This window comes from Diabrotica undecimpunctata, chromosome 2, assembly GCF_040954645.1.
Source record: "Diabrotica undecimpunctata isolate CICGRU chromosome 2, icDiaUnde3, whole genome shotgun sequence".
NCBI classification, from domain to species: Eukaryota; Metazoa; Arthropoda; class Insecta; order Coleoptera; family Chrysomelidae; genus Diabrotica; species Diabrotica undecimpunctata.
This window is the reverse complement of record NC_092804.1, coordinates 47379098-47439603: the sequence shown is the minus strand read 5'-3', so window position 1 is coordinate 47439603 and position 60506 is coordinate 47379098. Positions and strand designations below refer to the sequence as shown.

The 60506-nt window shown below is 32.2% G+C and overlaps 3 protein-coding genes across 5 annotated transcripts; 1 reads left to right on the top strand and 2 right to left on the bottom strand.

The window, feature by feature from the left end:
• Positions 1-4126: 4126 nt before the first annotated feature.
• On the bottom strand, positions 4127-21072 carry eIF2Bgamma (eukaryotic translation initiation factor 2B subunit gamma). Its single transcript, XM_072522813.1, has 6 exons — positions 20774-21072; positions 20364-20681; positions 18763-18978; positions 13797-14086; positions 9844-10073; positions 4127-4331 (listed from the first exon to the last, which is right to left on the bottom strand). The coding sequence occupies exons 1-6, from the start codon at positions 20931-20933 to the stop codon at positions 4175-4177; spliced, it is 1371 nt and encodes a 456-aa protein (XP_072378914.1). The 5' UTR covers positions 20934-21072; the 3' UTR covers positions 4127-4174.
• A 2940-nt stretch (positions 21073-24012) lies between these two features.
• LOC140434501 (uncharacterized) lies at positions 24013-42789 on the bottom strand. Of its 3 annotated transcripts, none has more exons than XM_072522809.1 (8): positions 42479-42789; positions 41924-42424; positions 36886-37350; positions 34236-34427; positions 32718-32871; positions 28964-29182; positions 25899-26205; positions 24013-24276 (listed from the first exon to the last, which is right to left on the bottom strand). In XM_072522809.1, the coding sequence occupies exons 1-8, from the start codon at positions 42623-42625 to the stop codon at positions 24123-24125; spliced, it is 2139 nt and encodes a 712-aa protein (XP_072378910.1). In that variant the 5' UTR covers positions 42626-42789; the 3' UTR covers positions 24013-24122. The 3 variants fall into 3 exon arrangements, with proteins under 3 accessions (XP_072378910.1, XP_072378911.1, XP_072378912.1); XM_072522810.1 differs by having other exon boundaries at positions 42515-42789; XM_072522811.1 differs by lacking the exon at positions 34236-34427.
• A 78-nt stretch (positions 42790-42867) lies between these two features.
• Positions 42868-55331, top strand: LOC140433295 (hypoxia-inducible factor 1-alpha inhibitor-like). The gene is made up of 6 exons (XM_072521327.1): positions 42868-43473; positions 45587-45849; positions 47729-48023; positions 49482-49652; positions 50591-50791; positions 54966-55331. The coding sequence occupies exons 1-5, from the start codon at positions 43354-43356 to the stop codon at positions 50744-50746; spliced, it is 1005 nt and encodes a 334-aa protein (XP_072377428.1). The 5' UTR covers positions 42868-43353; the 3' UTR covers positions 50747-50791; positions 54966-55331.
• The last annotated feature ends 5175 nt before the right edge of the window (positions 55332-60506 follow it).

Below are 60506 nucleotides of genomic sequence, written 5' to 3'. Positions count from 1 at the left end.
TTATCTTTTCGTCTTACGTCCATGATCTCTTGCGTTATCCATTCTTGTTTTCTGTTATTTTTCGTGAACCCGATGTCGTCTTCTTGTATCTTTGTTATTTTCGTTTTTTGAGCAGTCCATCTTGCTTCAACGTCTGTCTGTACCAAGTTCTCTAGCGTTTCTGTTTATTTCTCAACCTTGATACTTATTTCATTTTTCTGTTTAGGGTTCTTCAGTTGTGAGATGTCTATTTTTTTTTGACACTTTTTCCCTTTTAACTTTAAGAATACTTGCAGTTCATAGAATTTTAAAAAACCACCATCGATTTTTACTATGTTTCGTTCATGAATTGCTACCCACCGATTTGCATCGAAGACTAAAACCTTTATCGCAATAATGCAAGTTATAATGAGAGTTAGAATTTAATGAAGTGATGAAGCTCGTTTTTATAATTGGATCATAAATCGTCATAACTACCAAAATTGGCTAATGGAAAATCTGCACTGGTTAAAATAATATCGCTTTTAACCTAGATGGGGCATTACTGTTTGGTGTGGGTTATTTAATGAACGTTTAAAAGGTCCATATTGGGCCCTAATAGCTCAGAAATATCTGGATTTTCTGGATGATGAGGGTTACTGGAGAATATTTCTTTACGCAAAAGAGAAGTTATGGTAAAGAAACAAGCAACCACGACATAATAGTTTTATAACCGATTACTTAACCAGATGGATTGGAACTAACGTACTCTTCTGATGGCCTCCAAATTTTTTTATAATGAAGAACCTACAGATGTAGACGATTTAATAAAAAATTAGATAAGCGTGTATTCAGATAATGTGCCAGATATGATATATGCGGCATGTACAAGTAAACTGCTTACACAATTCGACTCTTGTATTAAAGCAGGTCATTTGGAACACCTCCTATAACATATTTTTACGTTTTGAATATTCACATGATCGGATTAAGAAATTGTTCAGTTTTCCAGTTTTACAAACTTATTAAGATTTTCGTAGAACTTGTTAGTATTTGTCAAATTACATATCCTATGCTCCTGTTTTATTGTGCGGGTAGTGTGCAGGTACTACACACGTTAACATTGGGTTTGCCAAAGGAAAAATTAAAACTTGCCTTTAAAATGTTTATAAATGTTGTAAAGCTCATTTTTATTTTAACTTTTTTATTTTTTCTTCCAATTTTTATAACTGAATATAAGCCTGATATGTTTTATATACATTAAATTCGAATGACAGTAAACTTAGACGTAGGCCAAAACTTAGATGGAAAATGTAGTTAATAGTATGCAACGAAACTTGTGGTTTCGGAAACAGTGGTGCAACAAACTGGTAACAGTTGTCAATTGATTAGCGAAAAAGACTTGGCAAGGTCGTGGCTCTACTTTAAGGCTATAGTACAAGTGATTACGATGAAAATCGGATGATACTTTTACACTTTGCTATAGTGAAGTACACGAATGGAAAATGAATAAAAATGGTCAACTAACTTTATTAGCTAATCGAAAATTGTTCGTGGTCTGTAGAGGAATGTATTGATTTCCTTTTTTTGCTTTTCATTTAATTTCCGTTGTAATGCAATTAACTCGAACAAATTTTATACCATGAAACCCTGAGAGTGCTTTTTAAACAAGTCACATGAGAATAAAAAGAAGGTATACCTACGATATACTAACTTTTCATTAGGTGGATATATAGTTGCATCTTCTCTGATTACTATATTTGGAACGCTATAAGTAGAAAATGGTTTTTATCAAAGCCAACCATGAAAATGATTTCGTTTAACGTGGAAGGACTATCTCGAGTAAAATAAATACTTATGGCAGTTTTGTGTGAGAAACATAAATGAGACATCATGTGCCTTCAAGAGATACGTAGGGGATCTGATTACCAAACACCAAAAATTACAGGTAAGTAGATAATGAGACAAATAAAACACAACCAATATGGTTCCCAGAACCCCCTATCTCACGCAGTTAAAAATACTAATATGACACACGGTTTACTATTTTTTATTGGGAATAAGCCACAATGTTACTTTAAATAAGTTACTTATTTATTAAAATAAATTAACAAAATTAGACACACGGTAGCAGGAAATCCTGGAAATTAATAAAGAATCTGGCCGAAGACAAGCCAGTGCAATCCACCCACATCAATGTAACTCCAAATCAAATGGCTACCTAATTTTTTCAGAACGGTAACCCACGTAAAGGACAAAAACAACCCAAGCAGTTTATAAAGAAAGGTCGGTACCTAGAACCTGATAAATTCCGAGAATTTACAATATGGACAAACTGGTTAGGGGAGACCGGGGTTAGTTGTTACAATTTTTACATTTTATTTTTTTGTGCATTCAATATGTAAAATAGGCTCCTTATAAAAATTAGTGTAAGAAGCACTCCCTTCGATATACTTATTTTAAATAATATATTTACAAGAAACTTGCCACTTTTAGGAAAAAAATATATATATATATTTGTTTAGTCTTGCAAATTGTATCAAATTCTCCCTCAATTAGCTAAGTTGTTACATGGCAGGGGCAAATTGTTACACTAGTAAATTTCATACTTTTCAAAGAATATTTTTATTTTCTTAATAAAAAAACTTTAAATGAACTTTATTTATTTATTTTTTATTAAAATACAAATTATTGTGTGACATTTAAAAAAAAATTAAAGCAGTTATTAGACTAATCAGACTGGCAATGTATGCATACAAAAATTGGAGAACCGTCACTGCAAAGTTCATGCACCCACCCCTTACAGTCTACACATTGCACCCATTTCTCTTTTGATTTTGAGTTAGTGTACGAATCGCAACATATGCAGAAACATACATTTGCAATCTGTCACATCAGATTAATTGTTATTACTGGTTGTATATTGCTAAAAAGAAGAATGTGAAGAATGGTGTCAAAACATTATTGGGAGTGCTATTAATGGAAGTACAACCCCATTGGTTTCGGTAGTATTACTTTGAACAGCATTTCCTCTGATTTAAAAATGGAAGTACAAATATTTCAAACAATACCAACTGTACTTTTCACATTCATTTAAAAGATTAGGATTTCCAAATATTTGAATAAAGCTTTTGAAATATTTGTTAGTAATATTTTATTCCTATATTATTTATTTGGCATTACAAGTTATGTACTCCTATCAGGTCAGCTAAATATTTAAAACTGTTGATGTTGCCAGTGTAACTTTAAAACACGCGCGTTTTTGAAAGTTGAATTTAAACACGCTACGGCGTACTTTAAATAAGCAAAATGGAGTACCAATAAATAAAAATCTTAAATATATGTTTAAAATATTGAAAATAAACCCTACCCCCACTTAGTGTAGTTCGTAGACAACTCACCACGCACCGCCACTCATCCTTAACAGGGTGAATTTATATGACATTATTAATATTTATCCGAAACTCCAAAATTATTTGTTAAATAATACTAAATTTGTTTTTATTAAATTTTATTACATAAGAGACGAGCTTGGAAATCATAAAAATCCTATAAATGGTCACAATAATAGCAAACCAAAAAGTTATTTAAGCACTACAAAAAATAAAGAAATGTAATATAATACCATTGGGTCATAACACTACTTCGTCATTAAAACATGGTCTAAACCTAAAATTGAAGGTATGTATGCTTAAATGTTGTTTTCTCTGTCTTGTTGTGTGGTGTAGAGGCGAGGACGCTAAATAAGTAATGCATGAATAAGTTGAGATGAGGACATATCGAATAAAGTTGAAAATAACCTCGAAGGACAAAATTACTAACCAAGCAGTACTGGATAGGACGAACAAATAAAAAGAGATCGTATTGACTATTCAAATCAGAAAATTACAAAACGTGTGACATGTTACAAGTGATTATGCAGGGAAAGATTGGAGGTAAGCGCAACATATAAAGGAGAAGAATGTCTTGGTTGCGAGCCTCAGGGAATGGTTCGCTTGCAGTTATATTCAACTGTGCCGAGCAGTATCCTCCAGGGTAAGAATTGTCATGATAATAGCCAACCTTCGTAGTGGAGATGGCACATGGAGAAGAAGGTTGAGATACATATTCCATTTTCGATATTTTTCGTTTTTAGTAGTTTTCAGAAATTCAATATTAAAACACAAAAGAGTTTAATAGTGTTTATAAAAGTATTTTGTACAATGTCTAAATTATATTAAAATTCCATTAACCTATCGGACTCGGTAAGGACTTCATTTGTGTGCTCCGATTCTTCAGAAACTACGTGATTGCTTCCTATGATACAACCTTTTATTTTACAACCATTTTCAATTATAGCTCCATCACAAACTATACAGTTTTCTAAAGCAACTCTGGAAATATAAAAAATATTAATTTTAATCTGCATCATTTGTAAAATATCTCGTTGTTTTGTACAATAGATGAATAAACCAAAAGATGAAGAAATACACCCGATATTTATCGGTACGATAAAACCATTGATCAATAAAAAAATGTGATAAACAAAGTGCCACCGATCGCATAGTCAACATGACATATTTTGTTAAAATATCAGCTTCCTCAGAAGAATGATAATTTTAAAGTAATGTTCATTCTCATAATGATGCTAATGTTTTAGAGAAACTTGTCAAGTTGGCTATATTCGGTGGAAGTTAAAAACAGTATCTTGCCGTGTATTATATTATTGAACACGAATTTGCATATCAAGTAACTTCAAACTGTATCAAGGCTGCAATGGAATGAGTTCTGCTGTTGACTTGATAACAGACACTCGCGGGCGACTATCACATAATTATTCAACCGGCCGTAACACTGCGATCAGGAAGACAACGGGAAATCACCTGATTATTTTCTCTAGAGTACACTCCAAATGAATGAATAGCGTAACACAAAAATGAGAGATACTATGCGATTCGAGTAGCAACCGGCGCTGTCCTGATTTCGAATCAAATAGTGTGAAATGGGTCACCGGGAACGAGCGTGCGAGCAACCAGGCAACTCGTGATAAAGGAACGACTGGAAGAAAAAGCCAAACACAGAAGCTTCAAAGTAGAAAGTCGATGAATATAGGGGCATGGAACGTCAGTGGTCTTCTTCAAACTGGAAAACTTCACACAGTTGAGATCAAGGCCATTTTAAAACAAAAAAACACACTATCTACATATTCAGGATCTGAAAATACAGGATACAATGGAGTAGCCATACTTAGAAACAATAGAATATCAAAATATATCAGGCGATATGAAACAATAAACGATAAAATCATAAAAATAACATTAGAATCAAAACCAGAAAATTTCCATGTCATTCAGGTATACATGCCCACAACAGATGCCCCAGGTGAAGACAATGACGTCATTTTCAACAACATAGAAAACATCTTGAAGAATATACCACAAAAAGAGCCAGTATATATTATTATAGACTTTAACGCCATGGTGGGAAAACTGAAAATGAACCACATTTGAGAGATATTGTCTGGTCATTTGGCTTGGGCATTAGAAACAACAAAAAAGGAGAACGTCTCCTACAGTTTGTCAGTGAAAACACCACCTAAGAAGGCTCTCAACATGGACTAGTCTCGACTACATACTCGTGCGGAAAAGATGGAAAACCTCAGTTTTAAATGTAAAAGCTATGCCTGGAGCGTACTGCGGATCAGATCATAAACTGCTAAAAATGAACTGCAGGCTAAATAATACAGAAGAATTCCTGATGAAACTGATAAAAAAAGAAAAACCAGAAATATTAGAAGATATAAATAAAACGTAGAATGGAATAAAAAGCTTGATATATTCAGCGGTAAAAGAGTGCACACCGAGTAAAACACAGAAGAACAAACATTGGATGTTTGAAACATTCATACTAAAATCCATTCGCTTAGCTCGGGCATATTTTGACAGATTCATTGTCGGAAACCTACAACACAACAATTCCTACTTCTCAGTATTAATAGCTCAAGTATCCTACTATTGCAGACTTCTTTCTTTAAAAAAAGAAGAATTATTCTAAATAGTGGAAGTGTATACTAAATCCATCAAATTTTGGGTAGTATATATTTAAAAAATATATTTTAGTTGTTATAATTTAACATAACTAGTTATTATACGGTGCAGATAAATAAATATTGATTTTCGGTAATTCGCAAAGTTCTATTTTATTTACTATTTAGTTTGTTTACTATTAATATTGGCTATGAGTACGTGTGCTAGGTTGTATAGTAATTTCCAGCCACTTTTAGTCTGTCAAAAAGTAACTAACTTCGCAAAAAAATAATTACTAAATTAACTAGACAGTTCGGACTGGGAGTAGCGAACCGAGTATAGCAGCGAATGAAGTCGAAATGATTACCATTACCGAACGGCTAAGCCGGATAAGCGAAGAATTTGGACTTCAGATCAACACCGGAAAAACAAAAATAATGATCGTAGACGGAGCAAATAATAATCTAACGCACATAGGTACACCAAGTGGAGAATTTCGAATTGTTAGACAGATTTGTATACTTGAGCTCCCTAATAATCAACAATTGCGATAGCTCCTCAGAAATCAAGCGTAGACTAGCAATGGCCCGAACCGCAACAGCTAAACTGATTAAAATATGGAAAGACCGAACAAGGAATACTAAGCTCAGGTTGGTCAATGGCCTTATTTTTCCCATTGGTATATTCACTGGAGTCCCGAAAGATAAAAGAGCCGCTAGGGGAGTATCAATACTAATAAAGAAAAAACTTAAGAATAATATCACAGACTGGGAAACAATTGATGAGAATATCCTAAGAGTAAATATAGACATATATGGGCACAAGATTACCATGATAGCCGCTTATGCCCCCTCTGATGATGCAACAATCAACGTGAAAGAAGATTTCTTTCAAAAAATCGAGGATATACTTAACAACATAGGAAAAAACAGAGAAATAATTATGCTTGGGGACTTCAATAGTAGAACGGGATATCAGAAAAACAGTAGAGTAGTAGGACCTTTTGGAGAAATGGCAACTAATGATAATGGCGGTAGACTTATACACTTATGTGAGAGCTATGAGTTAAAAATTAGCAATGGATTCTACAAACATAAGGACATACATAGATATACCTGGATTCAACAAACACGCAATCTAAAATCAGTCATCGTATTATTAGTAAACAAAAATCTGTATTGCAGTGGAATGATGTAAGAGTTCTCCGAGGAATAACATGTGGATCCGATCACTACTTAGTAAGAGCGAAAATTTTGTTCCCACTTAAGATAATACACGGAGACCAAAACCTAGAAGACAAGCAAGACTTGCAGACAGTAGATACTCCGAAGTACAACTTCAATAGTTTTATAAATGATAGTACTAAACAGCTATACCAACGACGACTGGATGAAAAACTACGAGAAATAGAGAGACAAACATTTTCAGATATTTACGAGAATATTATTGCTAGTTTACACCAGGCCTCTAAGGAGACACTCGGGACACAGCAAAACAAAATTAGTAACAAAATATGGTGGAACGAAGAAATCGAATATATGGTAAAACAGAAAAAAGAACAGCATCTAAAATGGCTAAATACAAAAAATACTGAAGACCATCAAGCTTACAAAGAAGTCGATAGACAACTACGAAAAATGATAAAACAAGAAAAGAATAAAACATGGGATCAGAAATGTCAAGAAATCAATACATACATCGGAGGGAAGCAATGTACAGAGGTATGGAATTTTATACAATCAGTAAAAAATACAGGAAAAGACAAAGCACACATACACACCATAAAACCAAGACAATGGAAAGATCACTATGAAAGCTTGCTGACAGAGACAAGACAAGAATACCTAGCGAACTCCCTAACACAGTCAGTACATATACAAGGAGAGGAAGCGAGGGTAGACATCGAAACAGTAAGGAAGGCTGTAATGACCCTAAAGAATGGTAAATCCGCTGGACCTGAGGGAATCTATGCTGAAATGCTTAAGAATGGAACTCATAAACTATTTGAAATATTAACTTATGTGATTAATCAGTGTCTAAATGGACACCCAGTACCAGAACAATGGAGAACGGCATACATGCCCTCAATACACAAAAAGGGGGACAAAAGGAATTGTAATAATTATAGAGGCATATCGGTAACCAGCACCCTGAGCAGACTGTATGGACGAATTTTGATAAATATGATCGAGGAAGAATATAAGCACAATGAAGAGGAAGAACAAAGCGGGTTCCGTGCAGGAAGATCGTGCACCGATAACGTATTTTGTCTTAAACAAATAATAGAAAAAAGATCGGCTAAGAATCTAGAAACTCATATTACTTTTGCAAACCTGCAAAAAGCATATGACAACATCCCCTTAACAAAACTGTGGACAACGTTGAAAAGATCTAACATCAACCACACATTGATAAATGCTGTACAAGAACTATATAGAGACTCAAAGGCACAAATAAAAACAGGAAAATATCTAACGGAAGAATTCCTGGTTACAAAAGGCTTGCGACAGGGATGCTGTATTTCACCAACCTTATTCAAGATATATGTTGCAGCGGCATTGGAAAGATGGAAAAGAAAGGTACATAGGATGGGTATAGAGCTTAGCAATGAATGTATATATACACTCCAGTTTGCTGATGACCAGGTAGTGCTAGCGACCGACAGGGAAGACATGCAGTACATGCTAAGAAAACTGATAGAAGAATATCACGACTGGGGAATAAATGTCAATACAACAAAAACCAAATATCTTTGTATTGGAAACGAGTCAGATAACATAGACCTCGAAAACGGACAACATATTTCCTGCTGTCAGAGCTATGACTACTTGGGTGTTGCCTTTGACAATACAGGAACTGATACACGGGAAATAGAAAAACGAATCACTCAAGCAAAGAAAGTCTTAGGATGTCTCAATGGTATACTGTGGAGTAAAGAGATAACGAAAGGAAGGAAATTTAATATATATGAGACCATGATTAAAACTACTCTTCTTTATGGCGCTGAAACATGGAGAATTAGTGAAAAGAACAAAAAGCGAATAGAAGCAGTAGAGATGGATGCAATGAGAAGATCTTTAGGTACTTCCAGACGAGACCGAATCAGAAATGATGTAATAAAACAACGTATGGGAATAGAAGGAAATATAACTCAAGATATAGAGAAGAAACAATTAAGGTGGTATGGGCATGTTCAACGGATGCCAGCATCAAGACTCCCCAAAAAAGTAATAGAATGGCAACCGATAGGTCGACGGAAAAGAGGAAGACCCAGATTAGAATGGCAACACGGCGTAAACAAGTCCATGAGCGAAAGAAATTTAACAACAAACGACTGCGAAGATAGGAAGAGATGGTGTTTAGGTATCGGACAACGTCGAAAGACGTTCTAAACCGATGTGTATATATACATACGCAGCTGAAACATGGACTCAATAAAATCGATAGGAATAAGATCGAAGCTTTCGAAATGTGGGCCTACAGAAGAATTCTACGCGTGTCCTGGACAGAACGTAGAATCAACCTGTCAATTCTGGAAGAGCTTCACGTAAAAGATAGGCTATTAAAAAAGTAAACCAAGCATACCTAATTTACTTCGGCCACATAACTAAAAGAACGGGGACCATGGAACTATTGGTAGTAGAAGGAAAGGTCGAAGGCCGAAGACCAAGAGGAAGATCTCGATGGACAAACCAAATGAAGACACTGGTGGGACATAAAGCCGTCCATATGGCACAGAATCGTAGCCAATGGAGACAACAACCTAATAATATTTAGAGTATCACCACACCCTGACAAGGGTTCAAGGAATGAGGAGGAATTCCAACTCCATAAGTAGAAAAATCTATAAATAATATAAATAATATATAGTTATACATACTTTTCATGAATAGTAACGTTATTCATTACGATGCTATTAAATACTCTGCTAAAGCTTTTAACTTCAGTATTTGCTCCTATAATAGAGTTTTTAAAGGACGTCTTCTCATTAAGTTTGGCATTTTCCCATATAATACACTTGTCGTCTACTTGATTGGAAGTAATAACTGCTTTCGAAGACTTAAGGGTTAGTTCTTTTGAATTTGTCAATCTACTCCATCGATCAAGTATCTGAAATTAAAAAAAATCATATATAATTTATTCATTTATGATTATACATGAAAAAATACAAAAATACATGGCTCAGAGGACTTAGAAATGGGTGACTTAAAATCATTTGTATGTAGATTCAGAATTGAGTTTACAAATAAAAATACAGTGAGAGGAAAATTATGGAATAAAAATTATTTTTTCGAGAATAGGCGACTTTGGAGAACAATCTCGAAATATTTTATTCAATTTTTTATTCAGTGATAAATACATTCACATAATTATTTATACAGGGGGACCAAAAAAATATTAAATTTTTAGGCACGTTACCACGTAAGTTATGACATGGATTCATTTAAGTACAGTTATGAAAAATTTACTGCTTTCTTTGGAAATTTTAACTAGATATCATTAAAATAGAAAGTTTACAGTTTATGTACAACATCAAAATTATTCAATCAAACAGCTAGTTATACTTTTTAGGATCTTATTTATACACAATTCCAATTTTAACTTGGCAAAAAATTGGAAATTTTTGGCCAGTTTAACCATAAACAACACACATTTATGGAGCACATAAATTTCAAATATTTGTTTCATATTAGTTTTTTTACCGCATCAACCCCTAGGGTTATTAGCGGGGTGGTATATATTTATTTTAGAAAAGTTACACTTAGTATATTATTAAAATTTACATAACAGTTTTGGAAAATACAAACATTTTATGTCATGTTATAGTTTGTTATACAGTTGACAATTTTTGATAAAATTTATTGTATTGATAAAATTTATTGTATTACTGGTATCTTCTTTTAGAGTTTCTTTCAAATTGTGTTTTATTTTTGCTGTTGATCTTGCTGTTGAGTGCACTGGACAGTCTATCATTATATGTTGCACTGAAAATGGTATTTGACAGGTGTGGCAAATCGGCTGAGGGTCCTTGGATATGATGTATCCATGTGTAAATTTTGTATGATCTAGCCGCAGTATTAGTATTATATATCATATTATAAGTTTATAGTTTATATTGTTTTATATTTGACATTTACTATTGTTTGTTTTATATTTGTATTTATATATGACACATCGAGGCACGCCACCCCCAAAAAATTCAAGATGCTACCTTCAGCAGGGAAGTCATGTTAACTGTATTTTGTTTTTCATTTATATTTTGGTATAAATGTGTTTAGTATGCAAGATTTAGCGTTTGATGTAACACTTTCATTATAACATGTAACATTTATATCCAGTATAGAAGAAAATCTACTAGATATGAATAGGAATGATCTGCTAATTATCGTAGGTCTTTTAACAGGACATTGTTGCCTCAGGGGGACATGAATAAAATGGGACTGACAAAAAATGCGGATTGCAGATTCTGTCAGGCTGAACACCTTATGTGCAACTACCAAAGATTGTACAAAAGATCTACTTCACTAAGGCCATAATACACTTTGTTAAAAAGGCCAACTTAAAGAAAGGGATGAGTGACAATGAACCTCTTAGGTAGAGTAGAAGGGTAGTTAAATGCCCACTCATATTGAACCTAACCTAACCTCGTATACATAAAAGAAAAACTTAGATGTAAGTTGCGCAACCGTATTATCTTACATCAGGATAATTCACTCAGTCACAGGTCTCATAAAATACTCCCCTTGCTCTAATAACCTCTCGCAAACGACGGAGCATACTCTTAATTTTTCTCCAGATGACATATTGTGGTATGTTATTTCACTCTCTCCATAACAGATCCTTAAGCTCCTGTGCACTGTTGCACAGGAGCTTAAGGAGAAACCGTAGAAACACCGTAGTACACCAACAGTTCTTGCGATTTGCCGTTGAGTGTGACAGCAATTTTGGCAAAAAAATAAACAATAATAAACACTAATAATGGCACTAATAAACACTAATGGTGGCAATAATAAACGTTTGTTCGTTACGTTTGAACAGAAAGTCGAAGCACAAATGAGGAATGAATTGTTTGTTACAAAGGAAAATAAGCCGACAACAAGTCTCAGAAACATGCATAAGTTTGTATTTGTGTTATTATTATTTACGATAAAGCTCGTTGAAAATGAAATATCGGTGATTTTCAAGGTACCCAGATTTTATTACCGCAAGTATATAAGTAAGATAAATAATTTTACGTTTTCATTTTTACAGGAGTATAGATAATGTATATATATATATATATATATATATATATATATATATATATATATATTTAGGGATTCTACAGTATTCACTGCCTTCCCTCGCTCAACCGTTTCCATCTCTCTCTGTTGTTCCATTCTCCATCGTTTAGTCCTCTCTTACTCATGGCGTCGTCTACTTCGTTCCTCCAGGATTTTCGGGGTCGTCCTCTTTTCCTCCTTCCTATGGGTCTCCATTCGGTTATTCTCTTTATCCATCTGCTGTCGCTAGTTCTTCTTACATGTCCATACCACTTTAGTCTTTTTTGTTGTATATATGTTAGTATGTCTGTTTCTATTGATGTTCTTTGCTTTATTTCGTCATTACTTCTCCTATCCATTCTTGTTACTCTGCAGCATCTTCGCAGGCATTCCTACTCTGTTGCTACTATCTTATTGCTGTTTTTTTTTGTTTATGATCCAATTTTCAGCCCCATATGTCATAATACTTCGCACTAATGTTTTATAAATCTGCGTTTTTGTCTTCATATTTAGGTGTCTATCCCACCATACTGAGTTAAGTTGTCGGATTGCTGTTCTTGCTTGTTTGTCCTAATCTTTGTGTAATTTCTTCCTCTGTTGTTGCCTTTTTCGTGATTATAAACCCCAGGTATTTGAATTTATCCTTTCCTTTGATTGTTACGTTGTCATCAATCTGTAGATCTTCTATGTCTTCTTTACTTGTAGATAGGTACTCTGTTTTCGCGAGGTTAATATCTAGGCAGTATAGATAATGTAACTGGATTCAAATTTTCTTGATGTTTGGTGCTTGTAAGTAAGTAAGTTCGTGTAACCTTCTGACTAAAGTCTAGTGTTAAAGTTTTCAGGTCGCGCAACCGCCGCTAACATGACTTAACGACTACTTTCGTAGCCGGGACCGACGGCTTTACGTGCCCTCCGAAGCACGGTGGCAGCTCAGTTAAATTAGAAATTAAAAATCTTGTCGGTGCCAGGATTCGAACACGGGCCCTCCAGATTGTTAAGCCAGTAACACAGCCACTGAGCCACGGCTGTCACTTTTGGTGCTTGTAATTCCAGATATCCATTTTTATGATAAATTATTTATTTTATTATTTTAAAACGAGAAATATAAAAATGTAAACAGATAATTCAATGTTGTTATTAATCTGATGACATTTATGATTTTTAAATTTTGGCAATCGTTACGAATCCAATCTTTTAGTGACAGATATTATTTTAATTTTTTACTCCTCATTTATATCTGTATTTTGTTACTTAGTTATTTTTCATGCAGTTTTTAATATAAACCTTCTTAGAATAAATATATGATGACTCGAAACGAATTGATAGAGAGTAGTGAATCGATGTAAACAACGGTTATTTTGTGACGCTACTCGTGAAAACGCCATCTTGTGACACTAGTTCTGTTACCCGTGACGACGCCATCTTGTGGCGCTACTGTACAGAAAAAATTAATACACCGCCAGTATAGAAGCTTCGCTTCAATAAGCAGATATTAAATTATTTGTGGATGAAACATGTAGTATATTAATAAAAATTGAAGTACAAACAAATTAACAGTATGTCTTACCTTCGCATTCATTGACCAGTAATCTGCTAAGGTATTAACTCTAACTCCAAAAATATCTTTTGGTGCTATATAAGCATAACATCTTATAGGATCTCCATGGTAAACGTCTTTCAAATCACCTGTGTGATCATTAAAAGATGACAGTTTTCTAATTGCTAATTCCAGTTCGTCTTCTTTAGCATATGCAAATATATCTCCTGAATCCTTTGTATTTAGTATGGATTCTTTAGTGTCTATCGGTTTAGGTGGCTTTCCTAGCTGCTTTTTAATAATGTGTGGTAATACCTCACCTAAACAAGTTTAAATAAAGATAATAAACAAAATACAAAACAAAGTTAATCATTATCAATATATTATTAGTAATTTAGTCATATTAAGTGAACTGTTAGTTTTTCTACTACCATATTTTAATATGTCAAATATTTGCAGTTTTCTAATGGATCTTATTACAGTACCTCAGAATCGCTATATAAATATAAATATAAAAAAAAAATAGATCATACTGAAGTTACCTATATCAAAATGCCATCCCCATTAATGAAATCAAAACTGTTAGTGTAAAAAAACTTCACATTTAAGTGTAAAAAAACTTCACATTTAATTAAATCATTAAGAAATGGGTAATGTTAGTGATATGTAAAATTAAACATCACAAGATATCATTGAACGTGGCAATATATAGTCGATTCACTGAGCTTGGGGGAAATTTTTGACAGTAACATTGTCGGAAACAGCTTCTTCTACGCGTGCCATATCAGAATTATCCGATGTTGGCGATCACCATTGCGAAGGCTTCTCGATCTTCTGCAATATGGAATAATTGTCCTGCATTTGATATCTGAGTCGTCACAAATGTTTTTTAGCCTTTTGTAGCACTATCTAACCCTATTTTGCCTTTAAGGATCAGTTGTAATATTTTATATCAACTTCCCCTTACTATATGCCCCAGATAAGCTATTTTGCGATGTTTAACAGTCTGTAGCAGTTCTCTGTCTTTGTTGAAGGTCCTTAATACTTCTTCATTAGTTTTCCTTACTGTCCAAGGTATCTTCAGCATTCGTCTATGAACCCACATTTCCAATGCCTCAATTTTGTTCATGATCGATACTTTTAGCGTCCACACTTCTGCACCATACAAAAGTACGGACCAAACATAGCACTTAACCATTCTTTGTCTCAGTTCAAAACTGAGACGATTATTCCAAACAAATGACTTCATTTTCATGAAAGTAGTTTTAGTCATCGCTATTCTACGTTTTCTTTCTATGTCTGGATCTAGTTGGTCCGTTATCACAGTTCCCAAATATGTCATTTTGTGAACTTTCTCAACTTGGACTCCGTTTAATTGAAGCTTTGCATCGGGATGTGGGTCACGGCTAAACAGTAAGCATTTGGTTTTGTTTGAGTTTATTTTAATGCCCATTTCCTCTCCTACCTCGTGAATATGATCAAGCAGAATTTGAAGACCTTCAATATTATCTGACAGAATTACTGTATTGTCGCCATATCTAATCACTTTAAGTAGTTCCCCATATTTTTTTCCATATGGTTGTAAACTCAAGTGCCTTTTTAAATAACTGGTCCAAGTAAACATTGAACAATGTTGGCGACAAAATGCAACCTTGTCTGACTCCTCGTTGTATGGAGATTTCATCGGTGTAGTTATCTCCAATTTTTACGATAGCAGTTTGATTCCAGTACAAATTTTTAATGACACGAATATCCTTGTCATCTATTCCGATATTTTTCAGTATTTGCATTAATTTTATCGGAAACATACAATATAAAAATTCCTATCATTATTAACAGCGGAAATAAACCTACTGTTGCATATTTTTTAAAAAAAGAAGAATAATCATGAATAATAAAGGTATATATTAAACCCATATACGAGCCCTAACAACTATATAATTGAACAAATTAAAATATATAACAAATTCAGGCGTTTGACTATTAATTTATTATTGTTTTTAATAGTTATGATAATAATTCTAAATAAGCAATATTTTAAATGATACAAAACAAAATTTTGTTACCCCCATAACCTATTAATGTCATAAGGATCATCAAAATATGTAAAAATGAGTGACAACTAAATATTGAAACAGTATGAAGTAACTGCTAAAAAACACAGAAGATAAGACAATTAGGCTGCGAAAAAAATGCAGCCGGACACTCTAACAAACGTCAATACACAGGGTTGGCCACTCAAAAGAGTCCACCTGATATTTGGCAACATTCATAGGATTTTGTGAAAATGCTAAAATAGGTCAATTTTTATTCTAAAGGGGTCATCTTTTAACGATATAGATATCTGTCAATTGTCAACCCCCTCCCTTCCCGTACCACAACCCTTAAATTTTAAATAGAAAATATACCATGTGTGGCACTTTGTTAGATAGATATTTCACTGGAGACATCCATATTTTTTTTCCATATTAACTATTCTTTTTTAAAATATCAGTTTATTGAAAGTGTTACACCTCTTAAAAATTAAATGTAACGCCTATGTTTTGCTGGTGTTAATTTCTGGTCATGTCAAAAACTACATTAAAATAAAATTTGCAACATTAATTATGTTTGAAATGAAACTTTGTTAAATGAAACGTAAATAAAATGAACTAAATTTTAAATTAATAAATTCATAATTCCAAACAGTTTATCTACTATAACTATTTACTTAAATGTTCAATATAATATCCACCAATGTCCATACAATTATAAAGTCGCTGTTCGAAATTACTAAGAACATTTTGGAGCATTTTAGGGGTTACTACACTACATTCATGCACTATTGCTATGCTGGATGCACTATATACAAGCTGCAATGGTATTATAAATCTTGCTTTTTAAATAACCCCATATGGAGAAGACCAGGGGGACAATCGGTTGCTTATTTAATGAAGTGCAAGATCACTGATTTAACTAACCTGGACTTCTTCATATGGAGTTATTTAAAAAGCACGATTTATAATACAATTCCAGCTTCATTGGAAAAACTATGATAACAAATAGTGTATGAATGTAGTGTAGTAATCCCTAAAATGCTGCAAAATGTTTTTCGTAATTTCAAACAGCTTAAATCAAAAATATACTACAGTTTGTTATGTTTTGAGGTTAACTTGACATAATACCATTGGAAAACAGATTGGTCTTTTTGTAAAAAATATCAATAAAGAAACAGGATATTGTACTTGTAATACAAATAAAGTTCTCATGTAATGTGCTCATCTTGTAAAAACTTGCTGACATTACTTAAATATAGCATTTTGCAAGAAACCGAATAGATAAAGACAGATACAATGTATAATAAATTTAATAATAGTACACTCGCGATCATAAAATCCGGGTCACCTTGAAAATCACCGTTATTTCATTTTTAACGAGCTTTATCGTAAATAATAATAACACAAATACAAACTAATGCATGTTTCTGAGAATTGTGGTCGACTTAGCGGTTTCCTTTGTAACAAAGAATTCCAATAATGCCGATTTCGCGGAAAACTATACATTTCCCAAAATGAACGGTACCTGTACCTGCCGCTTGTTTTAAATGTCTCATTTGTGCTTCGACTTTCTGTTCAAACGCAACAAACAAACGTCTATTATTGCTACCATTAGTGTTTATTAGTGCCATTATTAATGTGTATTATTGTTTATTTTTTGCTAAAAATGCCTTTGACTGTTGTTGAAACGGCACGCATTGTTGCGCTTGTGGAAGACGGTCACACGTAACGGCAAGTCGCAAGAACTGTTGGCGTAAGCCTTTCTACGGTTCAACGAGTGCTTGAACGCTCTCAGGAGACGGGTTTGCTAACCAGACGACCTGGATCTGGACGAAGAAGAACGACCACGGCACGAGATGACGGTTTCCTTGTGTTTCAGGCTTTACGAAACCGGACCTCAACTGCGGTTATGCATCGAAATCGTCTACAAGAAGTACGAAATTGCAATGTTAGCGTTGCAACAGTCAGGAGAAGACTTCGTTCTTCTGGACTATCTTCTCGGGTAATGGCTACAGGACCGCCACTTCGCCGGGCGCATCGAGTTGCACGACTAGCTTTTGCTTGACAATACGCGCATTGGGGAATTAATGATTGGAGCAAAGTATTATTCTCAGATGAATCCCGTTTCTGCCTAACTGGAACCGATGGACGTGTAAGAGTTTGGAGGAGAACCGGTGAACGATTTTCACAAGCTTGCATTGCTCCAAGAATGCCATTGGGTGGGGGCTCAGTCATGGCTTGGGGAGGTGTATCTTCAGACTTCCGCACAGAATTACCCTTCATCGAAAATGGGTCCTTAACTGCACGAAGACACATTACGGAGATTCTGGAAGAACATGTTATGCCCACCATGGCAGAACTTGGAGAAGACGCCGTTTTTATGCAGGACAACGCGCGACCGTACGTTGCCAGGATCAGTATGCAATATTTGGACGAGGTTGGAATTACGAGTTTACCCTGGCCAGCTAGGTCTCCAGACCTGAATCCCATCGAACATTTCTGGGACGATTGGAAAAAACGTATTCAAACCCATACACCTTCTCCTAACAACGCACAGGAGCTTAAGGATCTGTTAGTGAGAGAGTGGAATAACATACCACAACATGTAATCCGGAGAAAAATTGAGAGTATGTCCCGTCGTCTGCAAGAGGTTATTAGAGCAAGGGGAGGCAATACACGATATTAGTCATTGAAATTTCACTGATGTTTTACCACGTTCTGTATTTTTCATTTTTTTTTCTTATGTCTGTTTTATCAACAATTTGGTCTGTTTTCTGCTTTTTCAATAAAAACAATAAAAAACCGTTTTTTTTTCTTTCAAAACAAACATTGATGACAAATAAAAAATACATTAGCCTAAAAAAAGGATTGTTACTGCACCAGATGCAAAAATATTCAAGAAACTTGAAATTTTCAAGGTGACCCGGATTTTATGATCGCGAGTGTATATTAACACTTACCTTTCAATGAAGTAAAGCTATCTTCACTTTTAAGATACTTTATAACCCAATTTTTGAGTACATATATGTGTGAATCAGTTAGGTTGCTGTACATTTTAATACTTGTGTGTTTATTTAAAAGAGATACAGGTAATGAGATCTCATTCTCAAAGTCACTAGCAGATGCCAAAAACACAATCCTGTTTGTCTGTGTATCCACACCAATTAAGTCTCTTTCTAAAAATTTTGTGGAAAGGTAAATAAAAAATATATAACTTAAACTATACTTAACTAAAGTAAATCAACTTTTTATATATGTGTTATCTTAAAATTATATCAGTTTTTGTACAGAAAAGTAAAAACTGATTCTTCCTTAAAAGTACTCTAAACAAAAATCAATATTTCTCGCTACAGAACCTACTCTATACAAAAGATAACAACTATCATCAAACTTTATTGTCGAAATTTCAGCCTAGGAACAACATCCACTATTTTTTCAAATTTGCCATACTGGTCTTTCTACCCTCAAAAAGACAAAGAACTTTATCCCTTTTAGGGGGAAAAATAGAAGTTACCAATTTTCTTCACTGTTTCTGGAGTTGTCACCTCATTTGGTCTATCACTGTGATGCTCGTCTTGGCAGGCTGTATGGCCTAATTTAAACTCTACTCCCAATATTTTACTATTGTGATTGAAGGAGCTGACTCACCCAGAATAGAATTCAGTTCGGTTTTTATATTGGTTCAGCTGAGGCCTTTCAAATAAAAGTAATATATTTTCTCCATTTTCACAAATTCACTGAAAACAATCACTATTGATGGCTGATAAACAAATACTAAATAATGTGGTGTCTTCAAATTTGAAACATATGCTTTATAGATTGTGTACTTCTTAATACAGTGATATTTTTTAAACAACCCCTTCTATCTCTAGATCAGGCAGGGTACTTCTGTGTCTAGGACCACCCAGATAAGAAGGAATTTAATAATATGTTATTCTTGAAGTATAACAATAGTTTTAAACATTTAAATGAAGACAACTTGTATTACACTAAACAAAAAAATTCTTACATTATCCACAACTATCCAGAATTTTAAATCATATGTGAGCATTAAACAGTGACTACATAGGTCGCAATTTCCAATTTCTTTGACAAAAATGTTTAAAATAATTGGTGATGTGTGTCTGCCCTGAAGAATACCAGAACATTCTTTTATCCTATCAGAAAAATTACTAACTGTATTAACATTTTGACTATCATGTGATAGAGAATCCTCTTAAAAGAATAAAAAACTCTACATAGTCAAAGCAAAGTCTGGTTATCTGTAGCATCAAATGGATTACTATAATCAGTATAAAGAGCATCCACGTTGAGTTCTTGATTCTAAACAAACCAAATTAGCATTATATTTATATATAAGTTTATTATATGTAGGATCCATCTGCTTTCTCAAAGAAACTGTCTAAAAATAACAACACAATCTCAATACTCTAGAGATGCAAATTTGAGATTTTTGGTATACATACATACAAGATGTTTTGTAGAGTTCTTGATTCTAAACAAGTAGACATTGTTCTCTCTTACTACACAATTCAATTAGTTAAAAAAATAAATTATTTACCTGGTTTATGTTTAGACTTTGGCCCTGGCACAATAATGGTTTCATTGCCTTGGGGTTGGATTAACAAAGATGCAACAGATGCATTATTTGCTCTAAACTGATCTAGGAGTCCCTTCAAATTCACGTCACTAATAAAATCACAAGATACTACTAACACATCTGATTTTAGTTTGTCATGGATGAGTCTTAAACTGTCAGCAGTACCTAGATCTTCATTGTCACTTATGGTGAAATAGTCTATTTTTATTTCCAAATCACTCTTTTCCAATGTACTTTGAATTTCAGTCTTTTGATGTTCCAGAACAACCAAAATAACATCTAAAAAATACATTGACAAAAATAAGCAGCTAATATGATGAAATAAACTATTTTATTGTTCAAACTAATATATTTTGTTACAATATACATACCGTGAAAACCTGATGATTGTAGCTTGTGTAAAGGATACCAAACAAGAGGTTTTGGTCCTATGGGCAAAAGGCATTTAGGCTTTCCTGTGGTAATTTCTGATATTCTTGAGCCTTTACCAGCAGCTAGTACGACTACCTGAAACTCCTGCAGAAAACTCATACTTTTATTTTCATAAAAAAATTAATAAACAATAAATATAAATATTCTGTTAAATAAAATAACATATGTGAATAATTTTCCAAAATTGAAAATTCGAAAATTTTAAGGTTATGTTAATAAAAATAATGTATTTGACAAGATTGACAATTGACATTAGATGTTGAACATAGATAGAGATGGGCATTATTCGAATCAAGAGTATTGGTATTATACTTTGAATAATAATATCTGTGAAAATTTTATTACTTTTATTTCAGACTTCGCTTTAATCTTTTACATTTTGAATCATATTTAAAACAAAGAATTTTCTCAGTATTTGTTGAAGAAAGACATGGTGCACTCCGGGTAATAATATAGATTACTTAACTATTCTACGTGAACAATAACTTTATTTTTTACGTATTCAACAACTTCTTGTCCTTAAGTCAGGTTGTGGGTAAATACGTATTGCTGCTTCATTGCTTTGTATTTTTTATTTTCACATACATTCTTTTGTCATATAGGTACATGCTTTTATGTTTAGTATCATCCATGTTCGGAGTATTTAAGTTGTACTTTCGTTTACTCATAAATCGAGTTAAGACTTTTGTTGGTATTGTCATTTACACCTTCTTTTAATTTGTACACAAAATATTATTATTATATATATTATAAAAGTATTACCATTAGTACAATTATATATTATTATTACAATTCTATATATTATACACCTAGTATTTACATTTCAGAATGCACTTAATTATAGAAACTCCAATGATTGTTTAACGGATACAGGTGACGTGTCGAAGACTATGTTAATATTACAGTTGAGTCCATGGTTCTTTACCCGTGCCTCATTAATACCCGGCGAGATAAAACACATACTTTTTTATCTAGCATCATTGTCTTCCACGTATGAAACTAAAGACAATCCAGCTACCGCCTGTTATTAAGTAAAGACACATGTTATTTTTATGATCGCTCTAGACTTAGTACATCGAAAAAGAGATCGGTACAAAAAACACGCTTGGGGACGTTTTTAGATGATTTTAAGTAGAATTTGTGACGTTTCTGGTTTGTTTATTTGTGGCTGTCAGTTTGTTAGATTTTTGCTGTTTTTTTGTCCTTCTTTTTGCATTTAGAAGTTATTTATATTACAAAAACAGTTGTTTTCACAACTAATGTTTTATTGGAGTTTGGAATTTTATGGTAAGTGTATTTTATTTTGCCATTAATTTACATACAAAGTTAACCTTAATTACACAGTTAAGGAATGGTTTTATTTAAGTTTCCGCAAAAGTGAAAGAAATGACAAAAAGAAAATATTTTATTGATTTTTTTTAGGTTATGCCTGGAAAAACCCTTATATCACAAGCACAAGAACTCGTTTTAAATTTAATCGAGTAGGTACCTTAAATTAGAAAAAGAGAATGGGGGACTTTTGGAACCATTTTCATCTGTTCAAGAGGTACAAAAAAGACAATTTTGGAATGTGAACTATTATAAAGCTTTCATGATGACAAGCATTTATATATTATTTGCCAACTTTATTGCATAACAAAATATTTATAATTAGAAACTTTTTATTTTTGGTTTTTTTCAATTTCAATTAAAAATATTGATATTTTAACTTTGTTTAAAAGGGTAGCAGCTGCACTTAAATTGGCGAGAAAAACAGTATACGAAAAAGACAAGAAAAAAATCCTGTTTTATCTTCTCTAGTAAAGAGAAGACCTCGTTTAAAAACGAAAACTACTGATATATCTGAGGGCAATAAAATGACAATTCGAAATACAATATATGTTCCAGGATAGTAAATAAACCTATTAAAATAAATTAAAAACAAACTTTTTGGTGAGAATTAGGAGTAGCAGCTAACATGTTATAGTAATATATTAAAATAAATAACTTTTTATGGAAACATGTAACCCATGAAGTGTTGATCGATGAGCTGCAGGCTTAAGAAATTGTTTCTACAAGTAAAACATCCTTGAGTAGAGTATTAAAAGATTTGAACTTTAAATTTAAAAAAGATGATCATCGAAGAGCTTTAATTTAAAGAACTCATATCGCAGCACAACGAGCGTGTTTCGTACGCAAATACATGGAAAGCAGTAATAGTATATATCCACGAGAAGTTGTATTTTTAGACGAAACGTGATTTTTTCTAGGGGAAATAAAATAATGTGGCAGGATGACAACAGCAGAAGTGTTTGTAAACCAGGTGGTTATGATGGAAAAATATTTATTGTGGTTCATGCCGGTTCAGCAAAAGATGTTATTTCAGACGCCAATTTGTTATTTTGTTCGAATCGATTTAATTTCAATGAAATCGAATTGAATGGAATCAACTGAAATCGAATTAAATGAAATTGAATCGAATGGATTCGAACTGACACGAATTAAATCGCAAAATGAATTGTATCGAAACGAATGGAATCAATAAAATCGAATCGAGTGTAATCGAATTGAATCAAATGAATTCGAACTGAAACGAATAGAATCGCATTAAATCAAATCGAATTTAATAGAATACAATCTAATATAATCGTACTGAAACGAATTGAATCGCATTAAATCGAATTCAGTTTAATTAGCGTAGAACTTAGACAACGAAAGAGAGATTACAGGTAACACTCATTTAATAAACCTTCAAAAAGTGAACGTTTGGTACCTGTACGTTGCACATTCCTACCTCTCGCAAGGTTACCAGGTCTACTGATTTTTCAGTAGATCTACTGATTTGAACTTCAAGTTACTGATTTACTGAAACTATATCGATGTACTTAAAAATATGTAATGATAAAATCATGTTCAAAAAATGATCATTGTGCCAGTGTTCAATTATAAATTTTGAAAAAAACCTATTTATTTAAATATAGCCATTATTCTCAATCTACTGAAGAAATAAAATATGACCTGACAACCTTTCTGGTGCCGGTTTGGCTTCAGTCAATTCCATACGATTACGCGTCTCCTTTCGTTCCTTGTCTAAGGCATAGACGATAAGAGAGCTTGTTTTTTTTTATTATTTTTATTGATATTGATGATTTTTATTAATATGATGAGTGGCTAAACAGGATATAGTAAAATTACAAACTCGTGTAAATATTACTTTACTAAACAATATCTGCAGTTTTATAAATAACTTAAATATATATAAATACAATAAGCAGTCTTCATAGTACCTTCATTAGTACTATTTTATTATCACACGTGTTTTTTGGCATGGGACATCATCGTAGACCTCGAAACGAAACCTTTTCCGCACGTTTCACACATATAAGGTCTTTCTCCAGTATGCAGTCGCTTGTGGATCACCATGGGAGTGAACTGTGTGAAGGTTTGACCGCATAAGTCACAGCTGAAACAAAACATTATGGTTAAAGTATGTTTACAAATTAGATAAGGGTTTTAATGCTGAGTCAACTTTGACTGTGTACGTCAACGTAGTACAGGCGGCGTTTATTTTATTAAAGCATAGTAATAAAGGACGCACAACTGCGCATGCGTATGTCAAAATAAAGGTGCTTTTATTAACGTATGACATAAGACACGTCTTCAATAACTCTATTTATTTTGTTAATCATAGCTTCCTTTTGGTAGTTAGTATGGCGCCATCTATTAGCCATATTGCGATTTAAAATGACAGAAAAACAGTTTTTAAGATCTTCCCGTTCAATTTTTTGAAAATTATCTTTTACACAAACCTTCTCCTGATAATAACAAACACAACAAAAAAGTAAATTAAAGTATGACATACAACACGTCTTCAATAACTATCTATTTATTTTGTTAATTATAGCTTCCTTTTGGTAGTCAGTATGGCGCCATCTATTAGTCATATTGTGATTGAAAATGACAGAAAAACAGTTTTTAAGATCTTCCCGTCCAATTTTTTGAAAATTATCTTTTACACAAACCTTCTGATAATAACAAACACAACAAAAAAAGTATTATCTAATTTGGTACAGTCGTTCTGAAGTGATGCCAGTACAAAACATTTTGGCGATTCATATTTATTGATATAGATAAAATTAACTTCCCTACAAATATTAAGAGAGAACTGCAAATATATGCAAACTAAGGCAAGAGCAAAGAGCAGCATTAGGAGCTTATTTCAAATTGTTCTCAATAACAGATAGACATTTTGCAAGCAAAAGCAGCAGAAAAGATTATCAGCAGCTGGAGACGTTTAGAGTGTTTTATCTATGTTTTGATTGGATTATAGGAAACATTAAATTAGAGAAGAGAGCTAGAGTGCAACGCCACTGGTTTGACAAGAATGGCGAGTGTCAGATTAATCTGACCAAGTTTTGAAGCTCGTTATACTGCTATTACGTTGATTAAAATAAAGTTTGCATTTTAGAAGAAAGTGTAATTTTAATTACACGTATATAATATGTTTATTATTAACACTATCTATCGAAGGTACCTTTGATACCTCGCGTTTTTAACAGCTGACAAATCTAAGTTGAGACCATTTTTTCTCAGACAACCATATACGTCATGAGTGTATTTTATTTAAAAAATAAATAAACGAAATTTTATTTCAAAAATTAATTACCATTAATTTAATTAAAACTATTTGCTGCCACTTTTTGACTGGAGACCTATTATCAATGTATTCTCCTATTTTTAAATGTGTGTAAAAATGTGAGTTTGATTAACTACGTTATGAAAGTAGTGATTTTGCAATGGGATCTTAGCCATCTTCAATAAAGTCTATGGGTTTCACAGTACAGTGGACCCACTTTGTTTATCTAGTGACTAATTTTTTTTATTATCTCGAATCGCAGTTAAGACAATCACGTCAGTGTTGCTGTATACTTACATACATAAAATAGTACCCTATGAATAAATAAAAAATTAAGGCACTATATCTATTTTAATTGTGTGAACTATAATTTACATCAATGAATGTATGACTATTATTAACGTGTCACTAATATTAATATTAAATGAATATAATAAAAAAAATATTACCTATATGGCCTTTCACCAGTGTGAGACCGCCTATGACAACGTAATGCATCTCTCCTTGCAAACGCTTTTCCACACATTTCACATACGTATGATTTCTCTCCCGAATGCATTGTAAAATGAATTTTTAAATCCACTCCTGTGAGGAATCCCTTCCCGCATACCTCGCACATGAATGGTTTTTCACCAGTGTGAATACGCTGATGAGTCTGCAAATAACTTTTGGAAACGAACATTTTGTCGCAGACATGACATGAATATTTGCGGTTGTCCTGACCGGAATGTATTTTTCTGTGTGCTCGACAAAGACCTGAATAAAAAATACAAGAAAAATAAAAGTTAATATTTATTAATTTAAATTTAAAACAAATGCCTTATGGTGTATTATTATGTTTAAAATCAATGGCAATTCGACTGTTAACTGTCTCAATGATATACTAGTGATCCTATTAAATTCAATAAACTTAATTAATATATTCGTCAATAACCGCGTGACAGAGAAAGAATAACAGATTTATATTCAATTCATAAAATATAAACAAATAAGTTTAAATAATAATAAAAATAGTGGCTACTGTCTCAATTTTAATAAACTAATTATTTAATTAAAATGCATACAGAGTTCAACATATGGGTCCTTGACCTGGTTTACTTTTTAAAAAAATGTACAATCAATCTTGTTCCGAATGTCATTGTTTACTTGTAAACAGTCAATTATCACTTTTGACATCAAATTAGTTGGCATTTAACTTTCCTACATTTCGGATACAAAATTCTTTTGAGTAGGGACTTATATTCCCTGTAGACAATCTAAGTCCATCGGCACATAGTCAGATATTATAATAATTTTAAGTATGGTTTAACCCATTTAAAACCAACCACCGTGTGGTTTTGGGGTTATTTTGCTGGTACTATAAAGTAAGTAGACTTCTTGGCGTTTTCTGCCAAGATATTCATCAGAATAAGATGAGTCCTTCTATACGGCCACATCTTAAAGTAGTCATGTCTTCTTATCGCCTCTCGATTCAGTTTACACGAGTTAACTCACTCCATATTATACGCTTATACACTGTATGGATACCATTTAATTAATTGTATTTTTAGTGAGGTGCTACAAAGAACCTTTTTCATGTTTTTATAAAGTTCACACGTGCTTTTTCAATTCTGACTTTTATTTAAGCAGTTGTTATTTTATATCAGTGTATTCGTGGTCTTAATCGTCCACTTCGTTACTATTTAGATCTGATAGCCTCCTATTCTTAGGGTTTCGTTATTATTGTATGGTTGTTTTTACTAATTTTCATGAATTCCGTATCAAAATATCCAAACAAAATATGGTATCCTGGGGATACATTGAGGGAGATGATAACTGTGCATGCGGTGTGATCCAATAGAAATCCATGAGAAACCTACTGCAGTGTCGCTAAGAATTGGCAAAGGCGTCAATATAAGAGGACTCGCAGGTAGAAAGAAAAGGTAAACTGAGGATAAAAACAAAAATGAGGTTAATAAATAGTATCATACTACCGATACTAACGTACGCATCTCTTGCATGGGGACACATATGTAACACCACAACGAAAAAGATACAAGCGGCCCATAACAGCAGCTTAAGAGAAGTCAACGTTCCAAGATATGTCACAGAACGATTCCTATTCAGAGAACTGCAACAAGTCAGGGTGATGGAAATAATAAAGGAAAAAGCCAGGATAAACTTCGCAGAACTAGAGCATCACCCAAATTCCCTACTGCGAGAGATCATAAGATACGACGCTTTCCACCGATGGAAACACAAACGTCCAAAACAACAAATAGAGGAATAAAATAAAAGGTATCCAAAGAGACAGTAAAACAAAAATAAAAAGTACCCGGAGAGAATAAAACAAACAAACGCTAGAGAAAACAAACCCGAGAGGTAGTAAAAGAAAGAGGATAGTTCGTAGCTCTATCAATGCAGACAAGCGCAATAACACTGTGTAGGCCATAGTAATTTAAGATTTACCTTTTCAAGACATCCTACAAAAATTTTTTTATAAAAAACTTAAAAAACGAGAAAAATAAAAAAAAAAACATTAACAAAAACCGGCGCAAACCAACAAAAAAAATAACAAAAACCAAAAAGCAGCTCGCAGCTCAGTTGGTGTATCATCTGGACCACAAGCTTTTCTAATTTTAGCATTATTTATAGCGTGTTCTACCTCACATTTCATAATTTCTGGGCCGTCCGTACAGTTTTGGTAGAATTCGTATTTAGATATTACATCCTAAATTTCGTCGCACCTTTCTCTCATCCATTTTTCTTTGGCTAATTTGATCTCCTCTGCAGGTGTCTATATTATGTTTCATTAGATTTTATCAGTCGACGTTGTTCCATTAATTTCAAGATATCGTCTGTCATCCATTTATTTTCCTTGATTAAATTTTTTTCTATAATAATAATCATTGTTTGTGGAGATTTCGTTATCTTGGTTTTTAAATTCACTCCATAGATCTTCTGGATCTTCTAGTTGTTCTCTGATATTTTTTATTCTATTGTTAAATTATTTTTTAATGTTATATTTTATGTTTACATCGTTAAAGTAAAGTACATTGGTTTTTGGTTTTGGTCGCTGAATTCGTTTTAACCTTAGTTTAATATCTGCTACAAGTAGTTGATGATCAGATCCAATATCTGCCCCAGGAAATGTAGTGACTTTATTGACGGCATTTCGGAAACGCTCATTTACAAGTATATTGTCTATTTGATTTCTTGAGGACTCAAACTCTTGAGGTTATTGCTATGATCAAATGGGGCTTTGCAAATGTATAGTCGTCGCTTGGGTAGTTTATACCAGGTGTTTGCAATGATCATATCGTTTTCTTTCCAAATTCATACAATCTCTGTCCTCGATCGTCAGGTTGTCCTAGACTAGGACTACAGGATGACCTACAGTCTGATCTCGTCGACCTTCTCCAATTTACCATGTCGACCACTTTTTACAAATCAAAAATACTTTTTTGCCTCGCCATAAGTGTATCCGTATTAGTCACATGAAAATGTTGGAATGATACTGGAAAAATCTACTTACCTTTAGTAATAAACCCTCGTCCACAAATATCACAGATAAAAGGTTTAACTCCTAAATGCCTATTGGTATGGTCTAGCAGCGATTGCTTAGTCTTAAAATTTTGACCACATGTCGTACAAGGGTAAGGTTTGACGTTCGAATGGACCCTTTGATGTACCATTAAATAACTTTTACATTGGAACCCTTTACCGCAAGTCGGACAGGAAAATTCGTATTGTCCTAAAATTGTTATAACAAAATCAGATATACAGTACGTTAAGTTTTGGATTAGATATTGTACACTACATAAAGCGCTAAAATCGGCAACATTGCCTCGTACGAGGTAATTGTAATTCCCGATCTCCTCCGAACACGACAGAAAATCATTTAGTAGCACGTAACAACGGATGGGATGCACATCTCCGTCCTTCGACTCGATAAAAATACACTGACCTTTATAAAGCGGTGCATTTGTATCGGTTATTAATAATGTGAACAATTTTTTGTGGCTGAATTAAAAATAAAAGCGCATTTGTTTAAAAAGATAAAACAAAAAATATACTCTTATTGAAAATAAAAAATAATTCCTAATAAAATAAGAAATAATTCTTTATGCCCTACAGAAATATTTAAAATATTTGACCTTCTAAGGCTGAACAGTATCCCAATCTGTCACTTTTCTGGTGACACTTTTTGAGCGTGACATTTTCTAAAATTTTCGACACAATAACAACTCTCAAAATTTTTAATAATATTATAAATTAACTGTACGCAGGGAATTGGTCCCCCTTAAAAAAACACAGAAAATAAATCTGCACACTTTTGTCCAGAATTACCACCATAAAACCATTTTATTATTTGAGCTTTTTCTGGAGATGTATAAACAGATATGTTGTTTACAGAAATAAATTAAAGATCAACTCTTTTAACGCTTTAAACAACCACTGTATAATGACAAATTATTGGCGACGGGTCAACGTAGCTGGTTCGTAGAAAGTCGACGGCGTGCAGTGTTGCCATTTATAGGGTGTATATCTAATTTAAAACTTAATGTAATGTATGAACAACTTTACATAAAATGACTTTGATCGATTTACCATTTAAAACAATAAAATATTTAGTAACTTTTATCTATTTATCATCCACTTTCGATTGACTAAAAAGTAATATAATATGAGTGTACCTCCTAGAAAGAATTGATACTACCAGAACATTTATATAGTGGCAATAATATAGACGATAGCATAAAGTTATCCAAATAATCTTATTTCGGGTAGGCCTTAATTATCTTAATTGTCCTTTACCGTCTACTAAGAAATCTAAGTCATTATCAGCATCATCTAGGCAACTATTATCACTATCAAGCGCTAATAAATGTAAACGACTCATCTGAAAAAGTTACACATACTCATAAGATCCACTGTAACATATTTGATACAAGCTGATGTCTCAGCTACGACTGTATCATATGTGATACAAATGAAAATATCAGAGAAATATAAAGAAGATCAATGGAACTCAACGCTTTAAAAGAATCCGTATAGACTGCAATCAAAGTGTATGTTGAAACAAGTATAATTCACTGTACGTTTTTTTTTATTCTATTTTTGACATTTCTGTTAAGAAAATTAACAAGAGCTGATATTTTCTTAATGTACCCTTCAAAGTATCCAGTGACCAGTGTATTAGTAATCAATGTATGTACACTGGAGTGCAAAATTAACCGACACCCAGAACGCCCAAACTGGTGTTTAAACAAGTTTAAAAAAGAAAAGTATTTTTGAGGTGTGTAAACATTTATTTCCTAGCTGAACGCTTTCAACTTACAAAGCCATCTTCAGAGCTCCGCTACAAAAGAACACTAATGTAAATAACCAATTTTAAGTTTGCAAGTTTTCGGCACATTCGCCGACTCATTGCTGAAAAACGTCGTACGAGGAGAACCTGGCAAAGATCTAGAAACAACATATATCTACATATATTCAATAGACTACGTAGGCAACTTGGAGTAGCCATCAAAGCCGCAAACAACGAAACCTTTGAACATTACATTACAAACCTAACAGCAAATGACCAGACGTCATGGAAGGCGACTAAGGAGCTTAAGAAACCATACACAACTATCCCTCCCATCCGTAAACCAAACGGCGAATGGGCCTGTTCCAACAAAGAAAAAGCGAACGTCTTTGCTCAACATTTTACAAACGTATTTCAAAGAGAAGCAGCAGACCCTGATTAAGAAGTGAAAGAACTAATTAGAGCAGCATGTCAAATGTCCCTCTAAATTAAAAGTTTTACTCATATAGAAGTCAAGAAATAACTAAACAAACTTAACTCACGAAAGGCCTCAGGTTATGTTTAGTCTTCACTCTACTAGCCAACAAGTCCATCGAATGATAAATGAAATATCAAGTCTTGAAGAAAAGAAATACTGCAACGTTATATTTCTAGACATCTCAAAAGCGTTTGACAAAGTATGGCACAGAGGTCTGCTTTACAAAGTAAAAATAGCACTATCCAGTAACTATTTCCTCCTATTTAAATCCTACATATCAAATAGATATTTCTCGGTAAAATTAAAAGACTAACAATCCAATCTCTGTCCTACGGAGTCCCGCAGGGTAGTGTTTTAGGGCCGCTGCTTCTCTCACTCTACACAGCCGATATACCAGAGACAAATAATACTATAATCGCTTCCTTTGCTGACAACGTAGCAATACTAGCTGGAAATAAAGATCCCATACAAGCCTCACAAAACCTATAACATCATCTGGTCATACTCAGTGATTGGTAAACCAAATGGAGAACAAAAGTAAACAAAACAAAATCAACTCATATCAACAAATAACATTTACCAACCGCCACAACATATGCCCACCTGTAAGAATGGAAAATGTAATAATACCAACAGTAACAGACGCTAGATGCCTTGGCCTCCATCTTAACCAACGTCTCACTTGGAAGAAACATATTAAGACCAAAAGAAGACAGCTCGACTTAAAATTTCGGCAAATGTATTGGCTCCTTGGGCGCAAATCAAAACTTCACATTAAAAAAAATTCTTCTATACAAAGCCATACTCAAACCTATCTAATTCTACGGACTACACCTATGGGGCTGTCCAAAGCCAACGTCGCTGAATAGCATCCAAAGATTCTAGTCTAAAGTGCTATGATCGATAGTGGATGCACCATTGTAAGTAAACAAATACTTCACTACGACTTAAAGATTCCTTTTATCAGAGAAGAAATCCACGGAGTCACAAAATGAATGTACCATTCACCATGAAAATGAGCTAGTAAGGGAATTATTCAACAATGGTCCAACCACAAGAAGATTAGATAAAACCTGGCCCCAAGACCTACTTCAAAATTAAACCAAAATAGAAGGGTAAGAATAGGTAAGACATCGTTGGATGTCTCTCCTCCACGTCCAAAACCTGTAACACATTTACATAATACTCTGTATTGTAAATAAATATAATTATAAAAAAATATATAGTAGACATGTAACTTTTTGTTAGAGAATGTTGAAACATTCATCGCCTATTGTTATTTTAAATAAATAACCATGTATCTATATTTAATTGAATGAAGTAATTGCTGAACAGTTCTGTTTTACTTTATAATAACAAGTAATATTTTATAAACTTAATATATTAAAACGGTTTATGAAGTGCATATTTTGTTCAAATAAATGTATATTATTAACAAGACATACATAAACACTGCAAAAGAAGTTTCAACTTATGGATAAATCGACTTTCGTTATTTACCTGTATGTTTAGCCTCATGTTGCGCTAGACCGATTCTTGATCTGAATGTTTTATCACACGATCTGCATTTAAATGGTTTTTCTCCAGTGTGTTTTCTCATGTGTTCGGCTAATTTGTAGTTAGTTTTGTATGTTTTTCCACATTCAGTACAGATCTATAAGAAAACATTTTATATGAATACATAAGAAGGTCCACATACAATAGATGCTAATCAACAAACGCAGAGCGGGGACTAGCGTTACAAAAAGCCTTATATCGGTAATTTACACGAACCATATTTCAAAAATAATTTACACGTGTTACTGTTGGCATTTCCAATAAAAAAAGAAGTACTAGAGTACTAGTAGTAGTGTCCACAGAATGTTTAGGGAAACTGTAAGGGTAGAATTAAAAAAAAAAAAGATCGAAGATGGTCCGACGAAACAAAAATATTAAATGGAACCCCCCTAACAACGAATACATCTAAGTAGACTATGCTACAGTTGCTTGGTAAGAAATGATTTTATATAACCAACTTGATATTGAAACTATAAGTTCAAACGTAATTGAAGCCATCAAAAAAGCGGAAAAACAACACTGCAAACAAAATAACGAAAATCAACAGGAACTCTCCCAAAATACGAAAAATATGATATATTTACGAAGAAGAATGTTAAAACAGAACGACAAAAACAATGAAGATCTAAAACGGCTGAACAAAAAAATATCTAAAGAAATCAGAAAAAACTTAAGAAAATTCAATACAGAAAGTATAAGATAAGCTATAGAAGTGAATAAACATATGAAGGTGTTGCGGAGAAAGCTATCAAATGGAACGAGAAAGATTTTTAAACTAAAAGACAACCAAGCTTTCCCAAAAACAAATAAAAAAAACTCCGGACTTATGCCGGTCATAATCTAAGAAGTCATAAACGTTAGAAGAGCAATAAAAAATAACAAAGTCCTCGGCGATGACGGTGTAGTGATAGAGGCTGTAAAACTCGGAGGAGAAACACTATTAAAACATATTAAAGACTTACTTAATATATGTCTTGAAAATAGAATAGTCCCATCTCAATGGAAAACACCGTAACAATACTTCTCCATAAAAAAAGTGATATCACCGAGCTTGAGAACTACACACCGATAGGTCTTCTTTGTCACTTATATAAGCTGTTCACCAAAATCATTCCAAACGCTTGAAAAATAAACTGGACTTCTATCAATCAAACGGATACAGGAAAAGTAACGAGACAAATGATCAACTTCAAGCAATTAAAGTCCTGATAGTAAAGTCTGTGAAATATAATAGGTCCTTAACGTAGGTGTTTATCGATTCCCATAAAGCATTTGACACGGCAGAACTAATATATATGATTTTAAAAGCATATGTGTAGTGATCTGGTGATCCAAAAGACTGAGGTTCTCGACGAAAAGCAAGTCCTAAAGATGATGCCAACGAAGAAGTCAAGTTTGACAAAGTCAATGTGATAAATATTTTCTGATTTACCACCACACTAAAAGGATGACTATACATACCTTAGCTACCAATTTAGATTTTGGTAATTTCTTGGCTTCATTACTAACAACGACGCCATTGCTTCTATTACTAGATGTGTTGTGACTTCCAGATTCTTCTGGTTCATTTTTTATCGGATTTAGTTCATAATTTTCACTCTCCTCACTACTCCATTCACATTCAGCTTTCAATATATCAGATGATTTATCACACTAAAACATTTTACGACTATCAATATTCTAGGATTGCTTCAAAATCTTCAGTAGATTTGATTTTTGTTTATTTTGAAAACTCTAGGTTTGACACAATTACGTGTTTTATACAGGGTTAGCCCCTCAAAAGAGTCCACACTGATATTTGGCTATATTCATTGGATTTTATGAAAATGCTAAAATAGGTAGATTTTTATTCTAACGATATCGATATCTGTCATTTGTCAACCACTTCCCTTTCAGTACCACAAATCTGTAATTTTAAATAGAGAATATACCATACCATTTGTAGCACATCATCAAAATTTGAGCATCCATGATTTCTTTTCCAAATTAACTCTGTTCTTGTGAATAATTATCAGTTTATTGAAAGTGTTACACCTCTTTAACCTTTTCACCTTTTTAAATGTAACGTAAATGAAATGAACTAAAGTTTAAATTAATAAATTCATAATTCAAAAAGTTTTTAACAATAAAACACTGAAAACTTCAGTTTGAACTTCCACAAGTGTTCCTGATGAGGAGTTGAATACCTCGAAACACGTGTAGAACAATAGTCGAATTCGAATTGGAATGAAATGTAATCTTTTACTTTCATTTTAACGTATTTTCTCTACGTAAAGAGTGGACTGAAACTGAAAGAATGGGAAAACTATATTAAAATTCTTTTTCACGACATACGAGAAGAACCAAGATTGGAAAATAACAACGAAGGGCCAACAATTCTGAAATCTGAAATCATAAATGCAATTAATCATCTTAAAACAAATAAAAGCCCAGGTCCAGACGGAATATACCCAGAAACGTTAAAATTAATCAGCGAAGAAAATATCGAAATATTTGTCCTTTTATTCAATCGCATTTATGATACAGGTAAAATACCCCAAGATTGGCTGGAGTCAATATTCATCCCACTACCAAAAAAGCCAAACCCACAACACTGCAATGAGTTCCGTCTGATAAGCCTTATGAGTCATGCAGTAAAAGTCCTACTAAAAATCGTACATAATCGTATCTATAGAAAGTGCGAAACAATCATCGGAGACGATCAGTTTGGATTCAGAGCCGGCATGGGAACGAGAGAAGCCCTGTTCAGTTTACTAGTTCTCGCCCAAAAATGCTACGACCAACAGAAAGATATATTTATATGCTTTATAGACTTCTAAAAAGCATTTGATAGAGTAAGACACGACCTACTATTAGAACGTTTGCAAGAAGTCGGTTTAGATGGAAAAGACATCAATATCTTAAAAAACTTGTACTGGAACCAAAACGCCAGAGTTAGGATCGAAGGTTCCACATCCGCAGAAGTAGAAATTAGGAGGGGAGTTAGACAAGGATGTGTTCTGTCGCCTCTGCTGTTTAATCTTTACTCCGAGTTTCTATTTAAAGAAGCATTGGAGGATTCCAAGGATGGAGTCAAGGTGAATGGCGTAAATATCAACAGTATCAGATACGCCGATGATACAGTGTTAATTGCGGATTCCGACGTAGGTCTACAACGACTCATCGACAAGACCAACTCGACCTGTGAGCAATTTGGTATGAAAATAAACATTAAAAAAACCAAAGTGATGTCAATCCGAAAAAATCAAAACGTACCTCAACCTTGCACAATAAATGGGCACATTTTAGAACAGGTCAATAGATTTAAGTACCTGGGATGTTGGATCGATAGCAGCCTAAATCCTGATCTAGAAATAAGATCGAGAATAGAACAGGCCAGAAAATCTTTCGAAAAAATAAAAAAACTGCTTTGTGATTCTCGAATAAAACTCGAAATTCGACTACGTTTATCAAAATGCTACGTCTGGTCGACTCTTCTATATGCAGTTGAAACGTGGACTCTAAAAACATCAACCGTAAATAAATTGGAGGCCTTTGAAATGTGGATCTACCGGAGAATGCTCAAAATTTCATGGACATTGCATACCTCAAACGAAGAAGTGCTGCATAGAATAGGCAAGGAAAGAGAACTTTTTAACACAGTAAAAGTTAGAAAAACATCATACCTAGGCCACATACTGAGAAATAATAAGTACCAATATGCCCAACTTATAGTGAAAGGAAAAATCGAGGGAAAGAGAGGCCTAGGAAGGAAAAGACTATCGTGGCTCAGAAACATCCGACAATGGACAGGGCTAAATTTTGAACAGCTAATAAGAACAGCTGAAGATAGAGAAGATTTTAAAATTGTAGTAGCCAACCTCCATTGAGGAGAGGGTACTTTAAGAAGAAAGAGTGGACAAGATAGTGCTTTTCAAGGGTGAACCGTAGATGCATGTCAGAGTAAAAGGTTACTTCTAGCGTCGTTCAGCCTCTAGGTAAAAGGCTTATATATATATATATATATATATATATATATATATATATATATATATATATATATATATATATATATATGATTAGAAATTTATAATTAAAATGTTTTTGTATTATCATATAAAATAAAACTTACTTTTTTATTTTTATCCACACTACAAGTCTTTTTATGGCTGCTGAGTTCTTGTACACTAGAAAAAACAGTCTTACATACTACGCATTTATGATAGTGATCTAGGCAGTGCAGATCTAATTGATCTCTTTGATCAAAAATTTTGCCACAAACATTACAATAGTATCCTTCTTCGTTTTCAAGACTCATCATTGGATCACTACTTCCAGAGGTCAGATCAAACATATCTTTTTGGTTCAATGGATTTTCTTGACCAATCTCTTCCAGTCTTTTCTCTAAATGTGAGGAACTAAGGCTGTTGCTATTGCTGGAACTATCATCTTGTTTGAATGTTTCCAAATCTAACTTGGATGATATTTGGTTTAGCGACAGCTTATGACTTTCAAACTGCAACCTGCAGATATTTTGTTCTTCTAATTTTACTTGAAAATCAAATCGATGAGTTGAATGGTTCGATGAGTCTTTTAACTAGAATAAAATATACAATTTTTATTTAATAAAAAAAAAAAAAATGAAAAAACAAATAAGGGAAAAGGAAGAAATAAAATAGGAAATATCACTACTAAACAGATTCCCACTGATCACCATAAAATTTGTATAGGCATTGCCTGACAAATATAGTTATAACTTTATAACCATTGATTAGCTTGAATACACACAATATGATATATATATATATATATATATATATATATATATATATATATATATATATATATATATACACTAATTATTTTAACAAAACACAATATCAATACTCAACAAGGCTAACTATGATATAACATATATATATATATATATATATATATATATATATATATATATATATATATATATATATATATATATATATATATATATATATGTTATATCATAGTTAGCCTTGTTGAGTATTGATATTGTGTTTTGTTAAAATAATTAGTGTCAACAACTTATAGTACCTAGGGACAACGCTGCCAATGTTTTTGTTGTCTGTGAATGACAGAATAGGAATTATATTGTGAGTTAGCTAAATGTTCGCTAGAACTCGTGTGTTTTAACTGCAATGGTCAGTTTAATAATGTATGGGAGCCATTTATTTTTAGTTGAGAATACTTTAACTCCAATAAATAGGTGCCTGAATTCTGAATAAACAATAATTATTCAGAAATAATAAAGTTGGCATGTAAAGAAATACATGCAAGTAAAAATTTAGCTCACATAACTGAGTCGCCGTCTGATCATTGGCATTACTTATGTAAGTATTATAGTTAGAACATTAATGATATATGTTTTAAATTTAAAATATTAAAAGCTACAAAAGATTTGTTTGTTAATTAGTATCGCCACATATGGAAAGGTGTTGAACCAACTTGTATAGTCCAAAGAAGCGTCTAACAATTGGCTGTGCATTACAGTATACTTTTTCGAAATTTTAGAATAAGAGTCAGGAAATTGTTTACATAAAATGTACTTGTTACTTATATCACTCACAAACAAAGTAAAAATAACTCCACTTTCATTATGGTCCGTGATAGTATTTAGAATATTTAACCAAATATGTTTGCAACATAAAAAAACACAAAATCTGTGCAACATAAAAACTACAAAATTATTATGAGCAATTTCTGTTGCTTATTTTTAATCCACTATTTGCTATATACAGTATGAATTCAAATCTGAGTTAGTAGATATTATTTCACTTGGTATTGTGTTACACCTTAACAAGTAATACTTTTTGGAATTTCTAGAGCCAAATTTGGAGTAAACCTTTTGTGGTAAGTTCAGCAACTATTTAATTGCCACATATTCGCTGATAATCTGGCATAATACCAGTGCAACACTTTTAGGGAGTCTCGAGTCTCAAGATACCTATAAACAGGCAAAAAAAAAGAATATAATTCTCTATTAATAAATATGTACTAAAAAACTTTCATAGTGACTTAATTAATCAATCTTACAATATACCAAAAACAATTTGGAATTTAGTAAACAGTGAAACTGGTAGGCAAAAGAACAGGTCTGATATTATTCTACATTATGATAATAAAATTATTACCAAGTCTTGTGATATTGCTAATTCGTTTGCCTCATATTTTGCTACAATTACAGAATACAATCTTCAAACTCATTTTGGCACATCGTTACCTTCTTCTTGTACTACCTCAAAAATGTGTAATAAAACATTTTTCTTTTTACCCTTAACTCCAATTGAAATAAAAAATACAATCGATCAACTAAAAAATAAGCCTAGTACTGGTATTGATAACATATCTGTAAAAATAATAAAACTGATAAGTGATCATATATCGATTCCTTTAACCCATTTAGTTAATCTCTCAATAACAACTAGCCAATTTCCATCCATATTTAAAATGGCAAAAGTTATTCCAATCTTCAAAAAAAATGACCCTCATGATATTTCAAATTATAGACCAGTATCTGTCCTTAGCATAAATTATTACTCAAAAGTAATAGAGAAGATTGTATACAACAGAATGTTAAATTTTATAGAAGAATACAATTTATTAACTCCAACCCAACACGGCTTTAGATAAAAAAAAAGTCAACACTCACGGCTGCATGCAGCTTGTTTGAGCGTATTTATAATGAATTAGATAGTAGAAACCACGTGGCAGGACTATTTTTTGATCTATCACGAGCTTTTGACTGCTTAGACATAACATTTATTCGCAATAAATTATATAACTTTGGTTTTAGAGGGATATTTCTAGAATGGATAATAAATTTCTTAAGTGACAGGAAGAGTGTTGTTAAGATGAAAGAATCAAGCTCAGAACCATACACGACAAATAAAGGAGTACCACAGAGATCCGTGCTGGGACCATTATTATTCCTAATTTTTATTAATGACCTACCAGATCACATAAGGGCACTTATAATATCAATGTTTGCTAATGATACCTCGTTAATAGTCTCTGCACGTACACTCGAGGAATTAAAAATGACAATGAAGACTGTTGTTGACTGCTTTATACGCTAGTGTAATACTAACATACTAATATTAAACATTGACAAGACGCAAATTATTTATTTACATTCATACAACTCATCTAAATATGACTATATCTTAACCATCCATGATAGAAACAATATGTTATCTTCCACTTACTCTACAAAGTTTTTGGGTGTATTCATTGATTGTAATCTCAAATGGTCAGAGCAGGTGAATTCAGTGAAAATGAAATTGAATAAAGCTTTTTATGCTATATCTAGAATTAAAAACACACTACCCATCTCAGCATTAATGAACGTTTATTATAGCCTTGCTTACAGCCACATGTGCTATAATGTAATTTTGTGGGGGAACTCAGTAGATAGTAACAAAGTGTTCATTAACCAAAACAAAATTATCCGTAAAATTTTTAATTTGGATTATCAACAGTCTTGTAAACCAGTTTTTATTAAACATCAAATTTTAACTTTCTACTGCCTATATATCTATAAATGTTTACTTTATGTCAAAGAGGAAATCAATATATTTCCAGTAAATTCAGACAATCACTATTACAATACAAGAAGTGCTGAATCTTTACGAGTTCCTAAACACAGAACATCCAAATTTCAAAATTGCTTCAGATATATATGGGACTGACCTTATACAATCATTTGCCAAAAACTGTGAAAGAAATACCACTTATCTCTAAATTTAAAAAAAATGTTAAAGATTTACTCTTAAGAAAAGCACATTACTCTATAAATGAATATCTTGAGGACAAACTGCAGTAGCTTCATATTTTACTTGCAAAAATGTTATTTTATATATTTTATGTTTTGTCAATTTTTTTTACACTGTGAATATTGTATTATACACATGTTTTTTATACTAAATTCTGTAGTGATGTATCCTATACATTTATTTTGAATGTCTTGAATGAATTGAAAGGATCAATAAAGTATGACTATGACTATATGTGTTGTAAGTCTATCGAGTTCTTCTTAACATTCCCACACTAGCATAGAGACTACCTCAGGGCTCCCAGGAGTCCCAATAAATGCAGTTTCTTGATTTTTTTTCTTACTATTAAAAAGGTTACTTTTAAATTTAACTTTTATTAAAAAAGTCTTATTATTAGTCTTACTAAAGTAAGAATTTAAATTTACTTGATTTCCTACCTACTAGTCTTCATTTGAACCTCTCAATATCTTCATAAAATCTCCCAGATGATCCTGTTAATTGTTTTCAAAACTTGTATACAAAAACTTTAAATATTATTTAAAACGTCACTAATTGTGTGTCTTGTTAAATACAAATGAGCTGTTAAATAAAAAAAATTAACTTTTTGCCAAATTGCCACAGAACAACTTTTTTCTTTAATTCATATAAAAATGTTATTTTTCAACTATAAGTAAATTTCATCTCCAAGCAATAATTTAAAACTTCTAACTGTTTATAAGCTAAAGTTATAAGTAATTTCACCATTGCTCATTATTTTCTCAATTATGTAATTGCAAAAAAAAATCTTTTAGATAAAAATTAAAAACTTTTAAAATAATTGATAAAGCGATCTGAAATTTTGAAGGTTTGTTAAGCATCAGAACACATTGATACATTGTTTGTGATAATAAAAAATCTGTAAGTTCATTCTATGAGACTTATAAACAGCGTTACTTGCTATTTTCGTAACAACAAATTAATTTTACAACTTCTATAATATGCAATTTTGGCAATGTTTTGCAAAAAATTGAAAATACTGAATTATTTCCACTTATTATCAAAAAACACTGAAATACTTATATAAAACATAAAGGTTTTCATGGTACTATAAGTTAATTATCAGGACTTATCCAGAAAATATCCAGATGCCTGGATAATTTCATGATTTCTAACTCCTGAGATAAGTTCAAAGTTTTAAAAGAATTGTATAATTTTTTTAAAGAATTCAGACATACTTATTGTGTAAATTTAGATAATCCAGAGCTGCATTTGACTAAGCTCACAAACTCTATTAGTACTTAAATATTTTGTGTAAATTTATGTTATAAATATTTCTTATTGATACAGGGTTAAATGACAACAAAACGATATGATAATACTTACATCATTTAATAGAGGAATATTGGCATTATCTAGTTGTAAATCTTGCTGTAGCCTAAATTGTTCAGTCAACAATTGATGTTGTTGTATCAGACTTAGATTATCTTCAAACTTACTTCCTGAACTAGAATCTACAACAACAGGCTCCTGTTGTGTACTAAAAGTTTGATTAGAAAAATCAGTATTACTTAAACTACTAGTAACAATATTCTCTAAGGAATGAGAATTCATGTCTGGTGTCATAATTATATCTTGACTTTGTGACAGTGAGGGTAAAGATATATCTGAAACATTTTGTAGATGTTGCTGTACCATTATCAGTTCACTTGTGTGAATCGGTACCAGACATGTTTGACCATTTTGAATACAATTTGAGAGTTCCTTGTATAATTCTATTAAAAGTTTTTCCGTGCGGGCCGAACGTTCTCGAAAATCAGTAAATAATTCTAATTTATACAGACAGGTCTCACAGATCATCTTTGGAAGCTCATCTGTTTCATGGACCTAAAATATTAGTTTGTATGTAAAAGCAAAAACTGTTATTGTATGAAAGACTACCTGCACTGGAAGACACGAGTCAATTTTTTTGCTTACTTGTCGAATTATACCTTCATTTTCAAATATATTTATAGCTAAAAATACTTCTGTTTTAGTTGCACATAATCTACATAATTCTTCAAATTTTGAATTTTCCAACGTGGTCATTTTAATTGTATAATATAGAATAAATTTAGATTAAATGCGATTAAATAATCTTTTATAGTTTCTGCATATTTTTCAATTAGAATAAATTCATCTAATTTATATTTATTAATAAAATATTCACATGAATGTCACTTTTTCCAAATTTCTTCTTTTTTAAACAATTGACAACTGTATGTAATGTATGCTATTGACATTAACGTCAAGTCAAGGCTGAAAATCTGGATGTGGGCATAATATAAAAGGGCTAATAATTTTATTTTTAAATTTGGGCGAAATAATTTTTAAAAATATCTGTGTGAATTGTTGTGTGAAAGTTAAAAATGTTATTCAAATTTTTAGTATTGTTTTAATGTCTTAATTTTAATTAGTTTCTGCCAAACGTCAAATTATGCACTTTCAGAGCATGGGCACAATGTTGTCACATTTATTAGTTGGTTATTTGTATACTAAAGTCTAAAATCGTGAATTTCAATTTCAATGTGTAATTCATTTTTCTGGAAAAGCCATGAAATTATATTTTTAACTGTTTATTGCTAAACAAATTGCAAACTTTGTTTACTTTGCAATTATATTGAACAGTATAATTGCCGACAAAGCAAGTTGATGTAGAAAATACAAATATAGTTTTGTTCATCTTGATGTAAAGTGTTTTAAGATTTTAATTATTTTATTAGGTATTTTAAAAGTTATAGTTTTCTAGTTTTTTCAATACGTTGGGGAAATCAATAATGGGAGAAAATCAACAAGAATGGAAATCCCAACAGCTAAGAAATTATGGTTTTGAGCTGGCGCAAATACCAAGATACCATTTTCAAGATCCCAACGTTGATGAGCTTATGAAGAAAAATGTAAGTAACAATAAATCCCAAGGAAATAATAAGTGAATTTAGAGTAGTGTGTTGCAATATGTAGATGTATTTCTATTATAATCATATTTAATCACTTTACAATATTTGTTTTTCTTCCATATTTGGAATTAATTTTCTCATCACTTGTATTCATATTTATGCCAAACCTTAGCAACGATGGTACTTACTAGTTTAGCAAGAGGCTAGGACATCTACGAAACTGAAATTTATATCTGCTTTACCAGACTAACTCTTCAGGAAAAATTACATTCCAACTAAATAGTGAAGAACTAAAAACTGCATACATTTGCAGAGATTGATACATTGCTTTTAATTTAAGTGGATCTTTTTTAGTTGATACAAATTCCATTTGCTGTTATAGTTGCAATCTTATTAATGATTTTTTTTTAAATGTCATCGAATATCTGTTTAAAATCTACCACAACCTAACTACTTGATTACCTATTTGGAAAATAATATAGAAGAAAATTGGGTGCTCCCTTGATATCCCCTTGGAAGCCCCAATAAATGTTTTCTTCTATAATATTTGCTCTAATATATGTCATCAATATTTATACCTTTGATAAGATGATAAAATTGGTAGAACTATTTAAAAGAAGATGATAGAAAAGACAAAATAATAGAATACTTATACTGAAAAAAGAATCATTATAAGAAAGGGATTCATCATATAAATAAATAGGTGTAAGAAAGATTCTATTTTTCCTTGCCTATGTAGAATATGGAATATTTATCAAACTATGACTATATATCATGACCCACTGTGACTGCTCATGAGTGAATATTGGATGGGTTTAAAAAATAAACATCACTATATAGAAATATTAACAAAACTAACTTCACAATGTTATATTATTTATCCTCCACCTTCTGGAATCCTTCTAAGTGTTGCCTTTTCGACTTAAGCACATGCTTCCATGGGTGTTTTTCTGTACACTGTCACTGAAGCAGTTTAATACTTTGTTTTTGTAATGGACTTCAATGCCACATTTGTTAAAATCTCTATTATCAAAATGTTGCATTAGTGCCATTTTCAGTGTTGGAAACATTATAAAGTTCCTACTTAGGTACTATGTCCAGACTACACAGAGATTGGTGGAGTGGAGTAACCTTGTGTTTTGCCCAATACTGTTGCACAAAGTTGTATGGATGTTACAGATGGCCGCAGTAGTGTGATAATGAAACCATTTACTCTCTGCTCAAAATTGGGTTGCTTTCTTCTCACTGGTTAATTTTTTTAGAACTTGAAAGTAAAATTCTTTGTTGATTGTCTCTTATCTATTAAGACACAACACCTTCACAGTCAAAAAAAAAAACAATCATCATACACACTAGAATGTAAGTTTGCATTTTATTTTAGGATCATTAACAATCAACCCAAAATCTCTTTTATAATTCTTGAAGCACACATTTTAGGAATTTTATGATAGATTTGTAGTTCACTCGCAATCAAAAGATGATCTTCTTTAATTGATAGTTTTAGATATTCAATATTTTCTACTTTTGTTTTCCTGCAAGGTCAACAAGGATGTAGATCACTGTTAACAGACTTGTTTTCACTTTTGAACACTTGAAGCATTCTTCATTTTCATTTCATTCTTTAAAGAACTTTTAGATCATTTGAATAATTTCACCTTCATTTTTTGTAAGTGGAAAGCAAAACTTAATGCTGTGGTGTATTGAGAGAAATTATTCAGATTTTTTATATGTGTTAGAAAGATTAATCAATATTAAATAAAGTCAAATAATATTTAATATTTAACTGGGTCAAGATTGTATAATATACATAAATATCTGTGTATATCAAATATACAAAATAATTTCAATCATGACAATTTTGGTCACAATATTGCAGTTTTGGAATTTACAGCAAATTTTATGTAGAATTACTGTAATTACAGAATTGACTTCCAATGCAGAGCTTAACATAAACCCACAGAAGTCCAAAACCATGAAATTTGCCAGAAAGATGTAGAGGTATTACATCCTCTAAGCCTAAATGGTGTAAAATCTAAATCTAAATCTGGTGTGAAAACATGTATTATTTTTATAATATACTAATATAGTAGTTTATAAATAAATAAACTTTTAGCAACCTGTGGTAATAACTGATTCAAAACTGGTCAAGTCAGCAGTGGAAAAATGGAACCTGGATTATTTAGAACAAAATTTAGGCAAATCTGGTCACACAGTCTTTGTATCAAATGATCACAGATTTAAGTATTTTGATGAGAAAAAGATATACAACAAAAACAATCCCAAAGGTATAGAATTTGATCCTCCTACAAGACGAGTTCAAATGAAAATCAATGAATTCATGAGAAAAATTCGGGACTGGAAAGAAGGTGACGAAAGGTAAGTGTATCCAAGAAATATTTTAATAATTTAGTTTTAGGAATGGAATTTTCTTTGGTTATATATTATTATTGTTATTGTAATAATCTAAAAGGTATAAAAACAGAATAAGTTCGCACAATAGTTAAAAAACCAGTAAAACTTGACAGTTTCACACATTCATGATATGTTTGTTGTTCATATAAATGTTTTAAAATTACTTCTATTTCAGTTTCCATTGTAGAAAATCGTGAAATGAACTCCGTTGCTATAGATCTTTATCTCAGTATATCCCGATCATGTAGACATTGAAAGTGTGTATGGCAATGTGAGTCTTGACATTTTAATGGAAACATTGATTAAATATTATCAAAAATCCCCTTAGTTGGCAGAAGCTATTTATAATTTTTATTCCTGCAGAAAGATATATCTGAGAGCTAACAATTATAAACTGATACATCCTAGATATAATAATGTATGACACCCAAAGGGATCAGTATTGAGTCCTCTGTTATTTAATATGTTTACTGCGGATTTGCATAAAGTTCTCACTAACATTTTTAGATTTCAAATAACACAATATGCTGATGATTTTCTTCTATATTCACAGGCCAAAATTTACGATAATTCTGTTCAAACCTTAGGATGAATTCAATGCTATGTTAATTCATGGTTCAATCAAAACAGGGTTTGAAATTGCTCTAAACAAATCTACTGTCTGTATTTTCACTGGACACAATATCCCAAAATAAAGAAGTTAATTGCTATGACTATGCATTTTCTTCATCCATTAAATATTTAGGAATTATTCTGGATCGTGAATTGACGTGCATATTGAATTACATATTGAGTTTATGATAGCAATATTTTTTTTAAAGCACTTTTATAGATGTGGGGAGCTGATGTTGAAAAACTTCCCTGCTTTTCTATCAATAATATATTAGATCTATAATTGATTATGGATGTATTCAAGTCTAATGAACTAATTAGTCAATTAATTTAAATATTTGATCAGGCTTCTAAATCATAAATGGAATCCCTATGCTGAAATAGAAGAGAAGATTCAAACAATCAGTTGTTGAATTGCAAAATATTTCAGTGTTGTGGCATACCCTGCATACTAGCTCGCTGAATCTTTTTCGATTATTGTACAGCCTCATCCTGGTTTTTTTGACCCCTTTTCAGTAGTTCTTCAGTAGATCTTCAGAAGTATAGCCTGTAAAAAGATTCAATTCTATAGTTTGCGGATGACTAAGGCTGCGTTTTTCTTCTTTCTTGTCTGATTGTTTGTTTGTTGTCCATTCTTGTCCCACGGAAAGCTAATGAATTAATGGTTACTCTCGACAGAGTCCGGCAAGCAGGGATAAGGCTAATGCAGCGTGGGGGTCGTCTTTATTGAGCTGTTCTTAGCACTCGGTGATCACAACTGATCATAGAGGGCCACTCTACCACGACAATATCTCACTTCTCTTGGAAGGGAATATATAGTGCAAGAGAGGCATTAGAAACTGTCATGATTTGTAATATTTTCCAAAATATGAGAATTTGTGTGCAATAGAAAGAATAATTTAATTTCGATTAATTTTCAACTGCATGCAATGATAATTTTCCTCAAGTATTTGCTGAAAATTTGATAGCAAATATTTGAAAAATTGTATCATACAATAAGTAAATATTCAAACTAAAACTATCAAATTTATCAATACTTTGAGTTATAGGTGTATATTTGTTGACATCTTAAAGCTACACAGTAATTCATAAATGTTAATTTAACACTTCTGATTTTTACACAAAAGCTTTTCCTCAGTTTGATTTTCTGTGATTTGTATGCTATACTAAGATATTTAATTACAGGTGTCTATACAGCGAAAAATAATTTTGATAACATATTACCTTCTAGATTATATCTTCAGCAATCTTTGAACTCTACAGTGGGTCCTAACATCGTAGAAGATTATTTAAAGTTTGATTGGCACTTTGTTGTCCAGAAAAAGACTACACACCATTGGGGAGAACTGACTTCTAATGTACTATTTGTTTCCCAAGAAGGAAACGTCACACCTTGTCATTATGATGAACAACAGAACCTGTTTGCTCAAATTAGTGGGTTTAAAAGGTGTATTCTCTTTCCACCCGATCAATTTGAGTGTCTGTACCCTCATCCTGTTTATCATCCACATGATAGACAGAGTATGGTAAGTATAGCTTTTAGCTTTTATGAAGTTTATCTTAAATTAAAACAAAATCTTATAAATAATTATTTTCCGGACTGCCTTTTTTTTGACGACTCATATGTTGGTACATCTCAATGTTTCGCCATCCTTGCAGGTTGCTTTTTTAGTAGCCAATTTGTGTTTATATCAAACGTAAGGAAATCAAAGCAGGTCAGAACTTTAGCGTATATTGCAGGCAGAAATTACAATAGGAAAAGGCTCAATTTGGGTTGTAGGAAGAAGAAGTACATCCAAGCCGATATATTACTATAAGACTATAAGATATAAGACTAATCTTTCAATCTAGCTACATCTAGGCTCTGCAGCCTAGGGCCTTGGGTGGTACATTTGTATTGCTATATATTTTTTTAAATTTCATTTTGAATATATTTTGGTTGCTAGTTGTTTATTTCAAATCAATCTAGAAGTTATATTTAGGTTTATCATTTATCTTGGTGTCTCAGGGACTCTTATATCACCTGGTGAATGATATACATTTTTATTGATAAAGATGTATACATGCTCACTTTTAAACTGATCAGTTTGGTTTATAATGTGGTTTTTTTGTTATCTCACCTTACCCCATGGAGCTATAACCCTTGAAGGGGTTTGTCATCACGACATTTAAATTCTTCCCAATTTCCTTAGATCATCCTGCTTAACGATTACGGCTTCTTAACTAGAGGGAAAACCACATAAACTCAACATCATACAAGTTTATGCATCAAAAACAACTTCAGACGACACAAATGTTGAAGAATTCTACCAAAAATTAGACATCAGACATCTATTAAGAACATCCCAAATAAGGAATTAAACTTAATTTGTGTCGGCAACACCACATAGCATGATGATTTAAAGAATATACCTGGAAAATTCGGCATAGGTGAAACGAATTAGGAGGCCGTTTAATTGATTTTGCTATTACTAACAAATATTTTACCATCAACACCTGATTGAAGCACCAAATACCTAGACTCTATTTGGAAAAGTCCTGTTGATAGACCGAGAAACCAAATATATGACATTTTAACTAATATTCGCTTGAGATCATAAGTCCAAACGATCAGATCATCTCCGGGGCGATATACAAGTATCAGACCAGTTTCATCTCATATGTAACATAAAGCTCAAACTTTAAGAATACAACAAACGTTAAAATACAAGGAAGCTAGAAATGAGAAATAAGACATTCAAGTGGTAGAAAAATTTGTGCTCTCTATTCTCAATGGTACATCCCAAGAAATATGAGAAGCTGTCAAGCATTGTGTAACATCTCCAATAAACCCTTTAAAGACAAATAATTCTATGAAGCGAAAACCCTGGATAACAGATGAAACATAATTAGGAGCGAGAAATACATTTTCGATCGAGTTCAATTTCGTATCTAATTTGTATCATATTTTAATACAATTAAAATTTACTAAAAAATTATTTCAGATTGACTTCGACCACCCAGATTACACGAAATATCCGAAATTTAAAAACGTAAAGGGCTGTGAAACTATTTTAGGACCAGGAGATGTACTGTATATTCCTATTTGTTGGTGGCATCACATAGAATCCTTATTGAATGGTGGAGCAACGATAACTGTCAATTTTTGGTACAAGGTAAGTTTTGAATTGTAAGACTTTTGCACGCAAGTTTAAGGATTTTTACTTGTACGTTATCACCTACTATTAGCTATATTGATTAATTCTCTTCTCAGTCATTCTTTGCACTTGGATATAGTGGTTGTTGGTTTAAAATGTCTAAAATATCATTATAAGTCAGGCAAATAGGATTACGTTGTAGGGAGAATTGCTTGTTTTTATTCCAAGACCACTAAACAAAATAGTGATATTAAAGAAGCAATCCTTAACTCTCTAGGTACATATCATACTGTTAACAGGTTTAGATTGTGAGATATTAGTTCTCACACAATCGACAACAATAAAGTCACTCAACTATATTCGTTGTCTCCATCACTGTATTATATTTGGATATTGTACCATGTTTTATTATTGTATATATTAAACTTGATCATTATTTTTTCATGTTACATATCTTACCTGTGTCGTCATATTTGTAAATCCATCATTCCAACACATTTAGAGATCGTTGCTAATAAAATTGTTTCTATGGGATGGGACGGTTAACCACACGCCCAATAATCAACTTAGAGAACCAGGGGTTTTCTGTTGGATTCTAGCTCCCCTAGGTGGAATCGCATTTTGTCAATTCCAGTTCTTGCAGTTATTCCACTAATACTTGCCCGTCAGTTCCTCGTTTAGTATCTAACAGGGTGTACTATGTGAAGGTGAGCTTAATATTTGAGTAGAAGAGGTTGTGACAATAACTTTCATAGCTCTCTTACCCTACTTATTGATAACTATAAAAACATCAATATTGGAATATCTCAAATTCATATGTTAAAAAGATACAAATATATATCATATTCTGATCATTTGAAATGAATAGGCACTGTGCGAAGAAAAATACTGCTATTGACATTTATTTGTTACAATTTTCAAAGTTTTTACAACATAATGAGCTTGATTATTTTTAGGGTGGACCGACAAATTTGGAGTACCCCTTGCAAGATCACCAGAAAGTATCGATCATGAGAAATGTGGAAAAAATGTTACTTGAAGTATTACAGGATCCCAATGAAGTGGGTCCTTTGTTGAGGACTATGGTATTAGGAAGATACACAGATCCTTAAAAGGGAGTGTGCTCTTCTGTGAAGTGGTTCTAGTCTTTATACAAAGTAAGTTCCATATCATTTTAAATGAACTTCTAGTAGTAAGCCACCAACTTTATTAAATAATTAGAGTCTGTATTATTGACATTTCTTTCTAGTGTGGTCATTTTTCAGCTTAAGAAATCTGTGGTTTAAATCTTATCTACCAGTTAAATGTTATGTACACTACTAACTACATATACACCTACATTATCTTGACAGATGCAACAATTACCAACTAACACAAACTCAGGTAGTGCGTTGGAGTTAAGGTCGTGGCATATTATCGTGCACGTTGCGTTTCCAACACATAGCGTTTAGTTTCCGAAAAATATAATTTAAATGATTTTAAATATGAACAACGCACACTGTCCGGAACATAGCGTTTCAGACACTTAACGTTTCCGTTCAGTATATTCGAAAACAATATTTTACTGATGCCGACGGCTACGTAACGAGTCTTAACCGGTTGGTAAGGATAATGTGAATTAGATGTCCGTCGTTTTCCCCTTGTTGTTTATTTAGGTATTTGTTTGATTTTGATACAGAGTATTTAAAAAAATAATTTTCGAGGGTATTTTGTCATTTATGCATGTGTTTTTATTGCTTTGTGACAATTAATTACGGAAGTGATAAACAATTAGGACTTTTGTACGGAAGTGATACCTCTTCTTTAAAAAAAAATACTTTTTGGTTTGATATGTATGGCTTCGTTAAATGTAGTATTTTGTTTTTTAACTGAAGGCGAAATTAAATTTAAAACATATTTAAACTGAATCCTATTCATTCTAAAATAATTGTTAAACCTATTAATTATTATTAAATTCCTAATTGTTTATCACTTCCGTGATTAATTGTCACAAAGCAATAAAAACACATGCATAAATGACAAAATAGCCTCGAAAATTATTTTTTTAAATACTCTGTATCAAAATCAAACAAAGACCTAAATAATCAATAAGGGGAAAACGACGGACATCTAATTAACATTATTCTTACAAACCGGTTACGTAGCCCTCGGCATCAGTAAAATATTGTTTTCGAATATACTGAACGGAAACGTTAAGTGTCTGAAACGCTATGTTCCGGACAGTGTGCGTTGTTCATATTTAAAACCATTTAAATTATATTTTTCGGAAACGCTATGTGCTGGAAACGCAACGTGCACGATAATATGCCACGACCTTTACACATATCTTATTTACACAATTAACATCAAAAAAAGAACCTATATCAATTTGATCACTCTCATAGAACGCGTTTTCAATTTTTTTACACTGTCATAACATATATGTTGTTCATTGACTATTTTGACGAATTCTTTATTTCTGAATCTTCTAAAGGAATAGTTGCGATGTGCCCAGTACAACTGAAGAAACAAGCAAGCGATCATTGTCAAACATCCACACAGTAGAATCTTGTTTGCTTTCGAGTTCATACGAATATACCCAAGTTTCTTCTTTAAAATGTAGTGTACGGATTTTATATGTCCTTGGTAGAATTTTTTCAGCATGTAGGTGAACAGTAAAAGGAGCCTTTTGGTTACTACACTACTCGATTATCAACTTCATGAAAGTACTAACTAAAGGTTACAAGCGTCGTACGAGCTTTCAGTGAAATTCATATATCAGAGTACTAATATCAAATTGTAATTCTTTTTATATCGCCATAAGCACACTTTGTCGATGACTAGATAAATCTCACTAAATAAAGTTGTCTACAATGATCTGCAGTCAGAAGAAAATCAATAATGGTAGGTAGATGAGACGTTAAATTTTGATCCTTTAAACTTTTTAGTACAGTATCCGATGAAACCACTGAACCATGAATGTCTGTTAATCTTCTGGTCAGAGCTGTAGCAGTAAATTTTTGTTTTCGTTAAACTTGAAAAGAAAATGATATTCAAAAACCATTGTGACATATTCTATGCAGGTAATTTCGAGTAGAAACCGTTTTTCTGAAATGCTTAGATGTATCAGACACTCTTGTTGAGGTATATGTATCCAGTTGAGTGCCTGTTCTTCGGGTGTCATTTTCTCTAATATAAGCTAAAATCTCTAAAATAGTTTCTCTACCTAGTGCGCTATCGAGGCTGTACTCTGGAAAGCTGGATGTTTTGTACTTACTTAACAAAGCAAGAATAATGGAAATGCTCCTTTTACAGAATAATGGAAAAGTAGACGACTCCTCAAATTAGAGGCATAATTTTCTTCTTCCTCTTTATAAGCAATTCTGCTTGTTCATTGCCGGATTAATACCTCTATGGAAGGTTGTCACTCCATCTTTTGCGGGATCGTCCGCTACCTCTTCTGCCGATTGGTGACTTATCTCTTGCTATTTTGACCACACGGGTCTCCTCCATTCTTCTTATGTGGTTATTCCATTCTTTTTTTCTATATTGTGTCCATTCATTTATACACTGTACGTTACATTTTCTTATAATGTCTTCACTTCTCTTTCGATCTCTCAGCGTATTTCCTGTAATTCTTCTTAGTACTCTCATCTCTGCCGTTTCCAGTGGCCTTTGCGTTATGGCTGTGTCGGGTCTTGTTTCTGAGTTTGTCATTATTGGTTTTATACATTCTTGATTTCATCTCAGTGTTAATATGTCTGTTTAGCCATATAGTGTTCTGCCAGTCTATTTGCTTTTTGTACTTGATCTCTCACTTCTTTGTTCAGGTCTCCATAGCTAGACAGTGTAATTCCCAGGTATTTTATTTCCATTACTTGTTCAATACTGATGCCATCAATTTCTATTTTACATCTGGTTGGTTCTTTGCTGACTACTATTGTTTTAGTTTTCTGAGATGAGATTGTCATATTAAATTCTTTTGCTCTTACGTTAAATCTTCATTTTGGGCTATCAATATTGCGTCGTCTGCGTAACAGAGTATTTTTTCTTCTTTTTTTACAATTCTGTATCCTCTTCCTTTGTTATGGCTTTTCATGATTTCATCATGATTAAAATGAATATCATAGGGGTCAATGGATCCCGCTGTCTTATTCCGCTGCCTATTTCTATAGGTTCTGTAAGTTGTCCATCTATTCTGACTTCCATTTTGTTGTTTTGGTAGATGTTTTCGATAGTTTTTATAATTTTTAGGGGAGCTTCTCTATTATACAGAAGATGGATTACATCTTTGGGTCTTACTCTGTCAAACGCTTTCTCTAGGTCAATCAGACACAGAAATGCTGGTCTATTATACTCTAGTGATTTCTCAGTAATTTGCTTTATAACGAATATTGCATCTGTACACGATATTCCACTACGAAAACCCTGTTGTTCATCTGCTAAACTTATCCTCTGAGTTATTAGCACTTGTAAAATTTTAGTTGTAAGTTTTAGCGTAGTATTTAACAAGTTTATACCTCTGTAGTTTTCTGGCTGTTTTTGTCTCCTTTTTGAATAGTAGAATTAGTTCGCTCGTTCTCCATTCTTCCCGTATTGTGTGTTTTATAATTTTATTCATTAATGTTGTTAATTGTTCTGTCATTGCTGCTCCACAATATTTCAGTAACCCGTTTGGTATCTCGTCTTTACCTGCTGCTTTTCTGCTCTTCAGGTTTTCAAGTATTTTCCGAACTTCCTGTACATTTATATTAAGTTCTTGATTTGTGGTAATTTCTGGTGTTTCTGGTTCTAGCGTCGTTTGTTCTTTCTGTTCATATAGCTTTTTTAGGTAGTCAATCCACGTATCCTTTTCTATGTGTTTTGGTTCTATTAGTTCCTTTACCTCCGTTCTTTGACCTCTTATGAAGCGCCATATTTCCTTTTGCAGACCGTAAAAAAAGCATGCTCTATTTTTTTCGAAAAGCGTTCCCAGTGATAATTTTTTATTTTTGTTACAAGTGCATGTGTTTCGTTTCTAATTGTCTTGTAATTATGGTATATTATATAGAGGCATAATAAATTCACATAACCTGAAAAATTGAGATATGAGTATGAATTCCCAGGATAAGCTGCTCGATGCTTTCCTTTCCCTTACTGCATTACCAGTTAAAAATTACTTAAAATATTAACAAAAAATCTACGGTGAAATAAAATGGTGTTGAGTTTGATAGCTCAGTGGTCTATCACATCGAAGTGTGTAAGATATGAGTCAATATAGAGAAGATTCAAGAATAAAAATTTTTGTATACTCTTTAAATGCAACAAGAAAATAATTTGAGATCTATATTAATAGTTATTTTGTATTTTTAGGAAGTCTGTCATCTATAAGAATTACAAGAAGTGATTTTTACCTTAATCGATATCACGGAAAATAAAAATATTTGATAGGTATAACAGGCAAGAAAATATTAATATGAAACTCAAACTATAGCGATTTTATCGATATCAAATACGAAATGCAGAACATTAACTCAGAAGCGAATGATAAAATTCATCAAAATTATATAACCCAGTACAAACTGCTAAAAAAATAGTGAAGAGATGAGCTGCATATATGGTTTACATAATGGAACTACAGGGTGGTATATATATATATATATATAAACTAAGGTACACTCGAAGAGAGTTTTTCGGTCAAAGTGGAGAAATAAAAGGCAAAGAAGGTGGCTACTTCATCTATTTATTGAAGACGTTTCGCTTTCAGCTCAGAAAGCATCATCAGTTCATCTAAAAAGAACAATATGAAACCAAACATCCATAGAGAAGTTACAATAAAAGTGTATTACCTTACAAAGACATGTAGCAGTCAATGATGTTAAAAATATGAAAAAGCTTACGAAACTGGACATTTAGAGTTAAAGTTGTATAAATCAATTAATTGAAACTAGGTATAGTTTGCAATTTAACAAAATTAGCACAGCAAAAGAACATGTGATAAACATACATGTATATAAAAAAGTTATTATAAAAACTTAAGTTAAAAACGTTAAGCTTTATTTTAAAGTGTAAAGAACTAGAAAGATCATGAGAATGCACTTCCAACAATTTATTTAATCAATTAGATTTTAATTTTAACTTTAGGTAACATTAGAAGTTATTTAAGATTAATATAGTAATAAAGATAAAATGAAGTTACCAGTCTTAAGCTTACTGAATCTCGCAGGTAAATGAATTTACAGGTTTAACACCCACGCACACAACGTGAATAGATATGGCCTTGAGGTCAAAATGACAAAAACAGCAAGGCAAACTACCAACCTCTATATAATAGGGTGGTATATTCAAAGAATGTGATAAATTTGGTTGACAACTTGTCGTTAAAAAACCAAACAATGAAAGGAAAAGGTGGTTAAGATCACCATTTACCCTACAGTGGTTGATTTGTCAACAAAGAACAAAGCATGCGAAGTCAATCCAAAATATCATATATTATAATATTATGACGTCACTGGTTAGCCAGCCAACGGGTGAAGATTAATACAACTTCCACAGTCCAAAGGTTCAAAACATTTGGGACCGTAATGAAAAAGATTCTATGAATCAATTTCAGTTTTAAAATTTTATCAAACAAGTTCATCAAAAGGAACAATTACTTAGTTATGTAAAAGTGATATTGACAAATAGTTAATAAAATGTAAGTTGATAAATCTAAGTTAAGGAAAGAATAATTTATTGTATTCTATTTTTATTTATATTTATTATATGAAAATGTGATAAAAAAACCCATTGTGGGACAAAATTTAATTAAACAACATATCAAGCCTAATTCTGCAAAATTAATGCATGATAAATTTGGCTCAAATTACTAATGTCGGTTCTCTTATTAAGGGTATTTGGAAGGGTATCTGACCTTTTGGGTCTTTTAGATTTTCCAAATCCCTTTTATTAAACGGTATGTTGACGACATTACTAGCCTTACCTCCAGACAAGATTCAGGCCACCTTGTCTTTATTCAATGAGTTTGATCCTCATTTACAGTTCACTGTTGAACTTGAGGACTCTAACACAAATAGTATTCCCTTCTTAGACATGCGTGTCATTAGAATGGGAGATAACACCCTAACTACAAGTTGGTACAGGAAACCAATGGCCTCTAATAGGTTTCTCAACTACCACTCTTGTCATCCCTTTAAATATAAATTAAACCTTATTAAAGCTTTAAGCTGCAGGCTAAATAGACTGACACATCCGATTAATCGAAGGGAATCCCTTCAATTACTTAAGAATATTCTGATTGAGAATTCCTATCCATCCTCCCTTATTAATAAATACCTTTTCGTTCAAAGCTATGGTTCTTCTTTAAATGACATACCCAATGGTGACCAACTTAGAATAATATCAAATAATTCAATTAACAACACTGTTCTGCCTAATACTGTACTTGGGAATCCAACTACCCATTACTCATCGTTACCTTATTTTCCTCAAGTTACTGAGAAACTCGTTAAACTGTACAAACATAACGTACCGGTTAAAATTGCAATTAAGAATGCTAAGATTGTCAGGAATTTGTTTTCTAAAACTAAAACACCTCTGTCCCTTCTGGAACAAGTTAATGTAATATATCATATACCTTGTGCTGAGTGTGACTCATGTTACATCGGTCAGACAGGGAGATCACTGAGAGGGCGTCTTACGACACACCGCAGTGATATTAATTTATCTAAGCATACTTGTGCTCTTGCCCAACATGCTATTAACACTAAGCACGAAGTAAACTTTAATGAAGTTAAAATTCTTGGCACTGAACGCAATCTCGTTAAAAGACAGTTTTTAGAAATGTGTTCAATATTAAAACATCCAAATACCCTTAATAAGAGAACCGACATTAGTAATTTGAGCCAAATTTATCATGCATTAATTTTGCAGAATTAGGCTTGATATGTTGTTAGGCTTGTTAAGTTTTGTCCCACAATGGGTTTTTTTATCACATTTTCATATAATAAATATAAATAAAAATAAAATATAATAAATTATTCTTTCCTTAACTTAGATTTATCAACTTACATTTTATTAACTATTTGTCAATATCACTTTTACATAATTAAGTAATTGTTCCTTTTGATGAACTTGTTTGATAAAATTTTAAAACTGAAATTGATTCATAGAATCTTTTTCATTACGGTCCCAAATGTTTTGAACCTTTGGACTGTGGAAGTTGTATTAATCTTCACCTGTTGGCTGGCTAACCAGTGACGTCATAATATTATAATATATGATATTTTGTATTGACCTCGCATGCTTTGTTCTTTGTTGACAAATCAACCACTGTAGGGTAAATGGTGATCTTAACCATCTTTTCCTTTCATTGTTTGGTTTTTTAACGACAAGTTGTCAACCAAATTTATCACATTCTTTGAATATAACGCCCTATTATATAGAGGTTGGTAGTTTGCCTTGCTGTTTTTGTCATTTTGACCTCAAGGCCATATCTATTCACGTTGTGTGCGTGGGTGTTAAACCTGTAAATTCATTTACCTGCGAGATTCAGTAAGCTTAAGACTGGTAACTTCATTTTATCTTTATTACTATATTAATCTTAAATAACTTCTAATGTTACCTAAAGTTAAAATTAAAATCTAATTGATTAAATAAATTATTGGAAGTGCATTCTCATGATCTTTCTAGTTCTTTACACTTTAAAATAAACCTTAATGTTTTTTACTTAAGTTTTTATAATAACTTTTTTATATACATGTATGTTTATCACATGTTCTTTTGCTGTGCTAATTTTGTTAAATTGCAAACTATACCTAGTTTCAATTAATTGTTTTATACAACTTTAACTCTAAATGTCCAGTTTCGTAAGCTTTTTCATATTTTTAACATCATTGACTGCTACATGTCTTTGTAAGGTAATACACTTTTATTGTAACTTCTCTATGGATGTTTGGTTTCATATTGTTCTTTTTAGATGAACTGATGATGCTTTCTGAGCTGAAAGCGAAACGTCTTCGATAAATAGAAAAACCCACCTAGGTTAGGTTATTCCTAGCATCGTGTGAGCATGAATACAAGTGAAACACAATCCACGCATGTTGTAGTAGCAAGTCTATGGACACATGAGTGTAAAATAATATTTAAATCCACTACAGTTTATTGTAGAATGAAAATTAATATTGCCCCAACAACTTACATGAAGTAGTCATGTATAACTTTTATTGTTTATTTTTTAAACGATTCCATCAATTACGATTAATTAACAAAGAATACTTAATTGAGGAATTGGTATGTGAGAACAGCGTGAGCTAAATAAACATCGCACTCCAGTAGACATACGTATAGTATAACCGGTATTCCCCCTCTATTAGTGCATGATTTCCCTAAAAAGAGTAGGCGGTGCTTATCTATACAGCAGGTTTATTAGGTTTTAAGCTGTGGTGGTTAAATGTTGCTAACAAATAATTAACATAGTAAACGTTTATATTCCAGAAGAAAAGATTGCTATAAAGTGTAAACCACCCAAGAACATTTTCTGGACGATCATTTTAAACGTATGGAATTTTGTGAAACTATAATGGAGAAATCGAATGAGAACAATAACTTTTTAAGAAATGTTTTGTTTTCCGATGAATCTTCATTCACAATCCGTAAACGCCATAACCCATCTGTCGTCCGCTATTGGTCTAAGGGAAATAAACATTTTTTGAGTATTGCTGCGAAAACAATACCCAAAAAAATTAAATGCGTGGACCGGATTTGATAACGATAACATAATTGGTTCATTTTTTATTACGGGAAATCTGAATAGACGTAAGTCTCTAGATTTATTGCGCAATCAGATTATTCCAGCAGTTCGAAACCTTGCGACTCAACTCATCAAAATTAATGATGTTAGAATTCTCTGTAGAGAACGTAACCTTAATAAGAGACAATTTATGGAGATGTGTCATATTTTGAAACAACCTAATGCATTAAATAAGAGAACTGATATCAGCAACTTAAGCCAAATTTACCATGCACTAATACTACAAAATTGATTCTTCCGTATTCTACTTTTAATTATTGTTTTCTTCTTCAACTTCTTTTATTATATCATAACATTTATGTTGACATCTATAAAACTTTTCCTTCAATCTCACCAGCTGATTGTCATTTCTGACAGTCGAGCTTTCAAATACTTCATTTTCATGATATGATCATAACAGTCAAGAACCCTAGCCGTGCCGTTGTTTATATAACAATTCAAAATTGACAATTATATTTTTTGATAGATCAATCAATCAATATTTTCAAAAGTGAAATTTAAAACAAATTAGTTAAATTGGGAATCTTCCAGCGTTCTGTGTTTCTATATTTTTTGCTGTTATATTTATTATATTAATTTTTTGATGTTTCTTTGCAATAACAACATTGTAATGCTACAGATCTTTTAAAGGTAAGATCATTTACTTAATTGTTTTTTCATATTAGATGTATCGCTAATAACACTCTTTTAGATAAACTGATGATGCTTATTGAACAATAGGCGAAACGTCTTCAATAAAGATAAAGTAGCACAACTCTTGTCTTTTTTATCTCCAAATTGACCGAAAACATCCCATTCACTTACGAGTGCACATTTTTATATATATATATATATATATATATATATATATATATATATATATATATATATATATATATATATATACATGACAGCTAAGAAAAAGCTAACAATTATATGTATTAGTATGATAAACGCAACGACCGCTATTTTACGATCCTTTAGACCACTGAATATGCCCTCAGGAAGATGTACACGCGCTATTATATCTTTGCTGTGAATATATTATAGAACTAAAAAATATTGCATATTATAAACTATCTTAAATATTTTTTAGCAGTTTGTAATTAACTTATTAACAAGAA

What these genes read in the sequence shown, in the direction of transcription:
- LOC140434501 (XM_072522809.1), bottom strand. Translation starts at nt 42,625, where the DNA reads ATGACCACGTTGGAAAATTCAAAATTTGAAGAATTATGTAGATTATGT. An exon ending in AATCTAAATTGGTAGCTAAG is followed by an intron (nt 32,872 to 34,235) that starts GTATGTATAGTC and finishes GTTTTCTTATAG; the next exon opens with ATCTGTACTGAATGTGGAAA. An exon ending in ACATGAGGCTAAACATACAG is followed by an intron (nt 29,183 to 32,717) that starts GTAAATAACGAA and finishes TAACAATTTTAG; the next exon opens with GACAATACGAATTTTCCTGT.
- LOC140433295 (XM_072521327.1), top strand. Translation starts at nt 43,354, where the DNA reads ATGGGAGAAAATCAACAAGAATGGAAATCCCAACAGCTAAGAAATTAT. An exon ending in CACATGATAGACAGAGTATG is followed by an intron (nt 48,024 to 49,481) that starts GTAAGTATAGCT and finishes AAATTATTTCAG; the next exon opens with ATTGACTTCGACCACCCAGA. An exon ending in CTGTCAATTTTTGGTACAAG is followed by an intron (nt 49,653 to 50,590) that starts GTAAGTTTTGAA and finishes GATTATTTTTAG; the next exon opens with GGTGGACCGACAAATTTGGA.
- eIF2Bgamma (XM_072522813.1), bottom strand. Translation starts at nt 20,933, where the DNA reads ATGAGTTTTCTGCAGGAGTTTCAGGTAGTCGTACTAGCTGCTGGTAAA. An exon ending in ACTGGTCAATGAATGCGAAG is followed by an intron (nt 10,074 to 13,796) that starts GTAAGACATACT and finishes TTTTAATTTCAG; the next exon opens with ATACTTGATCGATGGAGTAG. An exon ending in AACGTTACTATTCATGAAAA is followed by an intron (nt 4,332 to 9,843) that starts GTATGTATAACT and finishes TTATATTTCCAG; the next exon opens with AGTTGCTTTAGAAAACTGTA.